Genomic DNA, 72,089 nt, shown 5'->3' on the forward strand with positions numbered 1-72,089 from the left:
TGGACTCATGTATATGCCCAGACCATTTACTGAACGGCAGGAGTCAGGTGTAGACTCAGACCGGGTAGTGAGGGATAGGATTCAGTTGTAGGTCCAGACCAGTTACTAAGGGACAGGAGTCAGGTGTGCGCCCAGACCAATTACTGAGGGACAGGAATCTGTTGTAGGCCCAGACCAGGTAGTGAGGGACTGGTATCAGGTGTAGGCCCAGACCGGGTTGTGAAAGACTGGAATCAGGTTTAGGCCCAGACTGGGTAGTGAGGAGTTGGAGTCAGGTGTATGACCAACCCACATAATGAGGGACAGGAGTCAGGTGCCTGCCAAGACCACATAGTGAGGGAATGCGTCATGTGCAGGCCAAGACCAACTATCGAGGGGCTGGAGTCAGGTGTGGAACAAGAATGGGTAGTGAGGGACTGGAGTCAGGTGTAGGCCCAGACTGGATATTGAGGGACTGGAGTCAGGTGTGGGCTCAGACCGGAGTGTGAGGTACTTGAGCCAGGTGTAGGCCCAGACTGCGTAATGAGTGACTGGAGTTATATGTAGGCCCAGACCCGGTATCAAAGGACTGGTGTCAGGTAAAGGCACAGACGGGGACTTGAGGGACTGGAGTCAGGTGTGGGCCCAGACTGGGTAGTGAGGGACTGGAGTCAGGTGTAGGCCCAGACCGTGTAGTGTGCGACTCGAGTCAGGTGTGGGCCCAGACCGGGTAGTGAGGGACTGGAGTCAGTTGTGGGCCCAAACCGGGTAGTGAGGGACTGGAGTCAGGTGTAGGCCCAAACTGTTTAGTGAGCGACTGGAGTCAGGTTTGGGCTCAGACTGGGAAGTGAGAGACTGGAGTCACGTTTAGGCCCAGACTTGGTCGTGAGGGACTGGAGTCAGGTGTGGGCCCAGACCGTGTAGTGAGGGACTGGAGTCAGGTGTGGGCCCAGACAAGTAAGTGGGAGACTTGTGACAGGTGTTGACCCAAACCGGGTAGTGAGGGATTGGAGTCAAGTGTGGGCCCAGACCGGGCTGTGAGGGACTGGAGTTAGGTGTGGGACAGAGTGGTTAGTGAGGGACTGGTGTCAGGTGTGGGCCAAGACTGGGTACAGAGGGACTGGGGTCAGTTCTTGACACACACCGGGTAGTGACGGACAGGAGTTGGCGTAGGCCCAGATTGGGTAGTGAGGGACTGGAGTCAGGTGTGGGCCCAGAGAAGTTAGTGAGGGACTGGTGTCAGGTGTAGGCCCAGACTAGGTAGTGAGGGTCTGGAGTCAGGTGTAGGCCCTGACCGGGTAGTGAAAGCCTGGAGTCAGGTGTGGGCCCAGACTGGGAAGTGAGGGACTGGAATCATGTGCAGCCTCAGACTATGTAGTGAGGGACTGGAGTCAGGTGCAGGCCCGGGCAGGTTAGTGAGGGGCTGGAGTCAGGTGCAGGTCCAGACTGTTAAGTGATGGATTGGAGCCAGGTGTCGGCCCAGATTGGGTACTGAGTGCCGGAAGACAGGTGCTCGCCAAGACTGGGTAGTGAGGGGCTGGAGTCAGGTGCAGGCCCAGACTGGGTAGTGAGGGGCTGGATTCAGGTTCAGGCCCAGACAGCCTGAAGGCAGGTTTTGGCCCAGACAGGTTAGTATGTGGATAGACTCATGTGTTGGCCAAGTCCGGTTACTGAGAGGCTGGAGTTCGTTGTAGGCCGAGACAGGTTAGTGTGGGCATTAACTCACGTGAAGGCCCAGACAGGTTACTGAGGGACTGGTCAGGTGTAGTCCCAGACCAAGTATCGAGGGACTGCATTCACTTGTAGGCCCAGACCATATAGTTTGGGACTGGAATCAGGTTTACACCCAGACTGGGTAGTGAAGAACTGGAGTCAGGTGTATGCCCAGCCTGCATAATGAGGGACTGGAGTCAGGTGTACACCCAGACCACATAGTGAGGGACTGAGTCAGGTGCAGTCCCAGACCAAGTATAGAGGGATTGGAGTCTGGTATGGGCCCAGACTGGACAGTGAGGGACTGGGGTCAGGTGTTGACCCAAACCGTGTAGTGAGTGGACTGGATTCAGGTGTGGGTCCAGACCGGGTATTGAGGGACTGGAGTCAGGTGTGGGCCCAGAGTGGTTAGTGAGTGACTCGTGTCAGGTGTGGGCCCAGACTGGGTAGTGAGGGACTGGAGTCAGTTTATGACACACACCTGGTAGTGAAGGACAGGAGTCAGGTGTAGGCCCAGACTGGGTAGTGAGTGACTGGAGTCAGGTTTGTGCCCAGAGTGGTTAGTGAGGGACTGGTGTCAGATGTGGGCCCAGACTGGGTAGAGAGGGACTGGAGACAGATTTTGACACACCGTGTAGTGAAGGACAGGAGTCAGGTTTAGGCCCAGACTGGGTAGTGAGGGACTGGAGTCAGGTGTGGGCCCAGAGAGGTTAGTGAGGGACTGGTGTCAGGTGTGGGCCCAGACTGGATAGTGAGGGTCTGGAGTCAGGTGTAGGCCCTGACCGGGTAGTGAAAGCCTGGAGTCAGGTGTGGGCCCAGACTGGGAAGTGAGGGACTGGAGTCAGTTGTAGGCCCAGAGTGGTTAGTGAGTGACTCGTGTCAGGTGTGGGCCCAGACTGGGTAGTGAAGGACTGGAGTCAGATTATGACACACACCTGGTAGTGAAGGACAGGAGTCAGGTGTAGGCCCAGACTGGGTAGTGAGTGACTGGAGTCAGGTTTGTGCCCAGAGTGGTTAGTGAGGGACTGGTGTCAGGTGTGGGCCCAGACTGGGTAGAGAGGGACTGGAGACAGATTTTGACACACATCGTGTAGTGAAGGACAGGAGTCAGGTTTAGGCCCAGACTGGGTAGTGAGGGACTGGAGTCAGGTGTGGGCCCAGAGAGGTTAGTGAGGGACTGGTGTCAGGTGTGGGCCCAGACTGGATAGTGAGGGTCTGGAGTCAGGTGTAGGCCCTGACCGGGTAGTGAAAGCCTGGAGTCAGGTGTGGGCCCAGACTGGGAAGTGAGGGACTGGAGTCAGTTGTAGGCCCAGACTGGTTAGTGAATGACTGGGGTCAGGTGTGGGCCCAGACCATGTAGTGAGGGACTGGAGTCAGGGTTAGGCTCAGGCTGGTTAGTGAGCGATTGGAGTCAGTTGTGTGCCCAGGCCGGGTAGTGAGTGACTGGAGTCAGGTGTTGACCCAGAGCGGGTAGTGATGGACTGGATTCAGGTGTGGGCCCAGACTGAGTAGTGAGGGACTGGTGCCAAGTGTGGGCCCAGACCGGCTAGTGAGGGACTGGAGTCAGGTGTTGAAACAGACTGGGTAGAGCAGGACTGGAGTCAGGAGTAGGCCCAGACTGGTCAATGAGGGACTGGAGTCAGGTGTAGGCCCAGGCTGGTTAATGAGGGACTGGAGTCAGGTGTAGGCCCAGACTGAGTAGTGAGGTGCTGGAGTCAGGTGTGGGCCCAGTCCGTGTAGTGATGGATGCAGTCAGTTGTGGGCCCAGACTTGGAAGTGAGGGACTGGAATCAGTTGTGGGCCCAGACCAGGTAGTCAGGTACTGGAGTCAGGTGTGGCCCAGACTGGTTAGTGAGGGACTGGAGTCAGGTGTTCACCCAGACTGGGTGGTGAGGGACTGGAATCAGTTGTATGCCCAGACCGGGTGGTGAGGGACTGGAATCAGCTGTAGGCCCAGACCGGGTAGTGGGGGACTGGAGTCAGGTGTGGCCCAGACTGGTTAGTGAGGGACTGGAGTCAGGTGTTCACCCAGACTGGGTAGTGAGGGACAGGAGTCAGTTGTATGCCCAGACCGGGTGGTGAGGGACTGGAATCAGCTGTAGGCCCAGACCGGGTAGTGGGGGACTGGAGTCAGGTGTGGCCCAGACTGGTTAGTGAGGGACTGGAGTCAGGTGTTCACCCAGACTCAGTAATGAGGGACTGGTGTCAGGTGTGGGCCCATTCTAGGTAGTGAGGGACTGGAGTCAGTTATTGACACACCGGGTAGTGAAGGACTGGAGTCAAGTGTGGGCCCAGACTGAGTAATGAGGGACTGGAGTCAGGTGTTGACCCAGACTGGTTAGTGCAGGATTGGAGTCAGGTCTAGGATCAGACTGGGTAGTGAGGTGCTGGAGTCTGGTGTGGGCCCAGTCTGGGTAATGATGGATGGAGTCAGTTGTGGGCCCAGACTTGGTAGTGAGGGACTGGAGTCAGGTGTAGGCCAAGACCGGGTCGTGAGGGATTGGTGTCAGTGTGGGCCCAGACTGGGTAGTGAGGGACTTGAATCAGTTGTGGGCCCAGACCAGGTGGTGAGGGACTGGAGTCAGGTGTGGCCCAGGCTGGTTAGTGAGGGACTGGAGTCAGGTGTTCACCCAGATCGGGTAGTGATGGGCTGGAGTCAGGTGCAGGCCCAGACAGCCTGAAGGCAAGTGTAGGCCCACACAGGTAAGTGCATGGATGGACTCATGTGTAGGTCCACACCGGTTACTGAGGGGCGCAAGTCTAGTGTAGGCCCAGAGAGGTTAGTGTGGGCATTAACTCATGTGTAGGCCCAGACCGGTTACTTAGGGGTTGGAGTCAGTTGTAGGCTGAGGCCGGTTACTGAGGGGCTGGAGTCAGGCGTAGGCCCAGACTCCCTAAATGCTGGGGTAGGCCCAGACAGGATAGTCTGGGGATGGACTCATGTATATGCCCAGAACATTTACTGAACGGCAGGAGTCAGGTGTAGACCCAGACCGGGTAGTGAGGGATAGGATTCAGTTGTAGGTCCAGACCAGTTACTAAGGGACAGGAGTCAGGTGTGCGCCCAGACCAATTACTGCGGGACAGGAATCTGTTGTAGGCCCAGACCGGGTAGTGAGGGACTGGTATCAGGTGTAGGCCCAGACCAGGTTGTGAAAGACTGGAATCAGGTTTAGGCCCAGACTGGGTAGCGAGGAATTGGAGTCAGGTGTATGACCAGCCCACATAATGAGACACAGGAGTCAGGTGCCGGCCAAGACCACATAGTGAGGGAATGCGTCATGTGCAATCCAAGACCAACTATCGAGGGGCAGGAGTCAGGTGTACGCCAGACCGGGTAGTGAGGGGCTGGAGTCAGGTGTGGAACAAGAATCGGTAGTGAGTGATTGGAGTCAGGTGTAGGCCCAGACTGGATATTGAGGGACTGGAGTCAGGTGTGGGCTCAGACCGGAGTGTGAGGTACTTGAGCCAGGTGTAGGCTCAGACTGCGTAATGAGTGACTGGAGTTATATATAGGCCCAGACCCGGTATCAAATGACTGGTGTCAGGTAAAGTCACAGACGGGGACGTGAGGGACTGGAGTCAGGTGTAGGCCCAGACCAGGTATCAAGGGACTGGGTTCAGGTGTAGGCCCAAACCACGTAGTGAGGGACTGGAATCAGGTTTAGACCAAGACTTGGTAGTGAGGAACTGGAGTCAGGTGTGGGCCCAGACCACGTAATGAGGGACTGGCATCAGGTTTAGACACAGACCGGGTATCGAGGTGCTGGAGTAAGGTGTAGGCCAAGCCTGGGTAGTAAGGGTCCGGAGTCAGGTGTGGGCCCACACTGGGTATCGACTGACTGGAGTCAAGTGCAGTCCCAGACCAGGTAGTGAGGGACAGGAGTCAGGTGTGTGTCCAGACCAAGTTATGAGGGACTGGAGTCAGGTGAATGCCAAGCACGCATAATGAGGGACTGGAGTCAGGTGTAGGCCCAGACCAAATAGTGAGGGACTGAATCTGGTTTGGGCACAGACCAAGTATAGAGGGATTGGAGTCATGTGTGGGCCCATACCGGATAGTGATGGACTGGAGTCAGGTGTAGGGCCAGACCGGGTGGTGAGGGGCTGGAGTCAGGTATGGGGCCAGACTGTGTAGTGAGGGACTGGAGTCAGTTGTAGGTGCAGACTGGGTAGTGAGGGACCGGAGTCAGGTGTAGGCCCAGACCAACTAGTGAGGGACTGGAGTCTGGTGCAGGCCCAGACAGGTAATTGTGGGGATGGACTGATGTGTAGGTCCTGACTGGATGCTGACGGACAGCAGTCAGGTGTAGGCACAGACCAGTTACTGACGGACTGGAGTCAGGTGTAGTCCCAGACAAGGTAGAGAGCGACTGGAGTCAGGTGTGGGCCCAGACTGGGTAGTGAGGGACTGGGGTCACGTTTGGGCCCAGACTGGTAAGTGAGGGACTGGAGTCTGGTGTGGGAACAAAACGGGAAGTGACGGACTGGAGTCAGGTGTAGGTCCAGACAGGGTAGTGAGGGATGGAGCCAGGTGTAGGCACAGACCAGGTAGTTAGGGATTGGAGTCAGGTGTTGACCCAGAGAGGGTAGTGAGCGACTGGAATCAGGTGTGGGCCCAGACTGGTTAGTGAGGGACTAGCGTCAGTTGTATGCCCAGACTTGGTAGTGAGGGACTGGAGTCAGGTGTAGGCACAGACCAGGTAGTGAGGGACTGGATTCAGGTGTGGGCCGAGACCGGGTAGTGAGGGACTGGGGTCAGGTGTAGGCCCAGTCTGGGTAGTGAGGTACTGGAGTCAGGTGTGGGCCCAGACCGGGTAGTGAGGGACAGGAGTCAGGTGTAGGTCCAGACTGGGTTGTGATGGACTGGAGCCAGGTGTGGACCCAGAGTGGTTCGTGAGGGACTGGTGTCAGGTGTGGGCCCAGACTGGGTAGTGAGGGACTGGAGTCAGATGTTGACCCAGACTGGCTAGTGAGGGACTGGTGTCAGGTGGGGGCCCAGAATGGTTGTTGAGGGACTGGTGTCAGGTGTGGGCCCAGCCTGGGTAGTGAGCGACTTGAGTCAGATGTGGGCCCAGACTGGGAAGTGAGGGACTGGAGTCAGGTGTATGCCCAGACTGGGTAGTGAGGGACTGGAGTCAGGTGTGGGCCCAGATCAGGTAGTGGGGGACTGGAGTCAGGTACATGCCCAGACAGGTAATTAAGGGGATGGACTGAGGTGTAGGTTCAGACTGGTTACTGAGGGACAGCAGTCAGGTGTAGGTACAGACCAGGTAGTGAGCGACTGGAGTCAGGTGTAGGCCCAGACTAGGTATTGAGCGACTGGGGTTAGGTGTGTGCTCAGACTGAGTAGTGAGGGACAGGAGTCAGGTGTGGGCCCAGACTGGATATTGAGGGACTGGAGTCAGGTGTGGGCTCAGACCGGAGTGTGAGGTACTGGAGTCAGGTGTAGGCCCAGGCTGCGTAATGAGGGACAGGAGTTAGATGTAGGCCCAGACCCGGTATCAAAGGACTGGTGTCAGGTAAAGGCGCAGACCGGGACGTGAGGGGCTGGAGTCAGCTGTAGGCTCAGACTGGGTAGTGAGGGACTGGAGTCAGGTGTGGTACAAGACTGGGTAGTGAGGGACTGGAGTCAGGTGTAGGCCCAGACTGGATATTGTGGGACAGGAGTCAGGTATGGGCTCAGACCGAAGTGTGAGGTACTGGAGTCAGGTGTAGGCCCAGACTGCGTAATGAGGGACTGGAGTAGATGTAGGCCAAGACCCGGTATCAAAGGACTGGTGTCAGGTAAAGGCACAGACCGGGACGTGAGGGACTGGAATCAGGTGTAGGCCCAGACCAGGTATCGAGGGACTGGATTCAGGTGTAGGCCCAGACCACGGAGTGAGGGCCTGGAATCAGGTTTAGACCCAGACTTGGTAGTGAGGAACTGGAGTCAGGTGTAGGCCCAGACCACGTAGTGAGGGACTGGCATCAGGTTTAGACACAGACCGGGTATCGAGGTGCTGGAGTCAGGTGTAGGCCAAGCCTGGGTAGTGAGGGTCCGGAGTCAGGTGTGGGCCCACACTTGGTATCGACTGACTGGAGTCCGGTGCAGTCCCCGACCAGGTAGTGAGCGACAGGAGTCATGTGTGGGTCCAGACCAAGTTATGAGGGGCTGGAGTCAGGTGAATGCCAAGCCTACATAATGAGGGACTGGAGTCAGGTGTAGGCCCAGACCACGTAGTGAGGGACTGAGTCTGGTTTGGGCACAGACCAAGTATAGAGGGATTGGAGTCATGTGTGGGCCCATACTGGATAGTGATGGACTGGAGTTAGGTGTACGGCCAGACCGGGTGGTGAGGGACTGGAGTCAGGTATGGGGCCGGAATGTGTCGTGAGGGACTGGAGTCAGTTGTATGCCCAGGCTAGGTAGTGAGGGACCGGAGTCAGGTGTAGGCCCAGACCAACTAGTGAGGGACTGGTGTCTGATGCAGGCCCAGACAGGTAATTCTGGGGATGGACTGATGTGTAAGTCCTGACTGGATACTGAGGGACAGCAGTCAGGTGTAGGCACAGACCAGGTAGTGACGGACTGGAGTCAGGTGTAGGCCCAGACAAGGTAGAGAGCGACTGGAGTCAGTTGTGGGGCCAGACTGGGTAGTGAGGGACAGGAGTCAGGTGTGGGCCCAGACTGGGTAGTGAGGGACTGGAGTCATGTTTGGGCCCAGACCGGTCAGTGAGGGACTGGAGTCAGGTGTGGGCCCGAAACGGGTAGTGACGGACTGGAGTCAGGTGTAGGTCCAGACAGGGTAGTGAGGGATAGAGCCAGGTGTAGGCACGGACCAGGTAGTTAGGGATTGGAGTCAGGTGTTGACCCAGAGTGGGTAGTGAGCGACTTGAGTCAGGTGTGGGCCCAGACTGGTTAGTGAAGGACTAGCGTCAGTTGTAGGCCCAGACTGGGTAGTGAGGGACTGGATTGAAGTGTAGGCACAGACCAGGTAGTGAGGGACTGGATTCAGGTGTGGGCCCAGACCGGGTAGTGAGGGACTGGAGTCAGGTGTAGGCCCAGGCTGGGTACTGAGGTACTGGAGTCAGGTGTGGGCCCTGACTGGGCAGTGAGGGACAGGAGTCATGTTTAGGTCCAGACTGGGTAGTGATGGACTGGAGCCAGGTGTGGACCCAGAGTGGTTAGTGAGGGACTGGTGTCAGGTGTGGGCCCAGACTGGGTAGTGAGGGACTGGAGTCAGTTGTTCACCCAGACTGGGTAGAGAGGGACAGGAGTCATGTGTATGCCCAGAATGGCTAGTGAGGGACTGGAGTCAGATGTTGACCCAGACTGGCTAGTGAGGGACTGGAGTCAGGTGTCGACCCAGAGTGGTTGTTGAGGGTCTGGTGTCAGGTGTGGGCCCAGCCTGGGTAGTGAGCGACTTGAGTCAGGTGTGGGCCCAGACTGGGAATTGAGGGACTGGAGTCAGGTGTATGCCCAGACTGGGTAGTAAGGGACTGGAGTCAGGTGTGGGCCCAGATCAGGTAGTGGGGGACTGGAGTCAGATACATGCCCAGACAGGTAATTGTGGGGATGGACTGAGGTGTTGGTCCAGACTGGTTACTGACGGACAGCAGTCTGGTGTAGGCACAGACCACGTAGTGAGTGACTGGGTTCAGGTGTACGCCCAGACAAGGTATTGAGCGACTGGGGCTAGGTGTGCGCTCACACTGGGTAGTGAAAGGCAGGAGTCAGGTGTGGGTCCACACTGCGTCATGAGGGACTGGAGTCAGTTGTGGGCACAGACTGGGTAGTGACGGTCAGGAGACAGGTTGTGGGCCCAGACTGGGTAGTGAGGGACTGGAGTAAGGTGTGGGCCCAGACCAGGCAGTTAGGGACTGGAGTCAGGTGTGGGCCAAGACCGGGTGCTGACTGACTGGAGTCAGGTGTGGGCCCAGACTGCATAGTGAGGGATGGAGTCAGGTGTAGGCCCAGACTGGTTAGTGAGGGACTGGAGTCAGGTGTGTGCCTAGACTGGGTAGTGAGGGACTGGGGTCAGGTGTTGACCCAAACCGGGTAGTGAGGGACTGGAGTCAGGTGTGGACCCAGGCCGGGTAGTGAGGGACTGGAGTCAAGTGTGGGCCCAGACCGGTTAATGAGGGGTTGGAGTCAGGTGTGGGCCCAGACTGTATAGTGAGGGATGGAGTCAGGTTTGGCCCAGACTCGGTCGTGAGGGACTGGAGTCAGGTGTGGGCCCAGACCGGGTAGTGAGGGACAGGAGTCAGGTGTGGGCCCAGACCGGGTAGTGAGGGATTGGAGTCAGGTGTGGGTCCAGACTGTGTCGTGAGGGATAGACTAATGTGTAGGCCCAGACCGGTTACTGAGGGCCTGGAGTTCGGTGTACGCCCAGTCAGGTTATTGTGGGCATTAACTCATGTGTAGGCCCAGACTGGTTATTGAGCAGCTGGAGTCAGTTGTAGGCTGAGGCCGGTTACTGAGGTGCTGGTGTCAGGTGCAGGCCCAGACTGCCTAAAAGCAGGTGTAGGCCCAGACAGGTTAGTCTGGGGATCGACTCATGTATAGGCCCAGACCAGTTACTGAATGTCAGGAGACAGGTGTAGGCCCAGACCGGGTAGTGAGGGACTGGAGTCAGGTGTGGGCCCAGACCAGTTACTGAGGGACAGGAATCAGGTGTGGGCGCAGAACAGTTAATGAGGGACAGGAATCAGGTGTGGGCCCAGACTGGGTAGTGAGGGACTGGAGTCAGGTGTAGCCCCAGACCGGATAGTGAGGGACTGGAATCAGGTGTTGCCCCAGACTGGGTAGTGAGGGACTGGAGTCAGGTTTGGACTCAGAGCGGGTAATGAGGGATTGGAGTCAGGTGTAGGCCCAGAATGGGTAGCGAGGGACTGGAGTCAGGTGTGGGCCCAGGCCGGGTAGTGAGAAACTGGGGTCAGGTGTGGGCCCAGACCAGATAGTGAGGGACTGGAGTCAGGTGTGGGCCCAGACCGCATAGTGAGGGACTGGAGTCAGGTGTGGTCCCAGACTGGGTTGTGAGGGACTGGAGTCAGGTGCAGGCGCAGACCGGGTAGTGAGGGAGTGGAGTCAGGTGTGGGCCCAGACTGGGTTGAGAGGGCCTGGAGTCAGGTGTATGTCCAGACCGTGTAGTCAGGGACTGGAGTCAGGTGTGGGCCAAGGCTGGGTAGTGATTTGAAATCTGTAAATGAATCGGCTCCCACTTCTGATCATTCTTGTCAGAGCGACCAATTTGCACCATCTGTTATTCCCAAAAATGTATTAAAATGATGCTATTCTCTGGTTTGTGGGGTTTTTAACATACATCTGTGCAATATCTGGTTTAAAGTATATTGTTGTGTAAAGAGTCTTACAGTGAAATTGGAAACTGCTGCTGTTCAGTAACTGGAATTAATGTGACTCACCCTGGAAACGACATGTCTCTGCTTTTTATTAATTACAGTAAGCTGACAACAGATTTACACACGTCTCCCATTATCATTTCTAAGATCACTGAACTAATATTAAAACATTCCCCAAACTAACACTAAGCTTAATTCTACAATTGACTCCCTATCAATTCAATCAATAAATTCACTGATTGATTGAAGTAAGATATAACAACAGCTGGGAATCCAACCTGTCTTGTTTAACACTGGGATTCAGGTTCACTGTTACTGGTGGAAATTTCAATGGGATCCTGTGTTGGACAGAGTCAGCTCAGTGTCAGACCATTAAAATATATAATCCAGATTCTAACAGTGTAGACAAAACATTCAGGTAAATCTCCATCCCCCACAATGAGGGACCGTCGATGTTGCCTGGGTTCTGCCGTATTAGGGGTGTTAGGGTTTTTCACAGTGATTCTGTATAGACTGAAGTTATAAAGAGGATTAGTGAATCCCTGAATGGTGCTGCTCACAATGGCGAGAATCTGTTGCCGTATTTTGAAAGTCCTGATATTATTAGCACCGGTCCACCGAGCAGTCTACATTTTCAATCCTGCAGAGTGAACCCGATTCCCACAGTCCAACCTCGCTCAGTGAGATTAACATCTATTAGTTTTGTACAGTCAGAGTTTTAATGATTAAATGATAGGAGTTGATTTATTGATGGGAGCAAAATACAGATCTGTGATATATTTTAAATATATTCTATTGTAATAAACATTGGAAAGAATATTCTCAGACCTGCTGTGTTCAACTGACTGGAATTAATAACAAGCAGAGACAATTAGTTCCCATGGAGACTGGCATCAATTACAGTCACTGAACGGCTGAAATTAACACATTCTAGCCTGGCACTTTATATAACAAATAGAAAGGAGATTTTTTCATATCTATATTAATATTAGACAGGTACCGCCCATCTGTAAGGTGAACTCCCCAAATAACTGAATATTATTTCACCAGCATTGGGAATAATAAAAAATATGAGCCCCACAGTCCGATAGCATTGCATTGTGAGCTGAGATTTAGTTACAGATTAGTTCACATCAAATTCTCTGGTGCAGGTCAACCTAATGATCAGTTTGATTTAGCAAATCTGGAGTGTTCAAAAACTGATCTTTGGGAGACGTGGATTTTCCTGATTGCCCCTCCTCGATATCTTTTTTTAGATATTTTCAGTTCTGTAATAATCATGAACGGGAATAATGTCTGATGCTGCTGTGACCAACTGACTGGCACTAATATGACCCAGCAAGCTGCGAGTCTCACTGCCGGTTTCAACACAAGCAACAGAAATCATCGCTTCACACAGAACATGTGGGAAGATTTGATAGTTATTTAAAACAGTCACTGACTTCACATCTACTGTTACTACCCATTCCGATATGTCACTGGCACTATCCATTCTGTAGTTCACGAACCTCACTTGCATCATCATTCTACATCCAGGCACATTACTGACAAGGTGCATTACTGACAGATATTTTAGTGTCATTACAACTCTACAAATATCTCTGACATCCATTGTACTGCCACTACCCATTCCGAGACATTACTGACCTCAATTGTTCAGTCACTGATCTTATGTATATATTCACTACCCTTCCTGATACATCACTGAACTGAACTGTGTAATCAATGCCCATCCAGCTAAATCATTGACCTCACACATATTGTCACTACGCAGCCAGGTTTATCACTGACCTCACTCATACTGTCACTACCCACCCAGATTTATCACTGACCTCACTGATACTGTCACTACCCATCCAGATTTATCACTGACCCCACTTATACTGTCACTACCCATCCAGATTTATCACTGACCTCACTCATACTGTCATTACCCATCCAAATTTATCACTGACCTCACTCATACTGTCACTACCCATCCAGATTTATCACTGACCTCACTCATACTGTCACTACCCATCCAGATTTACCACTGACCTCACTCATACTGTCACTACCTATCCAGGTTTATCACTGACCTCACTCATACGGTCACTACCCATCCAGATTTATCACTGACCTCACTCATACTGTCACTACCCATCCAGATACATCGCTGGTGCACCGTTGCATGATGGCGCTGCCTCAGACATAAGGCTCTCTCTATTCATTACTCCTGAAATATCATGGATCCAGGGCAGCACTGTTCAATATAAACGATAAGTTCAAAATTACAGTAGATGAATCCATTCATTTAATTAAATACAGGACATAGAACATATTTTAGATTATCTGAAAGATCACAGGTGAGGAACCATGAAGTGAATTATAATAGAAATATCATCTGCTGATTTCCCCATTCCTGATTTATTTTGGAGTTTGACCAGTGAAATGTTTCAGTTTCTATGTGTGAGCGTTAAGCCCACCCCTGAGAAGTGGATAGAAATTTTATGGAATTACATGCTTACAATGGATCGTGGAAAAGATTTGAAAGCTTTAAAAGAATTGGCTCTCTTTTCCCATCATTCCTGTCTGACTGAGTGATTTGCACCATCTGTTATTGCCAATAGTTATTAAAATGAACCTATTGTATGGTTTGTGTGGTTTTTATTATACATCTGTCCAATACCTGGTTTAAAGTATATTGTTGTGCAAAGAGTTTTAGAGTGAAAAGGGAAACTGCTGCTGTTCAGTGACTGGAATTAATGTGACTCACCCTGGAACCTACCTGTCTCTGCTTCTTATTAGTTACAGAAAGCTGACAACAGATTTACACACGTCTCCCATTATCATTTCTGAGATCACAGAATATATTTTAAATGATTCCCCAAACTGACATTAAGCTCAAATAAAAATTAACTCCCTATCAATTCAATCATTACATTCACTGATTGATTGCAGTAAGATATGTAACCACGGCCGGGAATGTAACCCACCTTGTTAATGCTGGGATTCAGGTTCACAGTTACTGGTGGAAATTTCAGAGGGATCCTGTGTTGGTCAGTGTCAGCTCAGTACCAAAACATTAAAATATATGAAACAGATTCTAACCAGAGCAGACAAAACTTTCAGATAAACCTCCATCCCCCGCAATGAGGGACATTCGATGTTGTCTGGGTTCTGCGTTATTAGTGGGATGCGGATTTTCACACCGATGCTGTATAGACTGAAGTTATAAAATGGAATATTGAATCCCTGAATGGTGCTGCTCACAATGGTGAGAATCGGTTGCCCTATTTTGAAAGTCCTGATATTACTTAGCACCGGTCCACCCAGCAGTCCACATTTTCAATCCTGCAGAGTGAACCCGGTTCCCACACTGCAACCTCGCTCAGTGAGATTAACATCTCTTGGATTTGTACAGTCAGGGTGTTTAATGATTTAATGATAGGAATAGTTTTATTGACGTGAGCAAAATGCAGATCTGTGATATATTTTAATTATATCCATTATAATAAACATTGGAAAGAATACACTATGTCCTTCTGTGTTCAACTGACTGGAAGTAATAACAAGCAGAGACAATTAGTTCCCATGGAGACTGGCATCAATTACAGTCACTGAACGGCTGAAATTAACCTGTTCTGGTCTGGCACATCAAATAACAAATATAAAGTATATTATTTTATATCTATATAAATATTAGACAGATATTGCCCGTCTGCAAACTGAACTCCCCAAATAACTGAATATTATTTCACTAGAATTAGGAATAACAGAAAATATGAGCCCCACAGTCCGATAGCATTGCATTGAGAGCAGAGATTTAGTTATAGATTCCAAATAATTTCGGTGATAAATACTAATCCAGTCATTTCAGCGAGTGTCTATCCAATTCTCCCGGTCAGTTTACCCTCAGATACTGTCCCTGAACCATGGAGCAAGTCAGTTCACAACTATAGTTCTCTGGTCCTGTTCGACCTGATGATCAGTTTGATTCAGCAAATCTTGAGTGTTCAGAAGCTGATCTTTGGGAGAAGTGAATTGTCCTGATTGCCCCTCCTCGATATCTTTTTTTAGATATTTTCAGTTCTGTAATAAACATGAGCGGAACAATGTCTGATGCTGCTGTGACCAACTGACTGGCACTAATAGACCCTGTAATCTGACAGTCTCACTGCCGGTTTCAACACAAGCAACATAAGTCATCGCTTCTCACAGAAAATGCGGGAAGATTTGATAGTTATTTAGAAATGTCACTGACTTCACATCTACTGTTTCTACCCATTCCGCTATGACACTGACCTCACTTATACTGTCAATATCCATTCTGTAGTCCAGGAACCTCACTTGCACCATCGATCCACATCCAGGTACATTACTGACCTCACTTGTACTGTCAATACAAACCGAGCTGGATTACTGACGGATATATTGTACAGTCATTACAACTCTGGGAGTATCTCTGACATCCATTGTACTGCCACTACCCATTCCGAGACATTACTGACCTGAATTGTTCAGTCACTGATCTCACTTTAATATCCTCTACCCTTCCTGATACATCACTGAACTGGAACCTACATGTCTCTGTTTCTGATTAGTTACAGTAAGCTGAGCACCACAGACTTACACAAGTCTCCCATTATCATTTCTGAGATCACAGAATGTATTTTAAATGTTTCCCCAAACTAACTCTCAGCTCAAAAAAACAATTCGCTCCCAACAATACAATCATTAAATTCACTGTTTGAATGATGGAAGAGATGTAATCACGGCCGGGACTATAACCTGCCTTGTTTAATGCTGTGCTTCAGGTTCACTGTTACTGGTGGACATTTCAGAGGGATCCTGTGTTGGACAGAGTCAGCTCAGTACCACAACATTAAAATATATGAACAGATTCTCAGCAGTGTAGACAAAACTTTCAGTTAAATCTCCATCCCCCGCAATGAGGGACCGTCCGTGTTGCATTTTTCTGCCTCATTAGGACAGTTGGGGATATTCACACTGATGCTGTGTAGACTGAACGCAGAAAGAGGAATAGTGAATCCCTGAAAGGTGCTGCTCACAATGGCGAGAATCTGTTGCCGTATTTTGAAAGTCCTGATATTATTAGCACCGGTCAACCGAGCAGTCTACATTTTCAATCCTGCAGAGTGAACCCGATTCCCACAGTCCAACCTCGCTCAGTGAGATGAACATCTCTTAGTTTTGTACAGTGAGAGCGTTTAATGATTCAATGATAGTAATTGATGTATTGATGTGAGCAAATTGCAGATCTGTGATATATTTTAAATATATTCCATTATGATAAAAATTGGAAGAAATGCTCTCAGACCTGCTGTGTTCAACTGACTGGAATTAATAACAAGCAGAGACAATCAGTTCCCATGGAGACTGGTGTCAATTACAGTCACTGAACGGCTGAAATTAACCCATTCTAGTCCGGCACTTTATATAACAAATAGAAAGTATATTATTTTATATCTATATTAAAATTTGACAAGTTTTGCACGTCTGTAAGGTGAACTCCCCAGGAGCTGAAAATTATTTCACTCGCTATTCGGATGTTCAGAGTTTAAGAACCCCACAGTCTGACCTACTGGCCGGAAGTCACAGCAGCTTTTCAGTGACAGATTTCTGGTAATTTCGGTGATAAATTAAAATCCTTTCATTGCACTGGCTATCCAATTCACCCAGAGAACATAAACACAGACACCGTCCCTGAACGATGGAGCAGGTCAGTTCACAAATAAATTATGATACACACACTCTTAGATCAGAGACAAGGTCATACAGACTCACACACACTCACTGTTAGATCACAGACCAGGAGCTCCTTCAGACTCCCACACACACCCTGTTAGATTAGAGACCAGGAGCACATTCAGAATCCCACACATTCACTGTTAAATCAGAGACCAGGAGCTCATTCAGAATCCCACACATTCACTGTAAGATCAGAAACAAAGTGTCCATTCAGACTCCCACAAAAATACAGGTAGCTCAGAGACCAGGAGCTCATTCAGACTCCCACACATGCTCTTAGAACAGAGACCAGGATCCCATTCAGACTCCCACACACACACTGTTAGATCACAGACCAGGAGCCCATTCAGTCTCCCATACACACACTGTAAGATCAGACACAAGGAGCTCATTCAGACTTCCTCACACACACTCTTAGAACAGAGACCAGGATACCATTCAGACTCCCACACACACAATGTTAGATCAGAGACCAGGGGCTCACCCATATTCACACACACTCACTGATAGATTAGACACCAGGAGGCAATTCAGACACCCGTACACACACTGTTTGATCAGAGACAAGGGGCCCATTCAGAATCCCACACACACACTGTTAGTTCAGAGACAAGGAGCTAATTCAGACTCACACACACACACACTGTTAGATCAGAGATCAGGAGCTCATGCAGACCCCCACAAAAACAGTGGGACATCAGAGACCAGGAGCTCATTCAGACTCCCAGACACAGACTGCTGGATCAGATACCAGGAGTTCATTCAGACTCCCAAACACACACAGTTAGATCACAGACCAGGAGCCCATTCAGACTCGCTCACACATGCTGTTAGATCAGTGACCAGGTGACCATTCAGACTCCCACACACACACTGTTTGCTCAGAGAGAAAGAGACCTTGCAGACTCTCAGAAAAATAATGGTAGCTCAGGGACCAGGGGCTCATTCAGACTCCCACACACACATAGACAGGTCACTGACCAGGAGCCCATTCAGACTCGCTCACACACACTGTTAGATCAGAGAACAGGAGCTCATTCTGACTCCCACAAACACACAATTAGATCAGAGGCCAGGAGCACATTCAGACTCCCAAACACCCACTGTAGAATTAGAGACCAGGAGTTCATTCAGACTACCACACACACACTGTTACATCAGAGATCAGGAGCTCATTCAGAGAACCACACACACAATGTTAGATCAGACACCAGGAGCTCATTCAGACTCCCTCACACATACTCTTAGAACAGCGACCAAGATCCCATTCAGACTCCCACCCACACACTGATAGATCAGATAACAGGTGCTCATTCAGACACCCCCACACACACAGTTAGATCACAGACCAGGAGCCCATTCAGACTCCCAAACACACACAGTTAGATCACAGACCAGGAGCCCATTCAGACTCCCATACACACACTGTAAGATCAGACACCAGGAGCTCATTCAGACTTCCTCAAACACACTCTTAGAACAGAGACCAGGATTCCATTCAGATTCCACACACACAATGTTAGATCAGAGTCCAGGAGCTCATTCATACTCAGACACACACACTGATAGATTAGACACCAGGAGCTAATTCTGACTCACACACACACACACACTGCTAGATCAGAGAGCAGGAGCTCATGCAGACTCCCACAAAAATAGTGGGACATCAGAGACCAGGAGCTCATTCAGACTCCCAGACACAGACTGTTAGATCAAACAGCAGGAGCTCATTCAGGCTCCCACACACACACCCTTAGGTCACAGACCAGGAGCCCATTCAGACTCGCTCACACATTCTGTTAGATCAGAGACCAGGAGTTCATTCCGACTCCCACGCTGACACTCTTAGATCAGAAACCAGGATCCCATTCAGGCTCCCACACACACACACAGTTAGATCAGAGACCAGGAGTTCATTCAGACTCCCAGCACACACTGTTAGATCAGAGAGCAGAAGTTCATTCAGAATCCCACACACACACTGTTAGATCATAGACCAGGATCCAATTCATACTCCCACACACACAGAGTTAGTGTCACAGATCAGGAGCCCTTTCAGACTCCCACACACACACTGTTAGATCAGATTCCAGGAGCTCATTCAGACTCCCACACACACACTGTAAGATCACAGACCAGGAGCCCATTCAAACTCCCACACACACACTGTTAGATCACAGACCAGGAGCCCATTCAGACTCCCACACACACTGTTAGATAAGAGACCAGGAGCCCATTCAGACTCCCACACACACACTGTAAGATCAGAGACCAGGAGCACATTAAGACTCCCAAACACCAACTGTAGGATCAGAGACCAGGAGCTCATTCAGACTCCCACGCACACTCTGTTAGATCAGACACCAGGAGCCAATACAGACGCCGGAACACCAACTGTTAGATCAGAGACCAGAAGCCCTTTCACACTCCCACACATTCACTGTTACATCAGAAACAAAGAGTCCATTGAGACTCCCGCAAAAATACTGGTAGCTCAGAGACCAGGAGCTCATTCAGGCTCCCACACACGCTCTTAGAACAGAGAACAGGATCCCATTCAGACTCCCACACACACACAGTTAGATCACAGACCAGGAGCCCATTCAAACTCCCACACACACTGTTAGATCAGAGGCCAGGAGCACATTAAGACTCCCAAACACACACTGTTACATCAGAGATCAGGAGCTCATTCAGAGAACCACACACACACTGTGAGATCAAAGAACAGCAGCCCATTCAGACTCCGACAGATTCACTGTTAGATCAGAGACAAAGAGTCCATTCAGAATTCCAAAAAAAATACTGGTAGCTCAGAGACCAGGGGCTCATTCAGACTTCCTCACACACAATGTTAGATCACAGACCAGGATCCCATTCAGACTCCCACCCACAAACTGATAGATCAGATGCCAGGAGCTCATTCAGACTCCCCCACACACACAGTTAGATCACAGACCAGGAGCTCATTCAGACTCCCATACACACGCTGTAAGATCAGACACCAGGAGCTCATTCAGACTTCCTCAAATACACTCTTAGAACAGAGACAAGGATCCCATTCAGACTCCCACACACATAATGTTAGATCAGAGACCAGGAGCTCATTCAGTCTCAGACACACACACTGATAGATTGGACACCAGGAGCCAATTCAGACACCTGCACACACACTGTTTGATCAGAGACAAGGAGCCCATTCAGACTCCCACACTGACACTGTTAGATCAGAGACCAGGAGCTCATGCAGTCTCCCACAAAAATAGTGGGACATCAGAGACCAGGAGCTCATTCAGACTACCAGACACAGACTGTTATATCAGATACCAGCAGCTCATTCAAACTCTCACACACACATCCTTAGGTCACAGACAAGGAGCCCATTCAGACTCGCTCACACATTCAGTTAGATCAGAGACCAGGAGTTCATTCCGACTCCCATGCTGACACTCTTAGATCAGAAACCAGGATCCCATTCAGGCTCCCACACAGACACTGTTAGATCAGAGACCAGGATCCCACTCAAACTCCCACACACACACTGTTAGATCAGAGACCAGGAGTTCATTCAGGCTCCCAGCAGACACTGTTAGATCAGAGACCAGAAGTTCATTCAGACTCCCAAACAAAGACTGTTAGATCAGAGACAGGGAGTTCATTCAAACTCCCACACAGACACAGTTAGATCAGAGACGAGGAGTTCATTCAGACTCCCACACACACACTGTTAGATCAGAGACCAGGAGTCCATTCAGATTCACGTACACAAACTGTTAGATCAGACACCAGGAGCCCAATAAGACTCCCACATACACACTGTAAGATCAGAGACCTGGAGCTCATTTGTACTCCCTCAAAACACTGTCAGATTAAAGACCAGCAGCTCATTCAGACTCAGAGACACACACACTGTTAGATCAGGGACCAGGAGCTCATGCTGACTCCCACAAAAATACTGTTCGAACAGAGACCTGGAGCAAATTCAGACTCCCACACATACTGTTAGATCAGACCCCAGGGGCCAATTCAGTCTCCCACACACACTCTGTTTGATTAGAGACAAGGAGCCCATTCAGACTAACACAGAGATTATGTGCTCATTCAGTCTCCCAAATGCACTGTTAAATCAGACACCAGGAGACCATTCCGACTCCCACACACAAACTGTTAGATCACAGACCAGGAGCCCATTCAGATTCACCCAAACGTGCTGTTAGATCAGAGACCTGGAGCCTATTCAGATTCCCTCACACAGAGTCTTAGATCAGAGACCCGTATCCCATTCGGACTCCCAAACACACACTGTTAGATCAGACACCAGGAGCCCATTCAGACTAACACACACACACTGTTAGATCAGAGATCAGGAGCCCATTCAGACTCCCACACACACACTGTTAGATCAGAGACCAGGGGTTCATTCAGACTCCCACGCTGACACTCTTAGATCAAAGACCAGGATCCCATTCAGGCTCCCACACAGGCACTGTTAGATCAGAGCAGGATCCTTTTCAAACTACCTCACATACACTGTTAATCAGAGGCCAGAAGTTCAGTCAGAATCCCACACACATACTGTTAGATCAGAGACCAGGGGTTCATTTAGACTCACACACACAAACTGTTAGATCAGACACCAGGAGCCCAGTCAGACTCCCACACACATACTGTTAGATCAGAGACCAGGGGTTCATTTAGACTCACACACACAAACTGTTAGATCAGACACCAGGAGCCCAGTCAGACTCCCACACACACACTGTTAGATCAGAGAACAGGAGTTCACTCAGACTCCCCACACACACTGTTTGATCAGGGACCAGGATCCCATTCATACTCCCACACACACAGAGTTAGTGTCACAGATCAGGAGACCATTCCGTCTTCCACACAAACACTGTAAGATCAGAGACCAGGAGCTCATTCACACTCACAGACACACACACTGTTAGACCAGAGACCAGGAGCTCATGCTGACTCCCACAAAATTACTGGTGGATCAGAGACCAGGAGCTCATTCAGACTCCCACACACACTGTTAGACCAGATCCCAGGAGCCAATTCAGTCTCCCACACACACATTGTTTGATCAGAGACAAGGAGCCCATTCAGAATCACACACACACTGTTAGATCAGAGACTAGGTGCTCATTCAGACTCCAAAATGCACTTTTAAATCAGAGACCAGGAGCCCATTCAAACACACACACATACTGTTAGATCAGAGACCTGGATCCCATTCAGACTCCCACACACACACTGTTAGATCAGACACCAAGAGCCTATTCAGGCTAACACACACACAGTGCTTGTTCACAGACCAGGAGCCCATACAGACTCCCACGCACTAACTGTTAGATCAGAGACCATGAGCTAATTCGGACTCCCACAAAAACACTGTCAGATCAGAGAGCATGAGCTCATTCAGACTCCCAAACACAAACTGTAAAATCACAGACCTGGAGCCTATACAGGCTAACACAGACACACTATTAGGTCAGAGACCAGGAGCTAATTCAGACTACCATTCACACTGTTAGATCAGACACCAGGAGCCAATTCAGACTCCTACACACATACTGTAAGAGCAGAGGCCAGGAGTCCATTCAGACTCCCACAAACACCCTGTTAGATAAGGGACCAGGAGCTCATTCAGAATAGCACAAACACACTGTTCGATCAGAGACCAGGAGCACATTCAGACTCCCACACACACAGGTCGATCAGACACCAGGAGCCCATTCAGACTCCCACAGACACATTTTTAGATCAGAGACCAGGAGCTCATTCAGACTCCCACACAACCTGTTACATTAGACACCAGGAGACAATTCAGTCTCACCCACACACACACGATGATCAGAGATAAGTGCCCATTCAGATTCCCACACACGCTGTTAAATCAGTCACCAGGAGCCCATTCAGACTCCCACACACACACTGTTAGATCACAGACCAGGAGCCCATTCAACTTGCCCACACACTCTGTTTGATCAGAGACCAGGAGCTCATTCATCACCCACAAACACACAGTTAGATCAGAGACCAGGAGCACATTAAGACTCCCAAACACCCACTGTAGTTCAGAGACCAGGAGCCCATGCAGACTCCCACACACACACTGTTAGATCAGAGACCAGGTGTCCATCAGACTCCCACACACACACTGTTAGATCAGAGACCAGGAGCACATTCAGACTCCCACATACACACTGTTAAATCAGACACCGGGAGCCCATGCAGACTCCCACACACATTCTGTTAGATCAGAGACCACGAGTGAATTCAGAATCCCAAAATAACACTGTCAGATCAGAGAGCAGGAGCTCATTCAGACTCCCACACAACCTGTTACATTAGACACCAGGAGACAATTCACTCTCACTCACACACACATGTTGATCAGAGATAAGTGCCCATTCAGACTCCCACACACGCTGTTAAATCAGACACCAGGAGCCCATTCAGACTCCCACACACACACTGTTAGATCACAGACCAGGAGCCCATTCAACTTGCCCACACACTCTGTGTGATCAGAGACCAGGAGCTCATTCATCTCCCATAAACACACAGTTAGATCAGAGACCAGGAGCACATTAAGACTCCCAAACACCCACTGTAGTTCAGGGACCAGGAGCCCATGCAGACTCCCACACACACACTGTTAGATCAGAGACCAGGAGTCCATCAGACTCCCACACACACACTGTTAGATCAGAGACGAGGAGTTCAGGCAGATTCCAACAAAAATAATGGTAGGTCAGAGGCCAGGTGCTCATTGAGACTCCTAACCAAACACTGTTAGATCAGAGACCAGGAGCTCATTCAGACTCCCACACACACACTGTTAAATCAGACACCAGGAGCCCATTCAGACTCCCACACACACTGTTAGGTCAGAGACCAGGAGTTCATTCAGATTCCTCCACACACACACAGTTAGATCACAGAGCAGGAGCCCATTCAGACTCGCCCACACACACTGTTAGATCAGAGGCCAGGAGCACATTCAGATTCCCACACTCACTGTTAGATCAGAGACCAGGATCCCATTCAGATTCCCACACACACACACAGTTAGATCACAGAGCAGGAGCCCATTCAGACGCACCCACACACACTGTTAGATCAGAAGCCAGGAGCACATTAAGACTCCCAAACACCCACTGTAGGATCAGAGACCAGGAGCCCATTCAGGCTACCACACACACACTGTTACATCAGAGATCAGGAGCTCATTCAGAGAACCACACACACACTGTTAGGTCAAAGAACAGCAGCCCATTCAGACTCCCACACACAAAATGTTAAATCACAAACCAGGAGCCCTTTCAGACTCCTGCCCACAAACTGATAGATCAGATGCCAGGAGCTCATTCAGACTCCCACAGACACTGTTAGATCACAGACCAGGAACTCATTCAGACTCCCACACAAACACTGTTAGATCAGAGACCAGGAGCCCATTCAGACTCAAACACACACACTGTAAGATCAGACACCAGGAGCTCATTCAGACTTCCTCAAATACATTCTTAGAACAGAGACGAGGATCCCATTCAGACTCCCACACACACAATGTTAGATCAGAGAAGAGGAGCACATTCATACTCAGACACACTCACTGTTAGATCAGAGGCCAGGAGCTCATGCTGACTCCCACAAAAATACTGGTGGATCAGAGACCAGGAGCTCATTCAGACTCCCACACACACATTGTTCGAACAGAGACCTGGAGCAAATTCAGATTCCACACACACTGTTAGATCAGACACCAGGAGCCAATTCAGTCTCCCACACACACGCTGTTTGATCAGAGACAAGGAGCCCATTCAGACTCACACACACACTGTTAGATCAGAGACTAGGTGCTCATTCAGTCTCCCAAATGCACTGTTAAATCAGACACCAGGAGACCATTCCGACTCCCACACACAAAATGTTAGATCACAGACCAGGAGCCCATTCAGATTCGCACAAACATGCTGTTAGATCAGAACCTGGAGCCTATTCAGAATCCCTCACACAGAGTCTTAGATCAGTGACCCGTATCCCATTCGGACTCGCACACACACACAGTTAGATCAGGGACCAGGGGCTCATTCAGACTACCACACACAGACTGTTAGATCAGGGATCAGCGGCTCATTCAGGCTCCCACACACACACTGTTTGATCAGAGAGCAGGAGCTCATTCAGGCTCCCACACACACACTGTTAGATCAGAGACCAGGAGCTCATTCAGACTCCCCCACACACACTGTTAGATCAGAGACCAGGAGCTCATTCAGACACCCACACACACACTGTTAGATCAGAGACCAGGAGCTCATTCAGACTACCATACACACTGTTAGATCAGACACCAGGAGCCAATTCAGACTCCCACACCCACACTGTTAGATCTCAGACCAGGAGCCCATTCAGACTCACACACACACTGTAAGATCAGGCACCAGGAGCTGATTCAGCCGTCCTCAAACACACTCTTAGAACAGAGACCAGGATCCAATTCAGACTCACACACACACACTGTTAGATCAGAGACAAGGAGCTCATGCAGACTCCCACAAAAATAGTTGGACATCAGAGACCAGGAGCTCATTCAGACTCCCAGATACAGACTGTTAGATCAGATACCATGAGATCATTCAGACTCCCACACACACACTGTTAAATCAGACACCAGGAGCCCATTCAGGCTCACACACACACTGTTAGATCAGAGACCAGGAGTTCATTCAGATTCCCACACACACACACACAGTTAGATCACAGAGCAGGAGCCCATTCCGACTCGCCCACACACACTGTTGATCAGAGGCCAGGAGCACATTCAGATTCCCACACTCACTGTTAGATCAGAGACCAGGATCCCATTCAGATTCCCACACACACACGCAGTTAGATCACAGAGCAGGAGCCCATTCAGACTCGCCCACACACTCTGTTAGATCAGAGGCCAGGAGCACATTAAGACTCCCAAACACCCACTGCAGGGACAGAGACCAGGAGCTCATTCAGACTACCACACACGCACTGTTACATCAGAGAACAGGAGCTCATTCAGAGAACCACACACACACTGTTAGATCAAAGAACAGCAGCCCATTCAGACTCCCACACACAAAATATTAAATCACAGACCAGGAGCCCTTTCAGACTCCTGCCCACAAACTGATAGATCAGATGCCAGGAGCTCATTTAGACTCCCACACACACTGTTAGATCACAGACCAGGAGCCCATTCAGACTCCCACACACACTGTTAGATCACAGACCGGGAGGTTATTCAGACTCCCACACAAACACTGTTAGATCAGAGACCAGGAGCCCATTCAGACTCAAACACACACACTGTAAGATCAGACAGCAGGAGCTCATTCAGACTTCCTCAAATAGACTCTTAGAACAGAGACGAGGACCCCATTCAGACTCTCACACACACACTGTTAGATCAGAGACCTGGAGCTCATTCTGACTCCCACAAACACACAGTTAGATCAGAGACCAGTATCTCATTCGGACTCCCAAACACCCTCTGTAAGATCAGAGACCAGGAGCCCATTCAGATTAACAAACGGACAATGTTAGTTCACAGACCAGGAGCCCACTCAGACACCCACACACATACTGTTAGATCAGGGACCAGGGGCTCATTCAGACTCCCACACACACATTGTAAGTTCAGAGATCAGGACTTCATTTACACGCCCATACACACAATGTTAGATCAGAGAACATGAGCTCATTCGGACAACCACAAAAACACTGTCAGATCAGAGAGCAGGAGGCCATTCGAACTCCCACACACCCGCTGTTTGATCAGAGACCAGGAGCTCATTCAGACTCCCACACACAAACTGTTAAATCACAGACCTGGAGCATATACATACTGACACAGACAGACTGTTAGGTCAGAGACAAGGAGTTCATTCAGATTACCATTCACACTGTTAGATCAGACACCAGGAGCCAATTCAGAATATCACACAAACAGTTAGATCAGAGACCAGGAGCTCATTCAGAATACCACACAAACACAGTTAGATCAGAGACCAGGAGCTCATTCAGTCTCCGACACACACACTGTTAGATCATAGACCAGGAGCTGAGTCAGACTCCCACACACACACTGTTAGATCAGAGACGAGGAGTTCAGGCAGATTCCCACAAAAATAATGGTAGGTCAGAGGCCAGGTGCTCATTCAGACTCCTAACCAAACACTGTTAGATCAGAGACCAGGAGCTCATTCAGACTCCCACACACACACTGTTAAATCAGACACCAGGAGCCCATTCAGACTCCCACACACACTGTTAGATCAGAGACCAGGAGTTCAGTCAGATTCCCCCACACACACACACAGTTAGATCACAGAGCAGGAGCCCATTCAGACTCGCCCACACACACTGTTAGATCAGAGGACAGGAGCACATTCAGATTCCCACACTCACTGTTAGATCAGAGACCAGGATCCCATTCAGATTCCCACACACACACACAGTTAGATCACAGAGCAGGAGCCCATTCAGACACGCCCACACACACTGTTAGATCAGAAGCCAGGAGCACATTAAGACTCCCAAACACCCACTGTAGGATCAGAGACCAGGAGCTCATTCAGACTACCACACACATACTGTTACATCAGAGATCAGGAGCTCATTCAGAGAACCACACACACACTGTTAGATCAAAGAACAGCAGCCCATTCAGACTCCCACACACAAAATATTAAATCACAAACCAGGAGCCCTTTCAGACTCCTGCGCACAAACTGATAGATCAGATGTCAGGAGCTCATTCAGACTCCCACAGACGCTGTTAGATCACAGACCAGGAGCTCATTCAGACTCCCACACAAACACTGTTAGATCAGACACCAGGAGCTCATTCAGACTTCCTCAAATACACTCTTAGAACAGAGACGAGGATCCCATTCAGACTCCCACACACACAATGTTAGATCAGAGACCAGGAGCACATTCATACTCAGACACACTCACTGTTAGATCAGAGGCCAGGAGCTCATGCTGACTCCCACAAAAATACTGGTAGATCAGAGACCAGGAGCTCATTCAGACTCCCACACACACATTGTTCGAACAGAGACCTGGAGCAAATTCAGATTCCACACACACTGTTAGATCAGACACCAGGAGCCAATTCAGTCTCCCACACACACGCTGTTTGATCAGAGACAAGTAGCCCATTCCGACTCACACACACATTGTTAGATCAGAGACTAGGTGCTCATTCAGTCCCCCAAATGCACTGTTAAATCAGACACCAGCAGACCATTCCGACTCCCACACACAAACTGTTAGATCACAGACCAGGAGCCCATTCAGATTCGCCCAAACATGCTGTTAGATCAGAGATTTGAGCCTATTCAGAATCCCTCATACAGAGTCTTAGATCAGAGACCCGTATCCCTTTCGGACTCGCACACACACACAGTTAGATCAGGGACCAGGGGCTCATTCAGACTACCACACACAGACTGTTAGATCAGGGATTAGCGGCTCATTCAGGCTCCCACACACACACTGTTAGATCAGAGAGCAGGAGCTCATTCAAGCTCCCACACACACACTGTTAGATCAGAGACCAGGAGCTCATTCAGACTCCCCCACACACACTGTTAGATCAGAGACCAGGAGCTCATTCAGACTCCCACACACACACTGTTAGATCAGAGACCAGGAACTCATTCAGACAACCATACACACTGTTAGATCAGACACCAGGAGCCAATTCAGACTCCCACACACATACTGTAAGAGCAGAGGCCAGGAATCCATTCAGACTCCCACACCCACACTGTTAGATCACAGACCAGGAGCCCATTCAGACTCACACACACACTGTAAGATGAGACACCAGGAGCTCATTCAGCCGTCCTCAAAAACACTCTTAGAACAGAGACCAGGATCCAATTCAGACTCCCACACACACAATGTTAGATCAGACACCAGGAGCTCATTCATACTCAGACACACACACTGGTAGATTGGACACCAGGAGCCCATTCAGACTCACACACACACACTGTTAGATCAGAGACAAGGAGCTCATGCAGACTCCCACAAAAATAGTTGGACATCAGAGACCAGGAGCTCATTCAGACTCCCAGATACAGACTGTTAGATCAGATACCATGAGATCATTCAGACTCCCACACACACACTGTTAAATCAGACACCAGGAGCCCATTCAGGCTCACACACACACTGTTAGATCACAGACCAGGAGCCCATTCAGTGTCCCACACACACTGTTAGATCACAGACCAGGAGCTCATTCAGACTCCCACACAAACACTGTTAGATCAGAGACCAGGAGCCCATTCAGACTCAAACACACACACTGTAAGATCAGACAGCAGGAGCTCATTCAGACTTCCTCAAATAGACTCTTAGAACAGAGACGAGGATCCCATTCAGACTCTCACACACACACTGTTAGATCAGAGACCTGGAGCTCAATCTGACTCCCACAAACACACAGTTAGATCAGAGACCAGTATCCCATTCGGACTCCCAAACACCCTCTGTAAGATCAGAGACCAGGAGCCCATTCAGATTAACAAACGGACAATGTTAGTTCACAGACCAGGAGCCCACTCAGACACCCACACACACACTGTTAGATCAGGGACCAGGGGCTCATTCAGACTCCCACACACACATTGTAAGTTCAGAGATCAGGACTTCATTTACACGCCCATACACACAATGTTAGATCAGAGACCATGAGCTCATTCGGACTCCCACAAAAACACTGTCAGATCAGAGAGCAGGAGGCCATTCGGACTCCCACACACCCGCTGTTTGATCAGAGACCAGGAGCTCATTCAGACTCGCACAAACAAACTGTTAAATCACAGACCTGGAGCATATACATACTGACACAGCCACACTGTTAGGTCAGAGACAAGGAGCTCATTCAGATTACCATTCACACTGTTAGATCAGACACCAGGAGCCAATTCAGAATACCACACAAACAGTTAGATCAGAGACCAGGAGCTCTTTCAGAATACCACAAAAACACAGTTAGATCAGAGACCAGGAGCTCATTCAGTCTCCGACACACACACTGTTAGATCATAGACCAGGAGCTGAGTCAGACTCCCACACACACACTGTTAGATCAGAGACGAGGAGTTCAGGCAGATTCCCACAAAAATAATGGTAGATCAGAGGCCAGGTGCTCATTCAGACTCCTAACCAAACACTGTTAGATCAGAGACCAGGAGCTCATTCAGACTCCCACACACACACTGTTAAATCAGACACCAGGAGCCCATTCAGACTCCCACACACACTGTTATATCAGAGACCAGGAGTTCATTCAGACTTCCTCAAATACACTCTTAGAACAGAGACGAGGATCCCATTCAGACTCCCACACACACAATGTTAGATCAGAGACCAGGAGCACATTCATACTCAGACACACTCACTGTTAGATCAGAGGCCAGGAGCTCATGCTGATTCCCACAAAAATACTGGTAGATCAGAGACCAGGAGCTCATTCAGACTCCCACACACACATTGTTCGAACAGAGACCTGGAGCAAATTCAGATTCCACACACACTGTTAGATCAGACACCAGGAGCCAATTCAGTCTCCCACACACACGCTGTTTGATCAGAGACAAGTAGCCCATTCAGACTCACACACGCATTGTTAGATCAGAGACTAGGTGCTCATTCAGTCCCCCAAATGCACTGTTAAATCAGACACCAGCAGACCATTCCGACTCCCACACACAAACTGTTAGATCACAGACAAGGAGCCCATTCAGATTCGCCCAAACATGCTGTTAGATCAGAGACCTTGAGCCTATTCAGAATCCCTCATACAGAGTCTTAGATCAGAGACCCGTATCCCATTCGGACTCGCACACACACACAGTTATATCAGGGACCAGGGGCTCATTCAGACTACCACACACAGACTGTTGGTTAAGGAATTAGCGGCTCATTCAGGCTCCCACACACACACTGTTAGATCAGAGAGCAGGAGCTCATTCAAGCTCCCACACACACACTGTTAGATCAGAGACCAGGAGCTCATTCAGACTCCCCCACACACACTGTTAGATCAGAGACCAGGAGCTCATTCAGACTCCCACACACACACTGTTAGATCAGAGACCAGGAACTCATTCAGACAACCATACACACTGTTAGATCAGACACCAGGAGCCAATTCAGACTCCCACACACATACTGTAAGAGCAGAGGCCAGGAGTCCATTCAGACTCCCACACCCACACTGTTAGATCACAGACCAGGAGCCCATTCAGACTCACACACACACTGTAAGATGAGACACCAGGAGCTCATTCAGCCATCCTCAAAAACACTCTTAGAACAGAGACCAGGATCCAATTCAGACTCCCACACAAACAATGTTAGATCAGAGACCAGGAGCTCATTCATACTCAGACACACACACTGGTAGATTGGACACCAGGAGCCCATTCAGACTCACACACACACACTGTTAGATCAGAGACAAGGAGCTCATGCAGACTCCCACAAAAATAGTTGGACATCAGAGACCAGGAGCTCATTCAGACTCCCAGATACAGACTGTTAGATCAGATACCATGAGATCATTCAGACTCCCACACACACACTGTTAAATCAGACACCAGGAGCCCATTCAGGCTCCCACACACACTGTTAGATCACAGACCAGGAGCCCATTCAGTGTCCCACACACACTGTTAGATCACAGACCAGGAGCTCATTCAGACTCCCACACAAACACTGTTAGATCAGAGACCAGGAGCCCATTCAGACTCAAACACACACACTGTAAGATCAGACAGCAGGAGCTCATTCAGACTTCCTCAAATAGACTCTTAGAACAGAGACGAGGATCCCATTCAGACTCTCACACACACACTGTTAGATCAGAGACCTGGAGCTCAATCTGACTCCCACAAACACACAGTTAGATCAGAGACCAGTATCCCATTCGGACTCCCAAACACCCTCTGTGAGATCAGAGACCAGGAGCCCATTCAGATTAACAAACGGACAATGTTAGTTCACAGACCAGGAGCCCACTCAGACACCCACACACACACACTGTTAGATCAGGGACCAGGGGCTCATTCAGACTCCCACACACACATTGTAAGTTCAGAGATCAGGACTTCATTTACACGCCCATACACACAATGTTAGATCAGAGACCATGAGCTCATTCGGACTCCCACAAAAACACTGTCAGATCAGAGAGCAGGAGGCCATTCGGACTCCCACACACCTGCTGTTTGATCAGAGACCAGGAGCTCATTCAGACTCGCACAAACAAACTGTTAAATCACAGACCTGGAGCATATACATACTGACACAGCCACACTGTTAGGTCAGAGACAAGGAGCTCATTCAGATTACCATTCACACTGTTAGATCAGACACCAGGAGCCAATTCAGAATACCACACAAACAGTTAGATCAGAGACCAGGAGCTCATTCAGAATACAACAAAAACACAGTTAGATCAGAGACCAGGAGCTCATTCAGTCTCCGACACACACACTGTTAGATCATAGACCAGGAGCTGAGTCAGACTCCCACACACACACTGTTAGATCAGAGACGAGGAGTTCAGGCAGATTCCCACAAAAATAATGGTAGATCAGAGGCCAGGTGCTCATTCAGACTCCTAACCAAACACTGTTAGATCAGAGACCAGGAGCTCATTCAGACTCCCACACACACACTGTTAAATCAGACACCAGGAGCCCATTCAGACTCCCACACACACTGTTAGATCAGAGACCAGGAGTTCATTCAGATTCTCCCACACACACACAGTTAGATCACAGAGCAGGAGCCCATTCAGACTCGCCCACACACACTGTTAGATCAGAGGCCAGGAGCACATTCAGATACCCACACTCACTGTTAGATCAGAGACCAGGATCCCATTCAGATTCCCACACACACACACAGTTAGATCACAGAGCAGGAGCCCATTCAGACTCGCCCACACACACTGTTAGATCAGAGGCCAGGAGCTCATTCAGACTACCACACACACACTGTTACATCAGAGATCAGGAGCTCATTCAGAGAACCACACACACACTGTTAGATCAAAGAACAGCAGCCCATTCAGACTCCCACACACAAAATATTAAATCACAGACCAGGAGCCCTTTCAGACTCCTGCCCACAAACTGATAGATCAGATGCCAGGAGCTCATTCAGACTCCCACAGACACTGTAAGATGAGACACCAGGAGCTCATTCAGCCATCCTCAAACACACTCTTAGAACAGAGACCAGGATCCCATTCAAACTCCCACACACACAATGTTAGATCAGAGACCAGGAGCTCATTCATACTCAGACACACACACTGATAGATTGGACACCAGGAGCCCATTCAGACTCACACACACACACTGTTAGATCAGAGACAAGGAGCTCATGCAGACTCCCACAAAAATAGTTGGACATCAGAGACCAGGAGCTCATTCAGACTCCCAGATACAGACTGTTAGATCAGATACCATGAGATCATTCAGACTCCCACACACACACTGTTAAATCAGACACCAGGAGCCTATTCAGACTCCCACATACACTGTTAGATCAGAGACCAGGACTTCATTCAGATTCCCCCACACACACACAGTTAGATCACAGAGCAGGAGCCCATTCAGACTCGCCCACACACACTGTTTGATCAGAGGCCAGGAGCCCATTCAGATTCGCATACTCACTGTTAGATCAGAGACCAGGATCCCATTCAGATTCCCACACACACACACAGTTAAATCACAGAGCAGGAGCCCATTCAGACTCCCCCACACACACTGTTAGATCAGAGGCCAGGAGCACATTAAGACTCCCAAACACCCACTGTAGGGTCAGAGACCAGGAGCTCATTCAGACTACCACACACACACTGTTACATCAGAGATCAGGAGCTCATTCAGAGAACCACACAAACACTTTTACATCAAAGAACAGCAGCCCATTCAGACTCCCACACACAAAATATTAAATCACAGACCAGGAGCCCTTTCAGACTCCTGCCCACAAACTGATAGATCAGATGCCAGGAGCTAATTCAGACTCCCACACACACTGTTAGATCACAGACCAGGAGCCCATTCAGACTCCCACACACACTGTTAGATCACAGACCAGGAGCTCATTCAGACTCCCACACAAACACTGTTAGATCACAGACCAGGAGCCCATTCAGACTCCCACACACACTGTTAGATCACAGACCAGGAGCCCATTCAGACTCAAACACACACACTGTAAGATCAGACAGCAGGAGCTCATTCAGACTTCCTCAAATAGACTCTTAGAACAGAGACGAGGATCCCATTCAGACTCTCACACACACACTGTTAGATCAGAGACCTGGAGCTCATTCTGACTCCCACAAACACACAGTTAGATCAGAGACCAGTATCCCATTCGGACTCCCAAACACCCTCTGTAAGATCAGAGACCAGGAGCCCATTCAGATTAACAAACGGACAATGTTAGTTCACAGACCAGGAGCCCACTCAGACACCCACACACACACTGTTAGATCAGGGACCAGGGGCTCATTCAGACTCCCACACACACATTGTAAGTTCAGAGATCAGGACTTCATTTACACGCCCATACACACAATGTTAGATCAGAGACCATGAGCTCATTCGGACTCCCACAAAAACACTGTCAGATCAGAGAGCAGGAGGCCATTCGGACTCCCACACACCCGCTGTTTGATCAGAGACCAGGAGCTCATTCAGACTCCCACACACAAACTGTTAAATCACAGACCTGGAGCATATACATACTGACACAGACACACTGTTAGGTCAGAGACAAGGAGCTCATTCAGATTACCATTCACACTGTTAGATCAGACACCAGGAGCCAATTCAGAATACCACACAAACAGTTAGATCAGAGACCAGGAGCTCATTCAGAATACCACACAAACACAGTTAGATCAGAGACCAGGAGCTCATTCAGTCTCCGACACACACACTGTTAGATCATAGACCAGGAGCTGAGTCAGACTCCCACACACACACTGTTAGATCAGAGACGAGGAGTTCAGGCAGATTCCCACAAAAATAATGGTAGGTCAGAGGCCAGGTGTTCATTCAGACTCCTAACCAAACACTGTTAGATCAGAGACCAGGAGCTCATTCAGACTCCCACACAAACACTGTTAGATCAGAGACGAGGAGCCCATTCAGACTCAAATACACACACTGTAAGATCAGACACCAGGAGCTCATTCAGACCTCCTCAAATAGACTCTTAGAACAGAGACGAGGATCCCATTCAGACTCCCACACACACAATGTTAGATCAGAGACCAGGAGCACATTCATACGCAGACACACTCACTGTTAGATCAGAGACCAGGAGCTCATGCTGACTCCCACAAAAATACTGGTGGATCAGAGACCAGGAGCTCATTCAGACTCCCACACACACATTGTTCGAACAGAGACCTGGAGCAAATTCAGACTCCCACACACACTGTTAGATCAGACACCAGGAGCCAATTCAGTCTCCCACACACACACTGTTTGATCAGAGACAAGGAGCCCATTCAGACTCACACACACACTGTTAGATCAGAGACTAGGTGCTCATTCAGTCTCCCAAATGCACTGTAAAATCAGACACCAGGAGACCATTCCGACTCCCACACACAAACTTTTAGATCACAGACCAGGAGCCCATTCAGATTCGCCCAAACATGCTGTTAGATCAGAGACCTGGAGCCTATTCAGAATCCCTCACACAGAGTCTTAGATCAGAGACCCGTATCCCATTCGGACTCGCACACACACACAGTTAGATCAGGGACCAGGGGCTCATTCAGACTACCACACACACACTGTTAGATCAGGGAACAGCGGCTCATTCAGGCTCCCACACACACACTGTTAGATCAGAGACCAGGAGGTCATTCAGACTACCATACACACTGATATATCAGACACCAGGAGCCAATTCAGACTCCCACACACATACTGTAAGAGCAGAGGCCAGGAGTCCATTCAGACTCCCACACCCACACTGTTAGATCACAGACCAGGAGCCCATTCAGACTCCCACACACACTGTAAGATCAGACACCAGGAGCTCATTCAGCCGTCCTCAAACACACTCTTAGAACAGAGACCAGGATCCCATTCAGACTCCCACACACACAATGTTAGATCAGAGACCAGGAGCTCATTCATACTCAGACACACACACTGATAGATTGGACACCAGGAGCCCATTCAGACTCACACACACACACTGTTAGATCAGAGACAAGGAGCTCATGCAGACTCCCACAAAAATAGTTGGACATCAGAGACCAGGAGCTCATTCAGACTCCCAGATAAAGACTGTTAGATCAGATACCATGAGATCATTCAGACTCCCACACACACACTGTTAAATCAGGCACCAGGAGCCCATTCAGACTCCCACACACACTGTTAGATCAGAGACCAGGAGTTCATTCAGATTCCCACACACACAAACTGTTAGATCACAGACCAGGAGCCCATTCAGAATCGCCCAAACATGCTGTTAGATCAGAGACCTGGAGCCTATTCAGAATCCCTCACACAGAGTCTTAGCTCAGAGACCCGTATCCCATTCGGACTCGCACACACACACAGTTATATCAGGGACCAGGGGCTCATTCAAACTACCACACACACTGTTAGATCAGGGACCAGGGGCTCATTCAGGCTCCCACACACACAGTGTTAGATCAGAGTGCAGGAGATCATTCATGCTCCCACACACACACTGTTAGATCAGAGACCAGGAGCTCATTCAGACTCCCCCACACACACTGTTAGATCAGAGACCAGGAGCTCATTCAGACTCCCACAAACACACTGTTAGATCAGACACCAGGAGCCAATTCAGTCTCCCACACACACTGTTAGATCAGACACCAGGAGCCCATTAAGACTCACACACACACTGTTAGATCAGACACTAGGTGCAGATTCAGACTCCCAAACGCACTGTTAAATCAGACAACAGGAGCCCATTTAGACTTCCGCACAGAAACTGTTAGATCACAGACCAGGAGCCCATTCTGACTCGCCGACACAAACAGTCTTAGGTCAGAGACCAGTAACCCATTCGGACTCCCACACACACACTGTTTGATCAGACACCAGTAGCCCATTCAGACTAACACACACACACACTGCATGTTCACAGAACATGAGCTCATTCGGACTCCCACAAAAACAGTCAGATCAGAGAGCAGGAACCCATTCAGACTCCCACACAGACACTATTAGATCGGAGACCAGGAGCACATTCAGACTCCCACACACACACTGTTAAATCAGAGACAAGGAGTCCATTCAGACTCCCACAAACACAAAGTTAGATCAGAGACCTGTATTCCATTCGGACTCCCAAACACCCACTGTAAGATCAGAGACCAGGAGCCCATTCAGACTAACAAACAGACAATGTTTGTTCACAGCCCAGGAGCCCATTCAGACTCCCATACACACACTGTAAGTTCAGAGATCAGGAGCTCATTCAGACTCCCACGCACAGACTGTAACATCAGAGACCAGGAACTCATTCAGACTCAAACACACACACAGTTAAATCAGAGACCAGGAGCTCATTCAGACTCCCACACACACACAGTTAGATCAGAGACCAGGAGCTCATTCAGACTCTCACACACACACTGTTAGATCAGAGACCAGGAGCTCCTTCAGAATGCTACAAGAACACAGTTAGTTCAGAGACCCGAATCTCATTCAGACTCCCACACACATACTCTTATGTCATACACCAAGAGCTCACTCAGACTCGCAAACACACAAACTGCAAGATCAGAGACCAGGAGCTCAGTCAGACTCCCACAAAAATAATGATAGATCAGAGACCATGTGCTCATTCAGACTCCCACCCACACACTGTTAGATCAGAGGCCAGGAGCTCATTCAGACTCCCACACACACACTGTTAGATCAGAGTCCAGGAGTTCATTCAGACTCCCACACACAGACTGTTAGATCAGAGGCCAGGAGATCATTCAGACTCCCACACACACACTGTTAGATCAGAGTCCAGGAGTTCATTCAGACTCCCACACACACACTGTTAGATCAGAGACCAGGAGTTCATTCCGACTCCCACACACACACTGTATTATCAGAGACCAGGAGCTCATTTGTACTCCCTCAAAAACACAGTCAGATTAAAGACCAGGAGCTCATTCAGATTCACAGACACACACACAGTTAGATCAGTGACCAGGAGCTCATGCTGACTCCCACAAAAATACAGGTGGATCAGAGACCAGAAGCTCATACAGACTCCCACACACACACTGTTCGATCAGAGAGCAGGAGCAAATTCAGACTCCCAAACACACTGTTAGATCAGACACCAGGAGCCAATTCAGTCTCCCACAAACACACTGTTTGATCAGAGACAAGCAGCCCATTCAGACTCACACACACACTGTTAGATCAGAGACTAGGTGCTCCTTCAGACTCCCAAGCGCACTGTTAAATTAGACACCAGGAGCCCATTTGACTCCCACACACGCACTGTTAGATCACAGACCAGGAGCCCATTCTGACTCGACCACACATGCTGTTAGATCAGAGACCTGGAGCCCAGTCAGACTCCCTCACACACAGTCTTAGATCAGAGACCAGTAACCATTCGTACTCCCACACACACACTGTTAGATCAGACACAAGTAGCCCATTCAGACTAACACACACACACTGCTTGTTCCCAGACCATGAGCTCATTCGGACTCGCACAAGAACACAGTCAGATCAGAGACCAGGAGCACATTCAGACTCCCACACAAAAACTGTTATATCACAGACCTGGAGCCGATACAGACTAACACAGACACACTATTACGTCAGAGACCAGGAGCTCATTCAGACTACCATACACTCTGTTAGATCAGACACCAGGAGCCAATTCAGACTCCCACACACAAACTGTAAGAGCAGAGGCCAGGAGTCCATTCAGATTCCCACAAACACCCTGTTCGATCAGGGACCAGGAGCTCATTCAGAATACCACACACACACAGTTAGATCAGAGACCTGGAGCTCATTCAGACTCCGACAAACACACTGTTAGATCAGAGTCCAGGAGCTCCTTCAGAAAGCCACAAGTACACTGTTAGGTCAGAGACCAGGAGCCCATTCAGACACCCACACACACACTGATGGTCAGAGACCAGGAGCTCCTTCAGAATCCCACAAGAACACTGTTATATCAGAGACCAGGGCCTAGAAATTCATTGTAGCCACTTTTGGGGCGGTAAAGTTGGGCGGCCGCTAAAGTTTGCGCCCGCTGCAAAATCGAGGCCACTTCTCCGATATTCATCAGCTTCACCCTAAGAGTTTGCTCGAGCACTAAAACTGGCGCTGCATGCCTCTCTTTAGGCGCTTAGCCAGAGGTGCTGAGCGAGAGCGCCGAGGCTGGGCACAGCGCAGGTGCGGCCATCTCGTGATTGCCAGCAGACACCCTGGCGCCGGCCAGCTCTTAAGGGGGAAGGGTCGACTTGTTCTGCTGCCACGCCCTGGATAGTGGAGCCCTCCAGCTAGGCCTGAACACTGCTGCAGGACCCAAATAGCACCTGAAGCCATGCAGAATGCCCGTGAACGAGCGCAGCGCTTCTCAGAGCTTGATCTGAGTGTGCTGGCTGGTGGTGTGGAGAAGAGACGCCATATTTTGTACCCGGACAATGGCAGGAAGGCGCCGGTCCATGTCGACCGGAGAGCCTGGAGGCATGTCGCCAGCAAGGTGTCAGCCAACAGCGAGGTCCCCAGGACCGGTGTCCAATGCCGCAAAAAGTTTAATGACCTCACTCGGATTGTCAGGGTGAGTACCCTTTCCAGTGACCTCCTCATCCTTGCATGTGCACCTCACATTATGGGCAAAGGGGCCTGAAAGCCCTAATGGCCAGCCCTCATCCAGCAGCTATAGGACAGGCATGAACATCAATTGCACATTCTGCACTTAACACACTGGCCAAGCTATTCCACCATGGGAGGCAGTGCACACAAGATCAGGGCGACAAACTGGCCAGGCTATTCCTCCATGGGAGGCAGTGCACACAAGATCAGTGCGACACACTGGCCAGGCTATTCCACCGTGGGAGGCAGTGCACACAAGATCAGGGCGACACACTGGCCAGGCTATTCCACCATGGGAGGCAGTGCACACAAGATCAGGGCGACACACTGGCCAGGCTATTCCACCATGGGAGGCAGTGCACACAAGATCAGGGCGGCACACTGGCCAGGCTATTCCACCATGGTAGGCAGTGCACACAAGATCAGGGCGACACACTGGCCAGGCTATTCAACCATGGGAGGCAGTGCACACAAGATCAGGGCGACACACTGGCCAGGCTATTCCACCATGGGAGGCAGTGCACACAAGATCAGGGCGACACACTGGCCAGGCTATTCCACCATGGGAGGCAGTGCACACATGATCAGGGCGACACACTGGCCAGGCTATTCCACCATGGGATGCAGTGCACACAAGATCAGGGCGACACACTGGCCAGGCTATTCCACCATGGGAGGCAGTGCACACAATATCAGGGCGACACACTGGCCAGGCTATTCCACCATGGGAGGCAGTGCACACAAGATCAGGGCGACACACTGTACTTAGAGACCGTCCTTTCTCTTGCAGGCCAAGCTGGCCAATAATAAGAAGAGCCGGACTGCGACTGGGGGTGGTTGACCCCAGATCCAGCCGCTCACCGAGCTGCAACATCGCGTGGAGCGCATCATGGGTGGCCGGGTGATTGGCCCCGTTGCATGTGGAGAAGCCGAGCCTGCTCTGGGCACCAATGGTAAGGACATCATCTTTTGGACCTCTCTTGTCCCACTTGCGCATCAGATCTACATCCTTTGCCACTGTCCGACCAATGTGCTGAATGCCACCACTCATGCATCCCTCGCTGATGCCCTCTCATCACTCTAAAGCTACTCTTGTGCCTTCCTGCTTTCAGATGGTGAGGAGGAGGTCACTGAACTTGCCAGTGACAGCCCCTCAGAAGAGGACGAGGAGGAGGAGCAAGAGGAAGGCGGCCCATCAGGGGAACCCTCAGCCGCAGCAACCCATGCGAATGTAGGGGACACGTCTTCCCTGGAGGGGAGCGTGGCGGAAGTGTCGGAGGGGAGGGGAGCTCATGGGACCTGTGGCCTGCAGAAACGTGGGAGGGGGTGGAAGCTCAGCGACCTTCTCCCCAGAGGGGGGAAGGGTCAGAGGTGAGACCAATTTCTGGGCCCAGCGACGGCCAGCAACGCAGGAAGGGTCGGCCAGCTCGGCGGCCTTCTCCCCAGATGGGAGAATGGTCGAAGGGGAGTCCAATTGCTGGGCCCAGCGGCGTCCAGCAACGCAGGAAGGGTCGGCCAGCTCGGCGGCCTTCTCCCCAGAGGAAGAGTCCGGCCTCCAGTCCAGAGATGGTCTTCACCGAGGAGATGGAATGCCTCGAGGACTTGTCCGTGGACTCGGAGCGCCGGCACACGGAGCTCATGGGGGTAGTGGCATGGTTGCCTGAGGCCATCGAGTCCCTCTCTCGGAGTGTCACCGACGTCGGGGCCTCACAGGCCGTCAGTTTGGTGGAATTCGGGGCAGAGCAGGCAGCGAGTCGGGTGGCATTCGGGGCAGCTCAGGCAGCGAGTGGGCAGCTGATCAGTGGTGCCATGCAGTCACTGGGGGCTCTGATGAGGTCACTGAACAGGTCAACACGGGCACTCACTGCTGCCACACTCGCTGTGTCAGCCAGGCAAAGCCAGGTCACCCGGCGTGCAGCAGCAGCACAGCGGTCTGTCCCTCGGCAGATTGGTGCGCATGCTGCAGTGCTGGCCCGGGCGAGTGCCTGTGTCTCAGGCGACCAGCGAGCGCCTGCCATCCGCCAGCTTGCCCCATTCCTCCAGCCGCCACTGCCACTCCCCCAGTGGAGCTGCCAGGAGCTGCTGCAGCGAATGATGCTGGCCAGCCACAGCTGCAGCTTTCAACAGCCACCCGCTCGACGGCCAGACTTCGACCATGCCGGCCCCCAAGGGCATCTGCCATCACGACATGTGCCCCTCTGGAGCCTGCCCCCAGGCTTGCAGCAGCCAATGGCCTTACTTTGAGGAGGAGCAGCAGGGCGGGCAGGGGCCACACAAAGATGGCCAAGGCATCGCCCTAGCTGGCCAAAAATTCGAATGTGTGGCCAGTTGTGTTTGTTTTTTGAGGCCGAGAATTGAATGTTTGTTTTTTGAGGCCGAGAATTAGATGTTTGTTTTTTGAAGGCCGAGAATTGGATGTTTGTTTTTTGAAGGCCGAGGATGTGATGTTTGTTTTTTACGAAGGCCGAGGATGACGGCCTTTTTAGTTGCACTGTTTTGTTAATCGTCTCCAGGTTGTGGGAGCGAGTAATGTGTTTGAGTGTTTTTTGGGGGTTTCGTCTGTTTTTGGTTTTCATGTGGGAAGGGCCCTGAGTTTGTACAATAAAGCATTTTATTTATTAACATTGTCCATGTTTGATCTTTGAAGTGTTTGTTGCCTTAACCGGCTGAGGGCTTGCGGAGCGGCTGCAATCATATTCTTTCATTGGCAAAAGCCATTCCCTGACAGGGGGCCTAGAAGTGACGTTCAATAAGCCGCCGACGGGTGGCCCTTGGACCTTGTGCCTCCCTCCTGGGCTGGTACTCCTCGTCCTCCTCCTCCTCATGCTCCTCCTGCTCCTCCTTCTGAGGTGGTGGTCCAACGTGAGGTGGCAGTGCCTGAGTCCTGCGGATAGCCAGGTTGTGCAGCATGCAGCAAACGATGACGAATTGGGAGGCTCGCTCCTGCGAATACTGGAGGGCTCCCCCGGAGCGATCGAGACAGCAGAACCGTTGCTTGAGGACGCCGATTGTTTGTTCTATGATGTTCCTAGTCGCTTGATGGCTCTCGTTGTATGCCTCTTCAGCAGGGGTCGTGGGCACGCAGAGCGGGGTCATGAGCCAGGTACACAAAGGATAGCCTTTGTCTCCGATAAGCCATCCTCTTGGGTGAGGCTGTGCCTGGAACATGTCAGCCACAGTTGTCCGTCACAGGATAAAGGCATCGTGGCTGCTGCCTGGAAAGTGGGCATTGACAGCTAGGATGCGCTGCCTGTGGTCACACACCAGCTGTATGTTGAGGGAATGGTAGCCCTTCCGTTTGCGGTAATCCTCAGCATGCTCCAGAGGTGCCCGCAAAGCCACATGCATGCAGTCAATGGCGCCCTGCACCATGGGGAAGCCCGCTATTTTTGCAAATCCCACTGCACGCTGCTGCTGCTTGTCCAGGGTCATGGGGAAGGAGATGAATTGATGTCTCCTTCTGAAAAGGGCTTCGGTCACCTGGTGGATGCAGCAATGCACGGCGAACTGGGAGATGTTAGCGATGTCCCCAGCAGCGGATTGGAAGGAGCCTGTGGCATAGAAGTTGAGAGCCACCGTCACCTTCACTGCCACCGACAGAGACGTCCTGCGCATCAGCTGTTGCTGCAGATCTCTGTGAAGCAGCTGGCAGATGTCTGCAACAACCTCCCTTCTGAATCGCAGCCTCCTAACACACATCGCGGCAGACATGGTCAGATAGGAGGACTGCTGGCGGTATACCCTGGGTGGGTAAGGCCTCAGTTGGCGACGCCTGTTGCCCCCTCTGCGTCTAGCCAGGGCTGCCACTCTCTCACGGCGTCTGTAAGCCCTTCTGGCATAAGGCTGAAAGTCAGTGTTGGCGCCCAATGCAGCCCCCATTATATGCTGGCAAACACTGAGCTCTCAATGAAGGCAAAGATAATTGGTAAGCTCTGGCCTGAGCCAAAAATACCTGTCCTAGTGTTGGTCCAAACCAATAAGCTCTCCTCCTTGGTCTCTCTCCAAAAAACCGTTGAACAAGAGTGAATGCTGCAAAATGGCTGGCCTTTATAGTGCAGGGTAAGTGCCCTTTAATTAGCGCTCCCCGCGGCCAGCCTCGGCCGTGTACCGTTCCACTTCACAGTCGTTAGGGCCGCCCGGCGCACAATGGGCCGGCGCGAGTGAAGTTCCGGTTCGGGGTGCACAAAGGGCGTTGCACGACGAAATGACGTCATGATCTGCGCGCGCAGCAGGGCGCGCGCTAAGACTTTGCGCCGGCGCTAAATGTGTATTGAAGTTGGGGCGAGGCGCAGATCGCGCTGCGCCCGGCCACTAAGCGCATAGCGCTCGAGATCTACTCCTCCTAAGGCGCTAACGGCTGGTGCACCCAACTGAATTTCTAGGCCCACGAGTCCATTCAGACTCCCACACACTGATAGATCAGGCACCAGGAGTAAATTCAGACTGCCGCACAACAACTATTAATTCGGAGACCAGGAGACCATTCAGACTCCCATACACACTATCAGATCAAAGACCAGGGGCTCATTCAGAGTCATCAACACACTGTTAGATCAGAGACCAGGAGCCCATTCTGACTCGCACACACACACTGTCAGTTCAGAGACCAGGGGCTAGAAATTCAGTAGGCTTTGCGCCCACTTTTCGCCCAAAGAGGGCTTTTGCGCCAGTTGCTGAGATTTCGCCGATATTCAGCACTGCGGTAATGGCGGCGTTAGCCAGTAGCGCTGCGCCGCCACCGATGACGTCATCGGTGTGCGCAGTGCCCCGCTACCACACCGATACCAGCCCGATCACCACATTGAGTAGCGGCCGCCTATTCTGCAGCAGCCGCAAACGACGTTCAGAGAACGGGGCCGTACTGTAGCGTTAGTGGGGCGAATTAAGGTGGAGGTGCGGCCGGCCGCTTTTTCGGCGGCCGCCTGCCCGCACCTCCTTCCCCGGCCTCCTCCACCGCCCCCCCCCCGCGGCATTGCCGGCTGTTTTGTGGGAGCCCGGCACTTCTCCGTGGTGCCGGGCTCATTTGCCAGCACTAGCGAGCGGCGATCTCGCTGTTGCAGGCACCTCCCCCTTAAGAGAGGGAGGAAGGCCTGCAGTACAGCAGCCTGCCGCTCCGCAGCGGGTGGCGCTGCGGCAACTAGCGCGCCGAAATTCAGTTTCAGCACCCCAAGGGGCGGCCACACCCTTGAATAGAGGCCGTCTTCGACTTGAGGCGCTGAAACTTAATTTCTGGTGGGCGCAACTGGCTCCGCGCGCAAAGGTAACTTCTGGGCGCAAGCGAGCTGGCGGGCCCAAAATACATTTCTAGGTCCAGGAGTTCATGCAGACTCCTACAAAAATACTGGTAGATCATAGACCAGGAGATCATTCAGCCTCCCACACACACACTGTTAGATCAGAGACCAGGAGCTCATTCAGACTCACACACATACTGTTAGCCCAGATAGCAGGGGCCCATTCAGACTCCCACACACAAACTGTCAGATCAGATACCAGGAGTTCATTCAGAAACACACACAAACACTGTTAGATCAGGAACCTGGAGACGATTCAGACTCCCACAAACACACTGTTAGATCAGACACCAACAACTCATTCAGACCCCCGCACACACAGGCCTAGAAATTGAGTTGCTTTAGCGCCGCTTTTGAGGCGCTAGAGGGACTAGCGCCAGAGTTATGGCCAGTTCAAAAATTCCCTGGGGCCCTAAAGCGGCGTTGCACCGGTAGCGCTGCACCGGCACCGATGACGTCATCGGTGTGCGCAGCATCCCGGTTGCCATGCCGACGGGCCCCAGCGCCGAAATTCAGTTGCGGCCGCCTCGCCCGTGGCAGCCGCAACTAAGACTCTGGCAACAGAGTCTTACATGACTTTGCGCCGGCGCATTAAAGGCCCCGCGGCGGCCGGCCGCTTTCCCGCCGGCCGCTTGGCCGCAGCTCCCTCCCCGGACTCCCCCCCCCCCCCCCCGGAACAGAAGCAAGCCCGGCACTTGTCCGAGGTGCCGGGCTCATTTTTAAAAAGATTTTTGCGGGCCGCGGCCGGGTGCAGCCAGCTCCTCCTTAAGGGAAGGAGGAGGCCTGCATTTCCCGAACCTGCCGCACCGCAGCGGGCGCCACAGCGCCGGAATAGCGCCAAAATTCAGCGCGTAGCACCAGTTTTCAGGCGCAAACAGCTCTCAGCAGTGCCGGCAGCCGTTTGGGCGCAGAACTATTGAATTTTGGGCCCGACCAGCGTGACTTAGCTCCGGCACTAACTTCTGACGCTAAAGCCCTGGCTGCGCCAAAACTCAATTTCTAGGCCACAGACTGTTAGATCACAGACAAGGAGCCCATTCAGACACCAACACACACACTGTTAGACCAGAGACCAGGAGCTCACTCAGACTCCCTCTCACACACTGTTAGAACAGCGACTAGGAGCCAATTCAGAATCCTGCACACCAACTGTTATATCTGAATACCAGGAGCCGATTCAGACTCCCGCACAACAACTGTTAATTCGGAGACCAGGAGACCATTCAGTCTCCCACACACACACTAATAGATCAAAGACCAGGAGCTCATTGAGACTCATCGACACACTGTTAGATCAGAGACCAGTCACCCATTCGGACTCCCACACACACACTGTTAGATCAGACACCAAAAACTCATTCAGACCCCCGCACACACAGACTGTTTGATCAGAGACCAGGAGCACATTCAGACTCCCACACACAAACTGTTATATCACAGACCTGGAGCCTGTACAGACTAACACAGACACATTGTTACGTCAGAGACCAGGAGCTCATTCAGACTACCATACACACTGTTAAATCAGACACCAGGAGCCAATTCAGACTCCCACACACAAACTGTAGAAGCAGAGGCCAGGAGTCCATTCAGATTCCCACAAACACCCTGTTAGATCAGGGACCAGGAGCTCATTCAGAATACCACACACACACAGTTGGATCAGAGACCAGGAGCTCATTCAGACTCCGACACACACACTGTTAGATCCGAGTCCAGGAGCTCCTTCAGAAAACCACAAGAACACTGTTAGTTCAGAGACGAGGAGTTCATGCAGACTCCCACAAATACACTGTCAGATCAGAGAGCAGGAGCTCATTCAGACTCCCACACACAGACACTGTTAGATCAGAGACCAGGAGCTCATTCAGACTCCCACACTCACACTGTTTGATCAGTGACCAGGAGCACATTCAGACTCCCACACACAAGCTGTTAAACCACAGACATGGAGGCTATACAGACTAACACAGACACACTGTTAGGTCAGATCCAAGAGCTCATTCAGATTACCATGCACACTGTTAGATCAGACACCAGGAGCCAATTCATACTCCCACACACATGCTGTAAGAGCAGAGGCCAGGAGACCATTCAGACTCCCACAAACACCCTGTTAGATCGGGGACCAGGAGCTCCTTCAGAATACCACACACTCAGTTAGATCAGAGACCAGGAGCTCATTCTGACTTCCACATACATACTCTTATGTCATACACCACGAGCTCACTCAGACACCCACACACACACACTGAAAGATCAGAGACCAGGAGCTCATTCAGACTTCCACACACATACTCTTATGTCATACACCACGAGCGCACTCAGACACCCACACACACACACTGTTAGTTCAGAGACCAGGGGCTCATTCAGACTCCCACACACACACTGTTATATCAGAGACCAGGAGCTCATTCCGACTCCCACACACACACTGTTAGTTCAGAGACCAGGTGCCCATTCAGACTCCCACACACACACTGTTAGATCAGAGACCAGGTGCTCATTCAGACTCCCACACACACACTGTTAGATCAGAGACAAGCAGCCCATTCAGCATTCCGCACACACACTGTAAGATCAGACGCCAGGAGCCCATTCAGGCTCCCACATACACACTGTTCTATCACAGAAAAGGAGCCCATTCAGAATCCCGCACACCCACTGTTAGATCAGAGACCAGGAGCCAATTCAGACTCCAGCACACCAACTGTTATCTCAGAAGACCAGGAGCCCATTCCGACACCCGCACACACACTATTGGATCAGAGACCAGCAGCCCGTTCAGACTCCCACACCAACACTGATAGATCTGGGACCGGGAGATCATTCAGACTCAAACACACACACAGTTAGATCAGACACCAGGAGTAATTTCAGACTCCCGCACATCAACATTTAATTCAGAGACCAGGAGCTCCTTCAGACTCCCACACACACACTGTTAGGTCACAGAGCAGAAGCTTCTTCAAAATGCCACAAGTACACTGTTAGTTAAGAGGCCAGGAGCTCATTTAGACTCCGACGCACATACTCTTATGTCATACACCAAGAGCTCATTCAGACTCCCACACACACACTGTTAGATCAGAGACCAGGAGCCAATTCTGATTCCTGCACACCATCTGTTATATCAGAAGACCAGGAGCCCATTCAGACTCTCGCACACACACTGTTAGATCAAAGGCCAGGAGCCGGTTCAGACACCCACACCAACACTGATAGATCAGAGACCGGGAGATCATTCAGCATTCCGCACACAGACTGTTAGATCAGACACCAGGAGCCCATTCAGCCTCCCACACACAGACGGTTGATCAGACACCAGGCGCTCATTCAGACTCCCGCACACACACTGTTAGATCAGACACCAGGAGCACATTCAGACTCCCACACACACACTGATGGTCAGAGACCAGGAGCCCATTCAGACACCCACACACACACTGATGGCCAGAGACGAGGAGCTACTTCAGAATCCCACAGGAACACTGTTATATCAGAGACCAGGATTCCATTCAGACTCCCATACACTGATAGATCAGACACCAGGAGTAAATTCAGACTCCCGCACAACAACTATTAATTCGGAGACCAGGAGACCATTCAGACTTCCACACACACTATTAGGTGAAAGACCAGGAGCTCATTCAGGCTCATCAACACACTGTTAGATCAGAGACCAGGGGCTCATTCAGACTCCCACAAAAATACTGGGACATCAGAGACCAGGGGCTCATTCAGACTCCCACACACACATAGTTAGGTCACTGACCAGGAGCCAATTCAGACTCGCCCACACACACTGTTGGATCAGAGACCAGGAGCTCATTCAGACTCCCACAAACACACAATTAGATCAGAGACCAGGAGCACATTAAACTCCCAAACACCCACTGTAGGATTAGAGACCAGGAGCTCATTCAGACTACCACACACACACTGTTACATCAGAGATCAGGAGCTCATTCAGAGAACCACACACACACTGTTAGATCAGAGAGCAGGAGTCCATTCCGTCTCCCACACACACACACACAATTAGATCAAAGAACAGCAGCCCATTCAGACTCCCAGACACAAAATATTAAATCAGAGAAGAGGTGCTCATGCAGACTCCCACAGAAACACAGTTAGATCAGACACCAGGCGCCAATTCAGACGCCCGAACACCAACTGTTATATCAGAGACCAGGAGCCCTTTCAGACTCCGACACATTCACTGTTTGATCAGAGACAAAGAGTATATTCAGACTCCCACAAAAATACTGGTAGCTCAGACACCAGGGGCTCATTCATACTCCCTCACACACACTTTTAGAACAGCGACCAGGATCCCATTCAGACTCCCACCCACACACTGATAGATCAGATAACAGGAGCTCATTCAGAATCCCACACACACACAGTTAGATCACAGACCAGGAGCCCATTCAGACTCCCATACACACACTGTAAGATCAGACACCAGGAGCTCATTCAGACTCCCACACACACACTGTTAGGTCAGAGTCCAGGAGCTCATTCATACTCAGGCACACACACTGATAGATTAGACACCAGGAGCTAATTCTGACTCACACACACACACACGCTGTTAGATCAGAGAGCAGGAGCTCATGCAGACTCCCACAAAAATAGTGGGACATCAGAGATCAGGAGCTCATTCAGACTCCCAGACACAGACTGTTAGATCAGACAGCAGGAGCTCATTCAGGCTCCGACACACACACCCTTAGGTCACAGACCCGGAGCCCATTCAGACTCGCTCACACATTCTGTTAGATCAGAGACCAGGAGTTCATTCAGACTTCCACACACAAACAGTTAGATCAGGGACGAGAAGTTCATTCAGACTCCCACACAGACACTGTTAGATCAGAGACCAAGTTCCCATTCAAACTACCACACACGCACAGTTAGATCAGATACCAGGAGTCCATTCAGACTTCCACACACAAACAGTTAGATCAGAGACCAGGAGTTCATTCAGACTCCCACACACACACTGTTAGATCAGAGTCCAGGAGCTCATTCAGACTCCCACAGACACACTGTTAGATCAGAGACCAGGAGCTCATTCTGACTCCCACACACACACTGTTAGATCAGAGACCAGGAGCCCATTCAGACTCCCACACACACACTGTTAGATCAGAGACCAGGAGCCCATTCAGACTCCCACACACACAATGTTAGATCACAGACCAGGAGCCCATTCAGACTCCCATACACACACTGTAAGATCAGACACCAGGAGCTCATTCAGACTTCCTCAAACACATTCTTAGAACAGATACCAGGATCCCATTCAGACTCCCACACACACAATGTTAAATCAGAGACCAGGAGCTGATTCAGACGCCCACACACACACCTTTAGGTCACAGACCAGGAGCCCATTCAGAATCGCTCACACATTCTGTTAGATCAGAGACCAGGACGTCATTCCGACTCCCACGCTGACACTCTTAGATCAGAGACCAGGATCCCATTCAGGCTCCCACACGGACACTGTTAAATCAGATCAGGATCCCATTCAGACACCCACACAGACACTGTTAGATCAGAGAATAGGATCCCACTCAAACTCCCAGACACTTACTGTTAGATCGAGACCAGAAGTTCATTCATACTCCCAAACAAAGACTGTTAGATCAGAGACCAGGAGTTCATTCAAACACCCACACACACACTGTTAGTTCAGAGACGAGGAGTTCATTCAGACTCCCACAGACACACTGTTAGATCAGAGACCAGGAGTCCATTCAGATTCACGTACACAAACTGTTAGATCAGAGACCAGGAGCTCATGCTGACTCCCACAAAAATACTGGTGGATCAGTGACCAGGAGCTCATTCAGACTCCCACACACACACTGTTCGATCAGAGAGCAGGAGCAAATTCAAACTCCCAGACACACTTTTTGATCAGACCCCAGGAGCCAATTCAGTCTCCCACACACACACTGTTTGATCAGAGACAAGGAGCCCATTGAGACTCACACACACACTGTTTGATCAGAGACAAGGAGCCCATTCAGACACACACATATACTGTTAGATACGAGACTAAGTGCTCATTCAGGCTCCAAAATGCACTTATAAATCAGAGACCAGGAGCCCATTCAGACTCCCACACACCAACTGTTAGATCACAGACCAGGAGCCCATTCAGGCTCGCCCAAACATGCTGTTAGATCAGAGACCTGGAGCCCATTCAGACTCCCTCACACAGAGACTTAGATCAGAGACCAGCATCCCATTCTGACTCACAAACACACACTGTTAGATCAGACACCAAGAGCCTATTCAAACTAGCACACACACAGTGCTTGTTCACAGACCAGGAGCCCATTCAGACTCCTACGCACAAACTGTTAGATCAGAGACCATGAGCTAATTCGGACTCCCACAAAAACACTGTCAGATCAGAGAGCAGGAGATCATTCAGACTCTCACACACACACACACTGTTAGATCAGAGACCAGGAGCTCATTCAGACACCCACGCATACACTGTTTGATCAGATACCAGGAGCACATTCAGACTCCCACACACAAACTGTTAAATCACAGGCCTGGAACGTATACAGGCTAACACAGACACACTTTTAGTTCAGAGACCAGGAGCTTATTCAGACTACCATTCACACTGTTAGATCAGAAACCAGGAGCCAATTCAGACTTCTACACACATACTGTAACAGCAGAGGCCAGGAGTCCATTCAGACTCCCACAAACACCCTGTTAGATCAGGGTCCAGGAGCTCATTCAGAATAGCACACACACAGTAAGATCAGAGACTAGGTGCTCATTCAGACTCCGACACACACACTGTTAGATCAGAGACCAGGAGCTCCTTCAGAATGCCACACACACACTGTTAGATGAGAGACCAGGAGCACATTCAGACTCCCACACACACACTGTTCGATCAGAGACCAGGAGCACATTCAAACACCCACACACACATGTTCGATCAGAGATCAGGAGCTCATTCAGACTCCCACACACTCACTGTTAGATCAGAGACCAGGAGCTGATTCAGATTCCCACACACACACTGTTAGATCAGAGACCAGGAGCTCATTCAGATTCCCACACACACACTGTAAGATCAGACACCAGGAGCACATTCAGACTCCCACACAACTTGTTACATTAGACACCAGGAGACAATTCAGTCTCACCCACACATACACGTTGATCAGACAAGTGCCCATTCAGACTCATACACACACTGTCAGATCAGAGATTAGGAGCACATTCAGACTCCCACACACGCTGTTAGATCAGACACCAGGAGCCCATTCAGACTCCTACACACACAATGTTTGATCACAGACCAGGAACCCATTCAGACTTGCCCACACACTCTGTGTGATCAGAGACCAGGAGCTCATTCTGACTCCCACAAACACACAGTTAGATCAGAGACCAGGAGCACATTAAGACTCCCAAACACCCACTGTAGGTTCAGAGACCAGGAGCTCATTCAGAGAACCACACACACAATGTTAGATCAAAGAACAGCAGAACATTCAGACTCCCACACGCAAAATTTTAAATCAGAGACCAGGAGCCCATGCAGACTCCCACACACACTCTGTTAGATCAGAGACCACGAGTAAATTCAGAATCCCACACACACTGTTAGATCAGAGACCAGGAGCATATTCAGACTCCCACATACACACTGTTAAATCAGAGACCAGGAGTCCATCAGACTCACACACACACACTGTTAGATCAGAGACATGGAGCTCATTCTGACTCCCACAAACACACAGTTAGATCAGAGACCAGTATCCCATTCGGACTCCCAAACACCCTCTGTAAGATCAGAGACCAGGAGCACATTCGGACTCCCACAAAAACACTGTAAGATCAGAGGGCAGGAGGTCATTCAGACTCCCACACACACACGCTGTTTGATCAGAGACCAGGAGCACATTCAGACTCCCACACACACGCTGTTTGATCAGAGACCAGCAGCACATTCAGACTCCCACACACAAACTGTTAAATCACAGACCTGGAGCATATACAGACTGACACAGACACAGTGTTAGGTCAGAGACCAGGAGCTCATTCAGATAACCATTCACACTGTTAGATCAGACACCAGGAGCCAATTCAGAATACCACACAAACACAGTTAGATCAGAGACCAAGAGCTCATTCAGAATAACACACAAACACAGTTAGATCAGAGACCAGGAGCTCATTCAGTCTCCGACACACACACTGTTAGATCATAGACCAGGAGATCCTTCAAAATGCCACAAAACACTGTTAATTCAGAGATCAGAAGCTCATTCAGACTCCCACGCACATACTCTTATGTCATACACCAAGAGCTCACTCAGACTCCCACACACACACTGCAAGATCAGAGGCCAGGAGCTCAGTCAGACTCCCACACACACACTGTTAGTTCAGAGATGAGGAGTTCATGCAGACTCCCACAAAAATAATGGTAGGTCAGAGACCAGGTGCTCATTCAGACTCCCACCCACACACTGTTAGATCAGAGACCGGAGCTCATTCAGACTCCCACACACTCCATGTTAGGTTAGACACAAGGAGCCAATTCAGACTCCCACACACACACTGTTAGATCACAGACCAGGAGTTCATTCAGACTCCCACACACATACTGTTAGGTCAGAGACCAGGAGTTCATTCCAACTCCCACACACACACTGTTAGATCAGAGACCAGGAGTTCATTCAGACTCCCACACACACACTGTTTGATCAGAGACCAGGAGTTCATTCAGACTCCCACACACATACTTTTAGATCAGAGACCAGGAGCTCATTCAGACTCCCACACACACACTGTTAGATCAGAGTCCAGGAGTTCATTCAGACTCCCACACACATACTGTTAGATCAGAGACCAGGAGTTCATTCAGACTCCCACACACACACAGTAAGATCAGAGACCAGGAGCTCATTTGTACTCCCTCAAAAACACAGTCAGATTAAAGACCAGGAGATTATTCAGACTCACAGATACACACACTGTTTGATCAGAGACAAGGAGCCCATTCAGACTCACACACGCACTGTTAAATCAGACACCAGGTGCCCATTTAGACTCCCACAAACAAATTGTTAGATCACAGACCAGGAGCCCAGTCTGACTCGCCCACACATGCTGTTAGATCAGAGACCTGGAGCCCATTCAGACTCCCTCACTCACACTGTTAAATCAGACACAAGTAGCCCATTCAGACTAACACACACACATTGTCAGATCAGACACCAGTCGCCCATTCAGACTCCCACACACACACTGTTTGATCAGATACCAGGTGCTCATACAGACTCCCACACACACACTGTTTGATCAGAGGCCAGGAGCACATTCAGACTCCCACACACAAACGGTTATATCACAGACCTGGAGCATATACAGACTAACACAGACACACTGTTACGTCAGAGACCAGGAGCTCATTCAGACTCCGACACACACACTGTTAGATCAGAGTCCAGGAGCTCCTTCAGAAAGCCACAAGAAGACTGTTAGGTCAGAGACCAGGACCTCATTCAGACTCCCACACACACACACTACAAGATCAGAGACCAGGAGCTCATTCAGACTCCCACACACACACTGTTAGTTCAGAGACCAGAAGTTCATGCAGACTCCCACAAAAACACTGTCATATCAGAGAGCAGGAGCTCATTCAGACTCTCACACACACACACTGTTAGATCAGAGAACAGGAGCTCATTCAGACTCCCACACTCACACTGTTTGATCAGAGACCAGGAGTACATTCAGACTCCCACAGACAAACTGTTAAACCACAGACATGGAGGCTATACAGACTAACACAGACACACAGTTAGGTCAGAGACCAGGAGCTCAATCAGACTACCATACACACTGTAAGTTCAGACACCAGGAGCAAATTCAGACTCCCACATACACCCTGTTAGACATGGGACCAGGTGCGCATTCAGACTCCCACCCACACACTGTTAGATCAGAGACCAGGAGCTCATTCAGACTCCCACAAACACAATGTTAGTTCAGAGACCAGGTGCCCACTCCGACTCCCACACACTCACTGTTATATCAGACACCAGGAGCCCATTCAGACTCCCACACATCCACTGTTAGATCAGAGACCAGGAGCCCATTCTGCATTCCACACACACACTGTTAGTTCAGAGAGCAGGAGCCCATTCAGACTCCCACACACCCACTGTTATATCAGACACCAGGAGCCCATTCAGACTCCCACACACCCACTGTTAGATCAGAGACCAGGAGCCCATTCAGCATTCCACACACACACTGTTAGATCGCAGACAAGGAGCCCATTCAGACTCCCACACACATACTGTTAGATCAGAGACCAGGAGTTCATTTAGACTCCGACACACACACTGTTAGATCAGAAACCAGGAGCCAATTCAGACACACACACAAACACTGTTAGATCAGGAACCTGGAGACGATTCAGACTCCCACAAACACACTGTTAAATCAGAGACCAGGAGCCAATTCAGACTGCAGCACACCAACTGTTATATCAGAAAACAAGGAGCCCATTCCGACCACCGCACACACACTATTCGATCAGAGACCAGCAGCCCGTTCAGACTCCCACACCAACACTGATAGATCTGGGAACGGGACATCATTCAGACTCCCACACACACACTGTTTGATCAGAGACCAGGAGCTCATTCAGACTCCCACACACACACTGTAAGATCATAGACCAGGAGCTCATTCAGTCTCCCACACACACTGTTAGATGAGAGACCAGTAGCTCACTCAGACTCCCTCACACACACTGTTAGATCAGAGACTAGGAGCCAATTCAGAATCCTGCACACCAACTGTTATATCTGAAGACAAAGAGCCCATTTAGACTCGCGCACAGCAACAGTTAATTCGGAGACCAGGAGACCATTCAGTCTCCCACACACACACTAATAGATCAAAGACCAGGAGCTCATTCAGACTCATTAACACACTGTTAGATCAGAGACCAGCAGCCCAATCTGACTCGCACACACACACTGTTACTTCAGAGACCTGGAGTTCATGCAGACTCCTACAAAAATACTGGTAGATCAGAGACCAGGACCTCATTGAGCCTCACACACACACTGTTAGATCAGAGACCAGGAGCTCATTCAGACTCACACATATACTGTTAGCACAGATACCAGGGGCCCATTCAGACTCCCACACACAAACTGTCAGATCAGAGGCCAGGAGTTCATTCAGACTCACACCCACACACTGTTAGCTCAGACACCAGGAACTCAATCAGACTCCTACACACACATAATATTAGATCAGAGTCAAGGAGCTCATTCAGACTCCCACACACACACTGTTGGATCACAGACCAGGAGCACATTCAGACTCCAACACACACACTGTTAGAACAGAGACCAGGAGCTCATTCAGACTCAAACAGACACACTGTTATTTCAGAGACCAGGAGCCCATTCAGACTCCCCCACACACACTGTTAGATCAGAGACCAGGGGCTCACTCATAATCCCACACACACACTGTTAGATCAGAGACTAGGAGCCAATTCTGACTCCTGCACACCAACTCTTATATCTGAAGACCAGGAGCCCACTCCGACTCCCGCACACACACTTTTTGATCAAAGACCAGGAGCCCATTCAGCATTCCGTTCACAAACTGTTAGATCAGACACCAGAGCTCATTCAGATTCCAACACACACACTGTTAGATCAGGGAACAGGAGCCCATTCAGACTCCCGCACACCAACTGTTCAATTAGAATAACAGGAGCCCATTCAGACTCCCACACACACACTGTTAGATGACAGACCAGGAGCTCATTCAGACTCCCACATGCACACTGTTGATCAGACACCAGGAGCTCTTTTAGACTCCCACATATACACTGTTGGATAACAGACCAGGAGCCCATTTAGACTCCCACACACAAACAGATAGATCAGAGATCAGGAGCTCCTTCAGAATCCCACAAGAACACTGTTAGATCAGAGACCAGGAGCTCATTCAGACTCCCACACACACACTGTTAGATCAGAGACAAGGAACTCTGTAACGGCTGCAGCAGCACTTCCCTCTGCTCGCCACCTGAGGGTGGTTTTTAAGGCCTCGGTTGATCAGACACCAGGAGCTCTTTCAGACTCCCACATACACACTGTTAGATCACAGGCCAGGAGCCCATTTAAACTCCCACACACACACTGATAGATCAGAGACCAGGAGCTCTTTCAGACTCCCACATACACACTGTTAGATCAGAGACCAGGAGCTCATTCAGACTCCCACACACACACTGTTAGATCAGAGACCAGGAGCTCATTCAGACTCCCACACACACAAAGTTACATCAGACACCAGGTGGCCATTCAGACACCCACATTAACATTGTTAGATCAGAGACCAGGAGTAATTTCAGACTCCCACACACACACACTGTTAGATCAGAGACAAGGAGCTCATTCAGACAAACACAATAACACTGTTAGATCAGAGACCAGGAGTAATTGCAGCCTCGCACACACACACAGTTAGATCAGAGGCCAGGAACCCATTCAGACTCCCACACACACAAAGTTACATCAGACACCAGGTGGCCATTCAGACACCCACAATAACATTGTTAGATCAGAGACCAGGAGTGATTTCAGACTCCCACACACACACATTGTTAGATCAGAGACAAGGAGCTCATTCAGACAAACACAATAACACTGTTAGATCAGAGACCAGGAGTAATTGCAGCCTCCCACACACACACAGTTAGATCAGACACCAGGAGCCTAGTCAGACTCACGCACACACACTGTTAGATCATAGTCCAGGAGCCCATTCAGACTCCCACAGACACACTGTTTGATCAGAGACTTGGAGCTCATTCCGACTCCTGCACACACACTGTTAGATTAGAGACCAGGTGTTCATTCAGTATCACACACACACACTGTTAGATCAGGGAGCAGGAAACGATTCAGCCTCCCACACTCACACTGTTAGATCAGAGACCAGGAGCTCATTCAGACTCCCACACACGCACTGTTAGATCAGAGACCAGGAGTCCATTCAGACGCCCACACACACACTGTTTGTCAGAGAACAGGAACTCCTTCAGAATCCCACAGGAACACTGTTATATCAGAAGCCAGGAGCCCATTCAGTATCACACACACTGATAGATCAGACACGCGGAGTTAATTCAGACTCTCGCACAGCAACTGTTAATTCGGAGACCAAGAGCCCATTCTGACTCCCACACACACACTGTTATATCAGAGACCAGGAGCTCATTCAAACTCCCAACATATACTGTTAGCCCAGACACCAGGAGCCCATTGAGACTCACACACAGGCACTGTCAGGTCAGAGACCAGGTGATCATTCAAACTCACACACACGCACTGAAAGATCAGAGACCAGGAGTTCATTCAGACTCAAACACACACACTGTTTGATCAGGGACCAGGAGCCCATTCAGACTCCCACACACACACTGTTAGATCAGACACCAGGAGCCTTGTCAGGCTCACGCACAAACAATGTTAGATCATAGACCAGGAGCCCATTCAGACTCCCACAGACACACTGTTTGATCAGAGACTAGGAGCTCATTCCGACTCCCGCACACACACTGTTAGATCAAAGACCAGGATCCCATTCAGACTCCGACACACAAACTGTTAGATCAGAGAACAAGACCCCATTCAGACACACACAAGCACCCACAGTGTTTGATCAGACACCAGGAGCCCATTCAGACTCCCACACACATACTGTTGGATCAGAGACCAGGAGCCCATTCAGATTCCACACAACAATTGTTAATTCAGAGACCAGGAGATTATTGAGACTCCCACACACATGTTGTTATATTTGACACGAGCAGTTCATTCAGCATTCCGCACACACACTGTTAGATCAGAGACCAGGAGCCAATTCTGATTCCCGCACACACACTGTTAGATCAGACAGCAGGAGCCAATTCCCACTCCCGCACACACACTGTTAGATCACAGACCAGGAGCTCATTCAGAATCCCACACACACATTGTTAGATCACAGACCAGGCGCCCATTCAGAGTCCCAGACACACAGTGTTAGATCAGAGACCAGCAGCCCATTCAGACTCCAACACACATACAGATAGATCAGACACCAGGAGTAAATTCAGACTCCCACACACACACTTTTAGATCAGAGACCAGGAGCTCATTCAGACTCCCAGACACACAATGTTAGATCAGTGACCAGGACCCCATTCAAACTACCACACACACACAGATTGATCAGACACCAGGAGTAAATTGAGACTCCCACACACACACTTTTAGATCAGAGACCAGGAACTCATTCAGACTCCCACACACACACTGTTAGATCAGAGACCAGGAGCCCATTCAGACTCCCACACACACTGTTAGATCAGAGACCAGGAGCTCATTCAGACTCCCACACACACACTGTTAGATCAGAGAACAGGAGCCCATTCAGACACCCACACACACACTGTTAGATCAGAGACCAGGAGCCCATTCAGACTCCTACACACACACTGTTAGATCAGAGACCAGGAGCCCATTCAGACTCCCACACACACACTGTTAGATCAGAGACCAGGAGCCCATTCAGACTCCCACACGCACTGTTAGATCAGAGACCAGGAGCTCATTCAGACTCCCACACACACACTGTTAGATCAGAGACCAGGAGCTCATTCAGACTCACACACACACTGTTAGATCAGAGACCAGGAGCTCATTCAGACTCCCACACACACAATGTTACATCAGACACCAGGTGGTCATTCAGACACCCACAATAACATTGTTAGATCAGAGACCAGGAGTAATTTCAGACTCCCACACACACACACTGTTAGATCAGAGACAAGGAGCTCATTCAGACAAACACAATAACACTGTTAGATCAGAGACCAGGAGTAATTGCAGCCTCGCACACACACACAGTTAGATCAGAGGCCAGGAATCCATTCAGACTCCCACACACACAAAGTTACATCAGACACCAGGTGGCCATTCAGACACCCACAATAACATTGTTAGATCAGAGACCAGGAGTGATTTCAGACTCCCACACACACACATTGTTAGATCAGAGACAAGGAGCTCATTCAGACAAACACAATAACACTGTTAGATCAGAAACCAGGAGTAATTGCAGCCTCCCACACACACACAGTTAGATCAGACACCAGGAGCCTAGTCAGACTCACGCGCACACACTGTTAGATGATAGTCCAGGAGCCCATTCAGACTCCCACAGACACACTGTTTGATCAGAGACTTGGAGCTCATTCCGACTCCTGCACACACACTGTTAGATTAGAGACCAGGTGTTCATTCAGTATCACACACACACACTGTTAGATCAGGGAGCAGGAAACGATTCAGCCTCCCACACTCACACTGTTAGATCAGAGACCAGGAGCTCATTCAGACTCCCACACACGCACTGTTAGATCAGAGACCAGGAGTCCATTCAGACGCCCACACACACACTGTTTGTCAGAGAACAGGAACTCCTTCAGAATCCCACAGGAACACTGTTATATCAGAAGCCAGGAGCCCATTCAGTATCACACACACTGATAGATCAGACACGCGGAGTTAATTCAGACTCTCGCACAGCAACTGTTAATTCGGAGACCAAGAGCCCATTCTGACTCCCACACACACACTGTTATATCAGAGACCAGGAGCTCATTCAAACTCCCAACATATACTGTTAGCCCAGACACCAGGAGCCCATTGAGACTCACACACAGGCACTGTCAGGTCAGAGACCAGGTGATCATTCAAACTCACACACACGCACTGAAAGATCAGAGACCAGGAGTTCATTCAGACTCAAACACACACACTGTTTGATCAGGGACCAGGAGCCCATTCAGACTCCCACACACACACTGTTAGATCAGACACCAGGAGCCTTGTCAGGCTCACGCACAAACAATGTTAGATCATAGACCAGGAGCCCATTCAGACTCCCACAGACACACTGTTTGATCAGAGACTAGGAGCTCATTCCGACTCCCGCACACACACTGTTAGATCAAAGACCAGGATCCCATTCAGACTCCGACACACAAACTGTTAGATCAGAGAACAAGACCCCATTCAGACACACACAAGCACCCACAGTGTTTGATCAGACACCAGGAGCCCATTCAGACTCCCACACACATACTGTTGGATCAGAGACCAGGAGCCCATTCAGATTCCATACAACAATTGTTAATTCAGAGACCAGGAGATTATTGAGACTCCCACACACATGTTGTTATATTTGACATGAGCAGTTCATTCAGCATTCCGCACACACACTGTTAGATCAGAGACCAGGAGCCAATTCTGATTCCCGCACACACACTGTTAGATCAGACAGCAGGAGCCAATTCCCACTCCCGCACACACACTGTTAGATCACAGACCAGGAGCTCATTCAGAATCCCACACACACATTGTTAGATCACAGACCAGGCGCCCATTCAGAGTCCCAGACACACAGTGTTAGATCAGAGACCAGCAGCCCATTCAGACTCCAACACACATACAGATAGATCAGACACCAGGAGTAAATTCAGACTCCCACACACACACTTTTAGATCAGAGACCAGGAGCTCATTCAGACTCCCACACACACACTGTTAGATCAGAGACCAGGAGCCCATTCAGACTCCCACACACACTGTTAGATCAGAGACCAGGAGCTCATTCAGAATCCCGCACACGCATTGTTAGATCACAGACCAGGCGCCCATTCAGACTCCCAGACACACAATGTTAGATCAGTGACCAGGACCCCATTCAAACTACCACACACACACAGATTGATCAGACACCAGGAGTAAATTGAGACTCCCACACACACACTTTTAGATCAGAGACCAGGAACTCATTCAGACTCCCACACACACACTGTTAGATCAGAGACCAGGAGCCCATTCAGACTCCCACACACACTGTTAGATCAGAGACCAGGAGCTCATTCAGACTCCCACACACACACTGTTAGATCAGAGAACAGGAGCCCATTCAGACACCCACACACACACTGTTAGATCAGAGACCAGGAGCCCATTCAGACTCCTACACACACACTGTTAGATCAGAGACCAGGAGCCCATTCAGACTCCCACACACACACTGTTAGATCAGAGACCAGGAGCCCATTCAGACTCCCACACGCACTGTTAGATCAGAGACCAGGAGCTCATTCAGACTCCCACACACACACTGTTAGATCAGAGACCAGGAGCTCATTCAGACTCACACACACACTGTTAGATCAGAGACCAGGAGCTCATTCAGACTCCCACACACACAATGTTACATCAGACACCAGGTGGCCATTCAGACACCCACAATAACATTGTTAGATCAGAGACCAGGAGTAATTTCAGACACCCACACACACACACTGTTAGATCAGAGACAAGGAGCTCATTCAGACAAACACAATAACACTGTTAGATCAGAGACCAGGAGTAATTGCAGCCTCGCACACATGCACAGTTAGATCAGAGACCAGGAGCCCATTCAGACTCCCACACACACAAAGTTACATCAGACACCAGGTGGCCATTCAGACACCCACAATAACATTGTTAGATCAGAGACCAGGAGTAATTTCAGACTCCCACACACACACATTGTTAGATCAGAGACAAGGAGCTCATTCAGACAAACACAATAACACTGTTAGATCAGAGACCAGGAGTAATTGCAGCCTCCCAAACACACACAGTTAGATCAGACACCAGGAGCCTAGTCAGACTCACGCACACACACTGTTAGATCATAGTCCAGGAGCCCATTCAGACTCCCACAGACACACTGTTTGATCAGAGACTTGGAGCTCATTCCGACTCCCGCACACACACTGTTAGATTAGAGACTAGGTGTTCATTCAGACTCACACACACACACTGTTAGATCAGGGAGCAGGAAACGATTCAGCCTCCCACACCCACACTGTTAGATCAGAGACCAGGAACTCATTCAGACTCCCAAACACACCGTTAGATCAGAGACCAGGAGTCCATTCAGACGCCCACACACACACTGTTGGTCAGAGAACAGGAACTCCTTCAGAATCCCACTGGAACACTGTTATATCAGAAGCCAGGAGCCCATTCAGTATCCCACACACTGATAGATCAGACACGAGGAGTAAATTCAGACACTCGCACAGCAACTGTTAATTCGGAGACTAGGAGCCCATTCCGACTCCCACACACACACTGTTATATCAGAGACCAGGAGCTCATTCAAACTCCCAACATATACTGTTAGACCAGACACCAGGAGCCCATTGAGACTCACACACAGACACTCTCAGGTCAGAGACCAAGTGATCATTCAGACTCACACACACACACACACACACTAAGATCAGAGACCAGGAGTTCATTCAGACTCAAACACACACACTGTTTGATCAGGGACCAGGAGCCCATTCTGACTCCCACACACACACTGTTAGATCAGACACCAGGAGCCTGGTCAGGCTCACGCACAAACACTGTTAGATCATAGACCAGGAGCCCATTCAGACTCCCACAGACACAATGTTTGATCAGAGATTGGAGCTCATTCCGACTCCCGCACACACACTGTTCGATCAAAGACCAGGATCCCATTCAGACTCCGACACACAAACTGTTAGATCAGAGACCAAGACCCCATTCAGACACACACAAGCACCCACAGTGTTTGATCAGACACCAGGAGCCCATTCAGACTCCCACACACATACTGTTGGATCAGAGACCAGGAGCCCATTCAGATTCCACACACCAACTGTTAATTCAGAGACCAGGAGCCCATTGAGACTCCCACACACATGTTGTTATATTTGACACTAGCAGTTCATTCAGCATTCCGCACACACACTGTTAGATCAGAGACCAGGAGCCAATTCTGACTCCCGCACACACACTGTTAGATCAGACAGCAGGAGCCAATTCCCACTCCCGCACACACACTGTTAGATCACAGACCAGGAGCTCATTCAGAATCCCACACACACATTGTTAGATCACAGACCAGGCGCCCATTCAGAGTCCCAGACACACAGTGTTAGATCAGAGACCAGCAGCCCATTCAGACACCAACACACATACAGATAGATCAGACACCAGGAGTCCATTCAGACGCCCACACACACTCTGTTGGTCAGAGAACAGGAACTCCTTCAGAATCCCACTGGAACACTGTTATATCAGAAGCCAGGAGCCCATTCAGTATCCCACACACTGATAGATCAGACACGAGGAGTAAATTCAGACACTCGCACAGCAACTGTTAATTCGGAGACTAGGAGCCCATTCCGACTCCCACACACACACTGTTATATCAGAGACCAGGAGCTCATTCAAACTCCCAACATATACTGTTAGACCAGACACCAGGAGCCCATTGAGACTCACACACAGACACTCTCAGGTCAGAGACCAAGTGATCATTCAGACTCACACACACACACACACACTGTAAGATCAGAGACCAGGAGTTCATTCAGACTCAAACACACACACTGTTTGATCAGGGACCAGGAGCCCATTCTGACTCCCACACACACACTGTTAGATCAGACACCAGGAGCCTGGGCAGGCTCACGCACAAACACTGTTAGATCATAGACCAGGAGCCCATACAGACTCCCACAGACACAATGTTTGATCAGAGATTGGAGCTCATTCCGACTCCCGCACACACACTGTTCGATCAAAGACCAGGATCCCATTCAGACTCCGACACACAAACTGTTAGATCAGAGACCAAGACCCCATTCAGACACACACAAGCACCCACAGTGTTTGATCAGACACCAGGAGCCCATTCAGACTCCCACACACATACTGTTGGATCAGAGACCAGGAGCCCATTCAGATTCCACACACCAACTGTTAATTCAGAGACCAGGAGCCCATTGAGACTCCCACACACATGTTGTTATATTTGACACTAGCAGTTCATTCAGCATTCCGCACACACACTGTTAGATCAGAGACCAGGAGCCAATTCTGACTCCCGCACACACACTGTTAGATCAGACAGCAGGAGCCAATTCCCACTCCCGCACACACACTGTTAGATCACAGACCAGGAGCTCATTCAGAATCCCACACACACATTGTTAGATCACAGACCAGGCGCCCATTCAGAGTCCCAGACACACAGTGTTAGATCAGAGACCAGCAGCCCATTCAGACACCAACACACATACAGATAGATCAGACACCAGGAGTAAATTCAGACTCCCACACACACACTTTTAGATCAGAGACCAGGAGCTCATTCAGGCTCCCACACACACTGTTAGATCAGAGACCAGGAGCTCATTCAGAATCCCACACACGAATTGTTAGATCACAGGCCAGGCGCTCATTCAGACTCCCAGACACACAGTGTTAGATCAGAGACCAGGAGCCCATTCAGACTACCACACACACACAGTTAGATCAGAGTCAGGAGCACATTCGGAATCCCACACAAAAATTGTTAGATCACAGACCAGGAGCCCATTCAGACTCCAACACACACACAGATTGATCAGACACCAGGAGTAAATTCAGACTCCCACACACACACTTTTAGATCAGAGACCAGGAGCTCATTCAGACTCCCACACACACACTGTTGGATCAGAGACCAGGAGCCCATTCAGACTCCCACACACACTGTTAGATCAGAGACCAGGAGCTCATTCAGACTCCCACACACACACTGTTAGATCAGAGAACAGGAGCCCATTCAGACTCCCACACACACTCTGTTAGATCAGAGACCAGGAGCCCATTCAGACTCCTACACACACACTGTTAGATCAGAGACCAGGAGCCCATTCAGATTCCCACACACACACTGTTAGATAAGAGACCAGGAGCCCATTCAGACCCCCACACGCACTGTTAGATCAGAGACCAGGAGCTCATTCAGACTCCCACACACACACTGTTAGATCAGAGACCAGGAGCTCATTCAAACTCCCACACACACAAAGTTACATCAGACACCAGGTGGCCATTCAGACACCCACAATAACATTGTTAGATCAGAGACCAGGAGTAATTTCAGACTCCCACACACACACACTTTTAGATCAGAGACAAGGAGCTCATTTTGACAAACACAATAACACTGTTAGATCAGAGACCAGGAGTAATTGCAGCCTGTCACACACACACAGTTAGGTCAGAGACCAGGAGCCCATTCAGACTCACACACACACACAGTTAGATCAGAGACCAGGAGCCCATTCAGACTCACACACACACACTGTTTTATCAGAGACAAGGTGTTCATTCAAACTCCCGCACGCACTGTTAGATCAGAGACCAGGAGTTATTGCAGACTCCCACACACACACACTGTTAGATGAGAGACCAGGAGCTCATTCAGACTCAAACACACTCTGTTAGATCAGAGACCAGGAGCCCATTCAGCATTCCGCACATGCTCTGTTAGATCAGGCACCAGGATCACATTCAGACTCGCACACACACACTGTTAAATCAGACACCAGGAGCAAATTTAGACTTCCACACACCAACTGTTATCTCAGAGACAAGGAGCTCATTCAAAATCCCACACAAACACTGTTAGATCAGAGACCAGGAGATCCTTCAGAATCCCACAGGAACACTGTTAGATCAGAGACCAGGAGCTCATTCAGACTCCCACACACACTACGATAGCAAAATACTGCAAATGCTGGAAATCCGATAAAGCAACAGAAAATGCTAAGTACACACACACTGTTGGTCAGAGACCAGGAGCTCCTTCGGAATCCTACAAGAACACTGTTATATCAGAGACCAGGAGCCCATTCAGACTCCCACACATTGATAGATCAGACACCAGGAGTAAATTCAGACTCCCGCGCAGCAACTGTTAATTAGGAGACCAGTAGCCCATTCAGACTCCGTTCACACACACTGTTAGATCAGAGGCAAGGAGCTCATTCAGACCCCAACACACACACACTGTCAGTTCGGAGACCAGGGTTCATGCAGACTCGCAGACACACAGGCCTAGAAATTCAGTATAGCCACTTTTGGGGCGGTAAAGTCGGGCGGTCGCTAAAGTTAGCGCCCGCCGGAAACTGCAGGTCACTTCGCCGAAATTCAGTAGATCTGGCCAAGAGTTTGGGCGAGCGCTGAAACTGGCGTTGCACTCCTATCTTCAGGCGCTAAGCCAGCGGTGCGGGCTGATAAAGCCGAGGCCGGGTGCAGCGCAGGTGCGGTCATGTTTTGATTGACAGCAGACACCCTGACTCCGGCCAGCTCTTAAAGGGGGAAGGGTCGACTTTGTCTGCAGCCACGCCCTGGATAGTGGAGCCCTGCAGCTAGGCCTGAACACTGCTGGTGGACTCAAATAGTGCCTAAAGCCATGGAGAAGGCCCGTGAACGAGCGCAGCGTTTCTCCCAGCATGCTTTGAGGGTGCTGGTTAGGGGTTTGGAAAGGTACAAAGAGACCTTGTGCCCGGACAGTGGCAAGAAGGCTCCCAGGAGGCAGTACAGGAGAGCCTGGAGGAAAATCGCCCACAGGTTGTCAGTCAACAGCGATGTCCCCAAGACTGGTGACCAATGCCGCAAGAAGTACAACGACCTCACTCGGATGGTCAAGGTGAGTACCCTTTCCAGTGTCCTCCTCATCCTTGCATGTGCACCTCACATTAAGGGGAAAGGGACCTCAAAGGCCTAATGACCAGCCCTCCTCCCGCAGCTATGGCACTGGCATGATCCTCAATAGCACTTTCTGCACTTAATACACTGGCCAAGCTATTCGACCATGGGAGGCAGTGCACACAACAACAGGCCACCACACTGGCCAAGCTATTCCACCATGGGAGGCAGTGCACACAACAACAGGCCACCACAATGTACTTAGAGGCCGTCCTTTCTCTTGCAGGCCAAGGTGGCCCGGAATTTGAAGAGCCAGAATGTCACCGGGGGAGGCGGTGCCCAGTTCCAGGAGCTCAGTGAGCTGGAGGAGAGCGTGGCTCGACTCATGCGTGGCTGGGTGGTTGGCCCTGTTGCCATTGGAGATGCGACCCTGTGCTGCGACCCAATGGTAAGGACATGACCGTTTGGACCTCTCTCGTTCCCCTAGCGCATCAGATCTACATCCTTTTCCACCGTCCAACCAATGTGCTGAATGCCACCACTCATGCCTCCCTCGCTGACGCCCTGTCCTCACTGTAAAGCTACTCTTGTGCCTTCCTGCTTTCAGCTGGTGAGGAGGAGGTCCCTGAAGCAGAGAGTGCCAGACCCTCGGAAGAGGAGCACGACGAGGACCAACAGGAAGGCGGAACATCGGGGGAAGCATCATCTGCGCCAGGGGATGGCAATGGAGGGGACACGTCTTGCCTGGAGGAGAGCCAGGGGGAAGTGTTGCAGGGGGGTGTAGCTCCTGGGCCCAGTGCCGTCCAGGCACGCGGGAAGGGTCGGGCAGAACGGTGGCCTTCTCCCCAGAGGGGGGAAGTGTTGCAGGGGAGGGCAGTTGCTGGGCCCAGTGGCGTCCAGGCACGCGGGAAGGGTCGGCCAGCTCGGCGGCCTTCTCCCCAGACGGAGAGTCCGGCCTCCAGTCAGGAGACGGACCTCGCCCAGGAGGTGCGCCTCCTTGATCAAATGTCGGCGGATTCGGAGTGGCGCCACAAGGAGTTCATGGGGGTTGTGGGACAGTTGCCTCAGGCCATGGAATCCCTGGCTCATAGTGTGGCTGCTTTCGGGGAATCACAGGCCAGGGGTGTTGAGCAACTCGTGGCAGCACACGCCAGGGGTGTTGACCAACTCACGGCAGCGCAGGACAGGGTTGTCGAGCAACTCGCGGCAGCACAGGACAGGGGTGTCCACCAACTCGCGGCAGCGCAGGACAGGTGTGTCCACCAACTCGCGGCAGTGCAGGACGCGAGTCGCGATTTCATGAGTGGTGCCGTGCAGACACTCACTGATCTGATGCGGGCACAGACCAGGGCAGTTCGGGCACTCACTTCTGCCACACTCGCTGTGTCGCAGAAGCATCGCCAGGGCACCCGCCGCCCTGCTGCAGCACAGCGGTCTGGCCTCCACCAGATTGCTGCGCTTGCTGCACTGCCAGCCCGGCCGAGTGCCAGTGTCTCTGGCGAACAGCGAGCGCTTGCCATCAGCCAGCTTGCCCCTATTGCTGCAGCTGCCACTGCAACTCCCCCAGCCAAGGTGCGACGAGCTGCTGCAGAGACTGATGCTGCGCAGCCACAGCTGCAGCAGTCAGCAGCCGGCCCCTCCAGGGCCGGACCTCGTCTAGGCCGACCCCCAAGTGCATCTGCCGTCACGCATTCTGCCCCTCAGGAGCCTTCCCCCAGCCTTGCAGCACCCACAGGGCCCAGATTGAGGCGGAGCAACAGGTTGGGGAGGGGCCGCACAAGGCTGCACAAGGACTCGCCCTCTCGGCACACACAGTAGAGTATGGTGGCAACGGTGTTTTTCATATGGGGGTGTTTGTGCTGTGGGGGGGCCTTCTTTTGGTAAGGTCGAGGATGAAGGCCAATGGTTTTTTATATGGGGGTGTTTGTGTTCTGTTGTGGGGGGGGGGCTTCTTTTGGTAAGGCCGAGGATGAAGGCCAATTGGATGGGCAAGTTTTGTTATTCCTCCCCAGGTTGTGGGAGTGAGATATTCGGCCAGAAATTCCAGGCCAGAAGCGTGAGTACAGTCGGCTTACACACGCTTCTGGCTGTTGGAAATGCCGGCGTTCAGCATGAACAGCGCATGCGGGGAACATCGGCATTTCCAGGCCTCGAGCGCGTGCGACTGCACAGGCAGCGCTTGTGCAGTGAACTACGTGGATTTCATTCATGAAATCCGTGAGGTTAAGTCCTTAGAAGTTACACTTGAAAAAAGCAAGTGTAAAGTTGTTCATTGGCTGCGGAGGAAGATATATGTTATCGTGGAGCTTTTGAAATGCAATATTTTTGTTTGGGAAAGGGAGGGAAGTTATTTTAAGAAATTTTAAGTAAGTTTAAAAGTTTAAATTTTTTTTTTAAAAGGGTTTTCAGAACGGTAGGTAGAAGGAGCAATTGTGGCTGTGTGAATGGAATGTGAGAATGTGTTATGTATGTATGTCCACATATACTCCTTTACGTATATGTATGTATGTTTTATATTCCTTTACTAATGTGTATGAATGTATGTTTTTAATTATGATTTTCCAGTAAGTTACTTTCTATGAAAGTCATAATTAAATAATACATTCATACACATAAGTAAAGGAATATATACATAACACGCAAAGGAATATATACAGACATACATACTTTCAGAAGCTCCACGATAAGAAATATCTTCCTCCGCAGCCTCTGTAGCAACTGTACCCATGCTTTTTTCATGTGTAAGTTGTAATGACTGGACCTCACTGAAAGCATTAATGAAAGCGGCGAATTATACTGTGCACGCGCTGCCTGTGCAGTCGCACGCGTTCTGCCTCTGAACCCCTTCGTTCAGAGGACAGGAAATGCCGGTTTTCCCCACATGCACTGTGCATGCTGAAAGTCGGCATTTCATCCGGCCAGATGCGTAAGTACCCCGACCGTACTAGCACATTTGGAAGGGAATTATTGGGCCAACATTTTACATGTCAATAAAATAAAGAATTTAACAATTGCACGACTTGCCCCCTCGCACCTGCGACTGAGGGTCCAAGGAGGTGCATTGCGCAAGAGGTCATCATCGGACGTATCCTCACACTGTTCCCTTTGGGGAACTGTATGAAGTGGTGGAAGGATTTATGGCCGTGATTAACGCTCATTCCGTTACCGTAACCATCTTTGAACCAGCCATTAGGGTGGTTAGTCCTATGGAGGGAGGGTTTTACGGGCTCCCACAACCCATCTGAGGGGGGGGCCACCAACACCCACGGACGCAAGTATCCCGCTGGATGTCCACCCAGAATTTAAAGTTGGAGCTCCGACTCCACTTGCCGGGACTGTCTGGAATGGGGTTCAAAACCCTACTCCTTCTAGCCCAGCGGCGGGGATGCTTACTGCTACGCAAAAGGCCCACTCCGCACAAAAGGTGACACCCATACATTTCCTGCGCCTTTTCCCTCCCCGTGACTGGAGCCCTATGCTGCCATTTCACGTTGCTAATCGGATTGGGCCTTTGTCATAGCGGTAGGATCCCCACCGCTGGGCCAGATCAGGGTAGGGTTTCGAACCCCGCTCCAGACAGTCCCGGCAAGTGGAGTCAGAGCTCCGGCTCTAAATTCTGGGTTGGCATCGAGTGGGATATTTGCGTCCGTGGGTGTGGGTGGCCCCCCCTCCTTGTATAGCTTGTGGGAGCCCGTAAAACCCTCCCGCCATAGGACTAACCGCCCTAATGGCTGGTTCAAAGATGGTTACGGTCACGGAATGAGCGTTAATCATGGCCATAAATCCTTCCACCACTTCATACAGTTCCCCAAAGGGAACAGTGTGAAGACACGTATGACGACGACATTGCTAAATAAATAAATTGAATTTAAAAAATTCTTTTAGGGCTTTTAAAAGTCTTTAAATTGCTTTAATTCTCTTTAAAACTACTTCAGATTACTCAAAATAATGTAAACATTTTAAAAAGTTTATAAAAGTTACCAAAATCTTCAAAAAACTTCCAAAAACCTATTTAAACTGCTGCTTTGCATGTAAAAAAGCAAAGCAGCTTGACAGAAACATTGGTGGCGTGTCCAGTGAAACTGAGACCTCAAGGGGCGTGTCTCACTTAGACTGCACGCTCCTGGCTCCGCGCTGGCTGCACTCCTGGGCGGCGTGATGTCATATGCTGCCCGGGATTCTTCTTTCAGTTTCTGCAAGTGCAGGCGTCCCTGGAGCTGATCGGCAGGAGCGCGGGGTAAGTGCAAATATGGGGCTTGCACGCGCTGCAAGCCCCGTTCTGGAATTTCTGGCCCATCCTTTTCACAGTTTTTTGGGGGGTGTTGTCTGTTTTTCTGTTTCATGTGGGAAGGGCCCTGAGTTTGTTA

This window comes from Somniosus microcephalus, unplaced genomic scaffold, assembly GCF_052327205.1.
Source record: "Somniosus microcephalus isolate GS21.2 unplaced genomic scaffold, FLI_Smic_1.0 unresolved_chr3, whole genome shotgun sequence".
NCBI lineage: Eukaryota > Metazoa > Chordata > Chondrichthyes > Squaliformes > Somniosidae > Somniosus > Somniosus microcephalus.